Source organism: Nothobranchius furzeri, chromosome 16 (genome assembly GCF_043380555.1).
Source record: "Nothobranchius furzeri strain GRZ-AD chromosome 16, NfurGRZ-RIMD1, whole genome shotgun sequence".
NCBI classification, from domain to species: domain Eukaryota; kingdom Metazoa; phylum Chordata; class Actinopteri; order Cyprinodontiformes; family Nothobranchiidae; genus Nothobranchius; species Nothobranchius furzeri.
In genome coordinates, this window is record NC_091756.1 from 5164477 (window position 1) to 5236565 (window position 72089).

General features: G+C 44.0%; 1 protein-coding gene across 2 annotated transcripts; it reads left to right on the forward strand.

Moving 5' to 3' along the window:
* The first annotated feature begins 12699 nt into the window (after positions 1-12699).
* On the forward strand, positions 12700-58255 carry reep3b (receptor accessory protein 3b). 2 transcript variants are annotated; one of them, XM_054734216.2, is made up of 8 exons: positions 12700-12948; positions 34106-34178; positions 35120-35196; positions 37228-37348; positions 37434-37547; positions 49969-50131; positions 57738-57871; positions 57968-58255. In XM_054734216.2, exons 1-8 carry the CDS (start codon positions 12917-12919, stop codon positions 58037-58039), a joined length of 786 nt encoding a protein of 261 aa, XP_054590191.1. In that variant the 5' UTR covers positions 12700-12916; the 3' UTR covers positions 58040-58255. The 2 variants fall into 2 exon arrangements, with proteins under 2 accessions (XP_054590191.1, XP_054590192.1); XM_054734217.2 differs by lacking the exons at positions 34106-34178; positions 35120-35196.
* Positions 58256-72089: the final 13834 nt, after the last annotated feature.

The window sequence follows — 72089 nt, forward strand, 5'->3', positions numbered from 1 at the left end:
TTTGAGGCCGGGCAAGGAAAATGCAGTAGATGGCATGTTAATTTTTCTTAATTTCAGGTATTTTACAGTTGTGACCGTTCAACTGTCATTAAACGTCCGAATGTTTGCTGGGCAGTGTTTTAAAAAGTGCACATAAGCTAGATCGTTTTAACCATAGAAAATTACATTTTTTGTGATACTGGAAAAATACATACTGAAATAAAACTACTGATTGAAAACTTTATGACTGTGGTTGTACAATATATGACTCACTAATACACTGCAAACTCCCTTAGAGTGGGGCTTCCAGAGAGAGAGAGAGAGAGAGAGAGAGAGAGAGAGAGAGAGAGAAAAGTTCTTGCCTCATTAATGAATTGTTTATTTTTTTCAGTATTTAATTGACAAATTATCCTTTCAAATAATTAATTGATGAGTTACATAATTGTCCATTTAGAATTGTTGAATGGACTGAGTCAAGTTTGGTGCACTTTATATATTTCAAAACATGTTTTTTTTTAATGATGCATATAAATAATTTAAATGTTAATTTAATGAAATATTTCTATTTTTTCATTACCTCACCCTTGTTTTGACAAAAACGGGACCTTGCTGGATAATATCATGGAGAAACTATTTGTTCACAGTACATGGCTCAGTGAGGATCTGTGTACCAAAGGAGGAGATACTCAGAAATCTGTCTGCAGATTGTTACAACCCAGACTGGAAGTGGTGGGCTGTAATAAGAAAGGAGACCAAACAGAGGAGTGGGGGGTTCAATATCGCGTCATACCCGTGTCACAACCCGTGCACGCGCATTGGGTCCACAGCGCGCGTGTGAACGGGACTCGCGCGCGTGTGAACGGGACTCGCGAGCGAAAATATACATGGCGAGAGGTCATTTGTGCACAGAGAGGGAGCAAACTGTGTCTGTGAGCGCACAAGGATGTGCACAAGTGACAAACCTGCGTGCGCGCGTTGTCAACGAGCACACGGCAGAGGAAAACGTGCGCGCGCGGCAGCCTCTGTGCGCGCTCGGCAGCCTCTCTGCGCGCTCGGTTTCTGACTCCTGCTCGCTCGGCTGTAAGGGCTTTTGGCACTCTGGAGGCGTGGCCTGTGGCAGATCTTGTCTGTCCTCTGATTGGTTAGTTCACCCCGCACTTTACCCTCTATCTATATAAAAAAAAGTCTGATGTTCAGTAGTTGCTGGCATAGCTCAGCTGGGAGAGCGGGTGACTCTCGCCCCGGAGGATCCAGGTTCGAGTCTGGGCAAGGAAAATGCAGTAGATGTCATGTTAATTTTTCTTAATTTCAGGTATTTTACAGTTGTGACCGTTCAACTGTCATTAAACGTCCGAATGTTTGCTGGGCAGTGTTTTAAAAAGTGCACATAAGCTAGATGGTTTTAACCATATAAAATTACATTTTTTGTGATACTGGAAAAATACATACTGAAATAAAACTACTGATTGAAAACTTTATGACTGTGGTTGTACAATATATGACTCACTAATACACTGCAAACTCCCTTAGAGTGGGGCTTCCAGAGAGAGAGAGAGAGAGAAAAGTTCTTGCCTCATTAATGAATTGTTTATTTTTTTCAGTATTTAATTGACAAATTATCCTTTCAAATAATTAATTGATGAGTTACATAATTGTCCATTTCATAAAGAAACTGCATATCAAGCTTTCATTCAGATGACCTTCAACAGTGCTGCACCCTGCTGAGGGACATCCGAGTAAAACCTTGAGATGGCCATTTTCTGTTCACTAACTTGCTTTAGTAAATCCTTACTTTTGTTAAATAAATCAGTTGTTGAACCCCCACTCCTCTGTTTGGTCTCCTTTCTTATTACAGCCCACCACTTCCAGTCTGGGTTGTAACAATCTGCAGACAGATTTCTGAGTATCTCCTCCTTTGGTACACAGATCCTCACTGAGCCATGTACTGTGAACAAATAGTTTCTCCATGATATTATCCAGCAAGGTCCCGTTTTTGTCAAAACAAGGGTGAGGTAATGAAAAAATAGAAATATTTCATTAAATTAACATTTAAATTATTTATATGCATCATTAAAATAAAAAAAAACGTGTTTTGAAATATATAAAGTGCACCAAACTTGACTCAGTCCATTCAACAATTCTAATTGGACAATTATGTAACTCATCAATTAATTATTTGAAAGGATAATTTGTCAATTAAATACTGAAAAAAATAAACAATTCATTAATGAGGCAAGAACTTCTCTCTCTCTCTCTCTCTCTCTCTCTCTCTCTCTTTCTCTCTGGAAGCCCCACTCTAAGGGAGTTTGCAGTGTATTAGTGAGTCATATATTGTACAACCACAGTCATAAAGTTTTCAATCAGTAGTTTTATTTCAGTATGTATTTTTCCAGTATCACAAAAAATGTAATTTTATATGGTTAAAACCATCTAGCTTATGTGCACTTTTTAAAACACTGCCCAGCAAACATTCGGACGTTTAATGACAGTTGAATGGTCACAACTGTAAAATACCTGAAATTAAGAAAAATTAACATGACATCTACTGCATTTTCCTTGCCCAGACTCGAACCTGGATCCTCTGGGGCGAGAGTCACCCACTCTCCCAGCTGAGCTATGCCAGCAACTACTGAACATCAGACTTTTTTATATAGATAGAGGGTAAAGTGCGGGGTGAACTAACCAATCAGAGGACAGACAAGATCTGCCACAGGCCACGCCTCCAGAGTGCCAAAAGCCCTTACAGCCGAGCGAGCAGGAGTCAGAAACCGAGCGCGCAGAGGCTGCCGAGCGCGCACAGAGGCTGCCGCGCGCGCACGTTTTCCTCTGCCGTGTGCTCGTTGACAACGCGCGCACGCAGGTTTGTCACTTGTGCACATCCTTGTGCGCTCACAGACACAGTTTGCTCCCTCTCAGTGCACAAATGACCTCTCGCCATGTATATTTTCGCTCACGAGTCCCGTTCACACGCGCGCGAGTCCCGTTCACACGCGCGCTGCCATGTATATTTGCGCTCGCGAGTCCCGTTCACACGCGCGCTGTGGACCCAATGCGCGTGCACGGGTTGTGGCACGCTTTAAACGCCATAGTTCAACAACTGATTTATTTAACAAAAGTAAGGATTTACTAAAGCAAGTTAGTGAACAGAAAATGGCCAGTGAGGACTCTCCACCACACAGGAGAGACCCAGTGAAAGCAGAAAAACAGTAGGCTTTGTAGGCAGCACCACACCCTGAGCCCAGGTGCCTCCAAGGCTGCTTAACCAGCTGCCTACAACAGAAGAAAAACACAATTAAACACAAATGAAAACCCAATGAGACGGTGGGGGCATCACAACACGTTCAGGACTACCCAAACACCAGTAATTCTTGACTGCACTGATCTGAGGTGTCAATGGCCATATTCCCCTCTCTTCCAGAGTCATATATTTTCCTCAAGTTCAACTGCACTCTGAAGAGGCTCATTTGGATTGTGCCACATAGGCCAGTGACCTTTGTCTCAGCACTGTATGCTGGAACTATCAGCGACCAACCTGGGAATCTGGTGTGATGAAAATGCTACAACTAGAGATGGTCATCTTGGTAGACAGGGGTTTCTTCATTGATGACATTGTGCCCTGCAAAGTGTACAGGCCAGCTTTCCTTTCTGGCAAACCTCAAATGTCTGCATGTAAAGTTATAGAAACAGAAGCCATAACATCTCTGAGTGCATGTGGAGCGCTCCATTCATCTGGTCCAAGAACACAAGCATTTTGATTGTTAATCCCCTCCTTGCATTTGTAAACAATCAGCTATATGCTGTGGTTTTTCTCCTTACCAACTTTTAAAATAGCCCACTAGTGAAGGCCTGGGCAAAGAAGCCTGATGTCTGAGAACCTCAACATATGTACGGCAACCACACTGTATATTTACACACTTTCATAAAGAAACTGCATATCAAGCTTTCATTCAGATGACCTTCAACAGTGCTGCACCCTGCTGAGGGACATCCGAGTAAAACCTTGAGATGGCCATTTTCTGTTCACTAACTTGCTTTAGTAAATCCTTACTTTTGTTAAATAAATCAGTTGTTGAACCCCCCACTCCTCTGTTTGGTCTCCTTTCTTATTACAGCCCGCCACTTCCAGTCTGGGTTGTAACAATCTGCAGACAGATTTCTGAGTATCTCCTCCTTTGGTACACAGATCCTTACGGAGCCATGTACTGTGAACAAATAGTTTCTCCATGATATTATCCAGCAAGGTCCCGTTTTTGTCAAAACAAGGGTGAGGTAATGAAAAAATAGAAATATTTCATTAAATTAACATTTAAATTATTTATATGCATCATTAAAATAAAAAAAAACATGTTTTGAAATATATAAAGTGCACCAAACTTGACTCAGTCCATTCAACAATTCTAAATGGACAATTATGTAACTCATCAATTAATTATTTGAAAGGATAATTTGTCAATTAAATACTGAAAAAAATAAACAATTCATTAATGAGGCAAGAACTTTTCTCTCTCTGTCTCTCTCTCTCTCTCTCTCTCTCTCTGGAAGCCCCACTCTAAGGGAGTTTGCAGTGTATTAGTGAGTCATATATTGTACAACCACAGTCATAAAGTTTTCAATCAGTAGTTTTATTTCAGTATGTATTTTTCCAGTATCACAAAAAATGTAATTTTCTATGGTTAAAACCATCTAGCTTATGTGCACTTTTTAAAACACTGCCCAGCAAACATTCGGACGTTTAATGACAGTTGAACGGTCACAACTGTAAAATACCTGAAACTAAGAAAAATTAACATGACATCTACTGCATTTTCCTTGCCCGGCCTCGAACCTGGATCCTCTGGGGCGAGAGTCACCCGCTCTTCCAACTGAGCTATGCCAGCAACTACTTTACCAGCAGACTTTTTTGTATAGATAGGTAGAGGGTAAAGTGCGGGGTACACTAACCAATCAGAGGACAGAGAAGATCTGCCACAGGCCACGCCTCCAGAGTGCCAAAACCCTTACAGCCGAGCGAGCAGGAGTCAGAAACCGAGCGCGCAGAGACGCTGCCGAGCGCGCACAGAGGCTGCCGCGCGCGCACGTTTTCCTCTGCCGTGTTCTCGTTGACAACGCGCGCACGCAGGTTTGTCACTTGTGCACATCCTTGTGCGCTCACAGACACAGTTTGCTCCCTCTCAGTGCACAAATGACCTCTCGCCATGTATATTTCCGCTCGCGAGTCCCGTTCACACGCGCGCTGCCATGTATATTTTCGCTCGCGAGTCCCGTTCACACGCGCGCTGTGGACCCAATGCGCGTGCACGGGTTTTGACACGGGTATGATGCGATACAAAAGAATAAAATAAAATCAAGACAACTTTAATTTCATTTGAAACATGTAGACTGTGGGTGACGATGGCTGAGGATATCACGTTAGAGTTCATACTTGTTCAATTTTTAATTTTAATTCTGGTGCCTGTTAGCAACCAAAACACATCCTCACGTGCTTCTGGATATCATGTATTGTATATGAAGACATGCCTGTAATAATAAGTAAAGATTATCAGCTGTAGGTTCAGTGTGCTCATAGGAAATGTGACAAAAGAACAGAAAAGACATTTCTCTTTATGGCCTATATAGTTGTCATCATCAACGTTACATGACTTACAGAATACATGTGACCAACTAACATTTTGTATTCTACCACCGGATGTTCGGATCAAAATATGAACCAATCAGATCTTAGATCAGGTGAGAACCAGGCGTTTCACGTCATCATCTAGGTTTTGCAGGCGGTGGAGAGCAACTGCAGCTCCTTGCTCCAAACTCTGCAGCCGCCTTGATCTCACGAGGTTATCGTTGCCTACGTATGCATGATGTCAGAGCAAGTCGGCGTCAAGTCGGACACAAATCTAACCAGCATGCACTGCTCGCCGATCACCGGCGATCTAATCCATAGACATTGGCCCAGTCTCAAAACTCACACTTGCGCCCTTCAAATGTGCAATCCCGACCAGGGGTGCAAGTGCGTAGGGTGTCCCAATTCTCAAGTGCAGAAGTTGATCACGCCCCTTTTGCACCCTTATTCTGCACTTCACCCAAGTCTGTAGCAATGCAGTTGCGCAAAATGGCAACTGAGACAGACGCTAGTCCTCGTAGCTAAGCGATGTTTTAAATTGCTATCCCTTAAACCATCTTTTTGACCTTCTTTACAATACTTTACCTACATATTGACTGCTCTGAAACAATTTAAATGTTTTACTAATCTGACTGCTATCCCAATACAATCTTTATTGCTCCTCTCCAAAAGAAGCCTGCACAGCTAGGATGCATTTAGCTACTGGTCAGACCTATTGTTCGCCCTATTCCAGCATGAAGCCAAACGATCAAGGAACTAAACACAAAGAAAGGGGAACCCCTACCTACACAGAAGGTATGGTTTTTGGTCTTCCTCTTGCTGTTGAGCGAAAGCCTTCTGTTTCAGCCATTTTGGCCAGCAGCCCTGCTATAGCACATATTGTGACTATACTGTTTCTGCTGCTGATGCTGATGATCAAGAAGCTGCTCTTATGCTCTTGCCACCATCTGCCCCCGACACACCAGTTAAATCTAAAGAAAGAAAGCAAAAATGCAAAATTTCTTTAACAGAACTGCGGGCTAATATAGTTGCCACAATTAATACGATAGCAGATAACCTGGAGGGTATGACTGCTAATAACACAATGAGCATCGAGGCACTGAAGAAATCTGTTGAATTCGCCTTTGCAGAAGTTGAATCTTTAAAGTCTGACATGAAAAAGATGAGGCCGCTGGAGATAGGAGTTTCAAATTCTTAAAAGCATTTGGAAGCTAACTTGTGAAGGCAAAAGAGCTGAAGAAGAATGCCTGATCTCAGAAATAACTTCTTTTACACTTAAACACCTGAAAGCTTGTCTGTAAATATCACCAACGTTTAATCAATCTGCAGAGCAAAGTAGAGGACATGTATAAACGTAAGGCTGAGGGGGCCTTTGTGATGAGTAGAAAGCGATAGTTGGAGGAAGGGGAACAGAATTCAGCCACATTTTTTGTCTTGAAAAACTGCATGTTAAATATAATACCATATCAAAAATCAAAAATTGATAGAGAAATTACATCTGACTTGGGTAAAATAGCTGATTATTGTTCAGATTTCGATTCCAAAATTACGTCGTCGTCATCTTCCTCCGCTTATCTGGGTCCGGGTCGTGGGGGCAGCATCCCAACTAGGGAGCTCCAGACCGTCCTCTCCCCGACCACCTCCACCAGCTCCTCCGGCAGGACCCCAAGGCGTTCCCGGACCAGATTGGAGATGTAATCTCTCCAACGTGCCCTGGGTTGTCCCGGGGGCCTCCTGCCGGCAGGACATGCCCGAAACACCTCCCCAGGGAGGCGTCCAGGAGGCATCCTGACCAGATGCCCAAACCACCTCAACTGGCTCCTTTCGATCCGGAGGAGCAGCGGTTCTACTCCGAGTCCCTCCCGAATGTCTGAGCTCCTCACCCTATCTCTGAGGCTGAGCCCGGCCACCCTACGGAGGAAACTCATTTCGGCCGCTTGTATCCACGATCTCGTTCTTTCGGTCATTACCCAAAGCTCATGACCATAGGTGAGGATTGGGACGTAGATCGACCGGTAAATCGAGAGCCTGGCTTTCTGGCTCAGCTCCCTCTTCACCACGACAGATCGGCTCAGCGTCCGCATCACTGCAGACGCTGAACCAATCCGCCTGTCGATCTCCCGATACCTCCTACCCTCACTCATGAACAAGACCCCGAGATACTTAAACTCCTCCACTTGAGGTAGGACCTCTCTCCTGACCCGGAGTTGGCAAGCCACCCTTTTCTGGTCGAGAACCATGGTCTCAGATTTGGAGGTGCTGATCCTCATCCCAGCCGCTTCACACTTGGCTGCGAACCTACCCAGCAAGAGCTGAAGGTCAGAGCTGGATGAAGCTAAGAGGACCACATCATCCGCAAAAAGCAGAGACGAGATTCTCCTGCCACCAAACTCGACACACTCCACACCACGGCTGCGCCTAGAAATTCTGTCCATAAAGGTAATGAACAGAACCGGTGACAAAGGGCAGCCCTGGCGGAGTCCAACCCTCACTGGGAACAGGTCCGACTTACTGCCGGCTATGCGGACCAAACTCACGATCCTCTGGTAAAGGGACTGAATGGCCCTTAACAGAAAGCCCGTTGTGTTCGAGAATTCTACACAGATTAGATCACCGGTGATCAGCGCGCAGTGCTTGCTGGATAGATTTGCGTCTGACTTGACGCCGACTTGCTCTGATGTCATGCATACGTAGGCAACGATAACGTAATGAGATCAAGGCAAGCGCAGAATAGAAAGATAATAACATTTGTGAGGATCCTACTCAAATTTCAGAATTCTGTGAAAACTTTTACAAAAATCTTTATAACACAAAAATCTCAGATGACAGAGTGGATCAATTTATGAATTCTCTAAATAATATTAAACAAATAAGTGAAATCCCAAAAAAAAAAGATCACACCCAGATCACTAGCGAAGACATAGAAACTTCCATTAACCAACTAAAACTTAATAAATCTCGGGGTACGGATGGGCTAACTATGGAGTTTTCCAAGAAATATTCCAAGGAATTATCACCATTTTTTTATACAAGGTTTATGTCGAAAGCTTAGAATACGATGAACTTCCTCCAACAATATCCCACAGCCTTATTACCTTACTACCCAAACCAAACAAAGACAAATTACTATTAGATAATTGGCGTCCTATTACCCTACTTCAAAATGATGACAAAATTATTTCAAGTTGCATTGCTAAAAAACTTAAAAGTCATCTTGATGAAATTATTGATGAAACCCAATCAGGCTTTGTTTCAGGAAGACACATAACCAATAACATCAGACTTGTACTAGATATATTAGACCATTCGGACTTAACTGAGGATGATGGATTTATTTTTTTTTTAGATTTCTTCAAAGCTTTCGACACAATAGAACACAATTTTATGTTTAAAGCGCTAGAAAAATTCGGCTTTGGAGAACCATTCATAAAAAATCTTCAGATGCTTTATGTTTATGTTTATTCATTTAGGAGATGCTTTCATCCAAAGCGACTTACAATTTATAACCTATAGGGCATGTTGTGATCTGTGGGGGAAACCGGAGTACCCGGAGGAAACCCACACATGCATGGGGAGAACACGCAACTCCACGCAGAAAGGCCGCAGCCGAGCCGAGTTTCGAACCTGCAACCTTCGTGCTGTGAGGCAACAGTGCTAACCACTGCTTCACCACGCAGTCCACAGATGCTTTATAACAATAGGAACACAACTATAAAACTATCCAATGGCGGCTCAAAAAGATTTTATATCAAAAGAGGCCTTAGACAAGGCTGCTGAGCCTCCATCTAATTATTTAGATTGGCAATGCAAATCTTACTGACTCTCATTAAAAAAAGTGATTTACAAGGTATACGTATGACTAATAGAAATGTTATGATCTCCCAACTCGCTGATGATACAGCCCTTTTCGTAAAAACAAAAATGAAATTAAAAAAGCCCTTAACATTATCAGTACATTCTCCAATGCCTCAGGATTAACGCTAAATATTAGCAAGAGTGAACTGATGCCCCTTAAAACAACTTCTGAAAAAGACATACAGCATGTCAGTAAAAACATTGTTACATACTTAGGAATAACCATACAAAAAATGAAGGTATAGGATCATTAGATCATCTTCTAGCTCTTGGAGGGTGCAGATGCTTTTTTTCTCCTCTCCTCCATATCCTCAAGGCCTTTGTCTGTCTGTGTGTGCTGGGTGCACGGCTGCTTCTGCATTTTTTTCTGGAAACTGAAATTCACTAAAATGGATCTCTTCAAAACAATTTCTAATCGGAATCTGGTGTCCTTGAGTCTGCAAGGCTACAACGAAAACTCCCCCCTCAGAAGATATGTGGAATGTGCCGTCGCTATGGCGACTCAACTCTGTCTCCTATCCCAGCCTGGGTGGGACTGCGGGAAGGCCGCTGAAATGTTCCAGGGTCACTGCAACCCCCCAACCCTCAATGCTCTTTCCCCTATCCACACCGAGGTGACATGCGCTGATTATCGTGGCTGCAGGAACTGAAGTTGGGATAGTCCCAACCCACCACCCCACCTAGTGGACACTTATGTTGTGTTGTCTGAAGTGTGTTGCATATCTGTTTGAGGTGTTTTTTTTTTTGCAGAGCAAAGCTGCCCTCCCGGTGGAGGGTAACTCTGAAGTGCCTATTTTTTCCCTCCACCTGAACCAATCCTCATGTATCTCTATTAAGGTAGCGTGGCTCAGGGTTGCGAATGACCACAGTCACCAATTCTTGTCATGTGTCTTGCCCATGTATGTCTGATCTCTGAATTGTGTGTACTGAAACTCTAATTTCCCTCTGGGATTAATAAAGTATCTTTGATTGATTGATTGATTGATTGATTGATTGATTGATTGATTGATTGAAAACTTTAATCCCTTGATAAAATCTGTAGAGCAAAGATTTAACCATTGGCTCCAGAGGGACCTTTGTCTTGCTGGGAGATCCTTAATAACAGAGGCAGAAGGATTATCTTGGCTAGTTTACACAGCTCTTGCTCTAGAGGTCCCACAAAAATGCAGTGCCAATATTGACAAGTTAATCTTCAACTTCATCTGGAAAAATAAACGCCATCCCATAAAAAAAAAACGTCATGATGAATAAGCCGGACAAAGGCAGAATTGGCACATTAGATTTTTCACCGCTAAACACTACTTTTAAAATTAAATACATCAAAACCTTTTAAAAAAATCCTTATTCTACATGCAACGCAATACCTGTGATATATGGGTGGTTTACCCGTTTTACTAAGATGTAATCACAACAAGCTTAAAATTCTGCCGAAACTATCACTTTATCACAAGCAAATGCTAATATGCTGGTCACTCATGTACAAACACAATTTTTCACCTCACAAATATTACATTTGGAACAATAATGATATAAAATACAAGAATAAAACACTTTTCAATAAAAAGAAGTATGAAAAAGGCATACAGTCAGTTGCTTGATGCAAATGGTAATTTACTGTCATACTCACAATTCATGACTACCATTTCCCTGTGCCATCCAAAGCCAATGCTAATATATTTGATGCAATTCCCAGCGGCATACTTCAACTTCTGTCATCAGCACCAAAAGGAAAAGACTTCATTTCACCTTCATTTGAACCAAATGACATTTTTATTGATTCAGACAACCCTTTTATAAGCAACAAAATGTCCAACAAAGTAATTAGAAACACTGTTATGGGAAATGTATCTTCACCAGCGTGTACTTTTTACTGGTCCAACACCTCTGAAAATATTGACTGGAATTGGACATAGTTGCTACCAAGAAAATATTTACTGTTTAAATGACAAGTTAATCTGTACATCATTTTAGATTATTCCCATATGCTATCCGGTTAAAGCTTTTCTACAAAAAATATATAAATGGGAAATGGATTGCTTGTGTTGTTTCTGTAAAAATGATGATGAATGTCTGCTACACTTGTTGGACTGCACTCACACAAAAATCTTTTGGACTAGTGATGTGTCGGTGGCGAACGAACCGGCTCTAAGAGCCGGCTCTTTGAAGCGAAGGACGGGAGCCGGCTTCATTGCGAGCTGTCCCCTCCCCTCCCCCCTCCCCTCATGCTTTGGTGAAAGCTACAGGCGATATGTCAACATGTGTAACTGTGTGTCCAGACTGTCCAAACACAGAGCAGCAGGGGCGGGGAAGAGGGAGCATCAGACTCAGACACACAGCAGAGCACATGCGGGTGGAGGGAGACGAGAGGGAAAGAGGTGGAGGAGAAAGGCGAGCGAGAGGGAGGGGAGTGTGACGAAGACGGTGAGAAAATGAGCGCCAGCAGTCGGAAAGTGGAGATTTCTTAAAGTGTTCAGTTATTAAATCCATAGAAATTTTAAATATTTGATATATTGCATTTTTTACATTAGTAAATCATTTTACATATAGTTTAGCATTATTTTGGTTATAAATGTACTCTACGCAACACAAAATCTGAGGAGCCACTTGGGAGCCGAAAGAGCCGGCTCTTTTTGGTGAGCTGAGCCAAAAGAAGCGGCTCTCTAAAAAGAGCTGGAATTCCCATCACTATTTTGGACTGACATGATGAATTTTCGAAATAGAAAAACCACAACTTTCTCACAAGAAAAAGGCATGTGTTGTTTGGTAAAACATGATCTTAAAGACTCAGAAAAACTATACATCACTAATTTGCTTGTGATATATGGGAAATATCATATCCACACCTCAAAATTTCAGCGTCATGAACCTAACTTTAAAGCATTCTTAGCTACTTTAGATATTTACATAGACAGCCTTGAATCTAGTTCCAATTCTAAAGCCATTAGAACGATATCTGCCCTTGAAAGGACTACTCACAATCTTCCTGCGTCACATTTATCTGTACTACGCCATTGTTCATTTTTCTGTACTCTTTTGCAATGTATAGCAAATTTTGTAAATGTTCTATATTCAAACAATAAAAATAAAAAAGTCCTGCAACGTTTCGATTTTTTGACCAATCAAAGCTAGAGAGGTGGACTTTCAAATTCTACCGCTCCAATCACATGCTGAAGTCACGTAGCCGACCAATCACAAACATGTTGATCTGACCAATCGTGGACGTGGAAGATGGTGACGTCCGGAGTGTTCTGCTGGTGTCAGAAACAGACGGAAAAAGAAATCTCCAGGAACACAGGAGTTTCCTCGACTGGTTTATCTGAGAATACACAAACCTTGCCTCGCTAGCGGAGCGGCCTCTGACCGACTCCTCCTAGATTAGAAGGTTTTTACCGAGTTTGCTTTCGGCGGACAAACGTTTATTCTCAGTTTCTCATCTGACACCACCTCGACACAACAAAGGCTGAAGACATGGTGTCTTGGATTATTTCCAGGAGCGTAGTGTAAGTATACCGACAGCTGCGGGCGATGTGAAACTACTCACTTTGACACCAATCTGAGAGGAACTCGAGCTCTGCTAGCTCCCAGAGCTAACAAGCGGTTGTGTCTGTCATACTTTTCAGTCCTGTAACTTAACACATAACTAGAGGGGGAGCAAGACACCAGGACACTATTCTGATCAACAACGGAGGTCGTTGTTATTCGCAGGCATCATAAACAAGTTTAATTTAGACGAACGCGACCTTTGCTACTGTGGTTTTCTGCTCAGTGTGCTGTTGATGCTAATGTGGTGTATCATGGTGAGTCGGTCGTTAGAAAACAAAACTTTAGTTGAGCAGGACAAGCCTCTACGTGTTCATGCTGCTCAGGTGTGTGTTCCTGTGTTCTTACATTCTTTAGGGCTGACATGCCCTGAGATCCCTTCAGAAGACTAAAGAGATGTTTATCTGTTGTAACCCCAGGGTGTTTCTCAATGGCCGTGTTCGAGATGAGCCAGTTCTGCGTAAATTAGATCACTGGTGATCGGCGCGCACTACTTGCTGGTTAGATTTGTGTCCAACTCAATAGTATGTCTGCTGCTGACCATCGACATAAATATATGGACAATGGGTTTCCATAGACTCCAATAACACATTTTTGAAGAGAAATGGGAGGTGGCCACCACCGCCATTTTGACCGTGTCACAGGTTCCGTCAAGCCCAGACAATTCCATAAAAGGGAAGAGAGGAGGAGCTGAGGGTGGGGCTGTAAGGCTGGGATCGACTGACGACACCCGGTCGAACTAGCTACAAGCTAACCCAAAGCTAATGCGGAGGTGGGAGCTAAGCTAACGGAGGTAGCAACCTAGGTACAACCGGAGTTAACTGTGCACAACACCAGAGCTTCTGAGTCAGAGACACGCCGGGCTGACCGCTGGGGAGAACCGGGTGGAACACAGAGGTCTCCTGAAAGCTGCTGAAAGTCGGCAGCCCGCGCAGCAGACAGAAGCCGCGATCAGACAGAGATGCGCCGAGCTGTGGGAAGGGGATATGGGTGGAAAACAGAGGTCTCCCGAGAGCTCCACAAGCCGATAGTGGGAACCCAGCTCCACCAACATGTTATATTTCAACCCATTTTCTAAAGTGCAGCTTTATGTTAAATGCACTGGGTTTTACCTTATTACATTTACATTTCATGGTTAAACAGTACATGTTAAAATCTAAGCTCGGCTCGGAAGTGGCCTAAAATACATAAATATAATTTTACTTACCGAAAAAATGTGAAGTGGAAAGTCTTTGGAAGCTCTATTAGTGCAGTTAATGCCACAGCAAGTAATTTTGTCCAACAATTGCAGAAATAATATCCAAAAAAGAATACACAAACACAGAGACTCAAAATCCCGGAGCAGTTTCCAGGCCAGACCGAGGCTCTACTGAGGCCTTTCCACGGAGCTAGCTCTGTGGTCACGTGGGTCTGATGCTCATTAATTATACAGAATTTTAGGCTTTTAATACACTTAAACAGAAGAGTGAGAAAAAAATTCACCCCCCTCAGAGTTGTCATGAGTGTAAACTAGATCATTTAAACCTAAAACATGTTCTGGTACCAGGCTGTAAACATGTTTATTTCTGCTGTGAAATTGGTATTTTTTAACATGGGAGTCAATGAGGATTTGCTCGCTTTCTGACACCAGCCCCTAGTGGATGAGGGTGGAACTGCAATTTTTGGTACTTCCGGGTTGGAGTCAATTTTTGAGCCTCATTGTGGGGGCTTGGGACCAACGTGTAACTAACTGCAGATTCAAGACTAACTGCTGATTCAAGGCCGCAGACTTGGACACCGCAGATTCATGCCTGCTGCAGATTCAAGCTTCTACTGTTTAACAGTTGCATATAGGGCTGCTCAATTAATCGAATTTTAATCATGATTACGATCTGAGTTTTGAACGATTATAAAAAACAAAACAAGCCGATTATTTGCTCCTCCCACTTGCGCTGCCCTGAGTTGCAAATGAAGCGCTCCTCCCAACTTGGCGACTTTGACGCTATTTCTAGCAGCTTCTCAGACCCCCTTCTTGACTTTTTAAATCTTAAAAGTACCTAGCGAACATCTCAGAAACATCTCTGGTAACCCTTAGCTACTTTCTGGATAACTGTCGTTGACATTTCCTGCAGGTTAGCTAAACACTCCGCCCGCGCTCCGGACCGTTCTTCAGGACATTAGGAAAGGGAATGATGCAGTGATGTGTCAGTTGCTAAAGAAACAGTTCTCGGAGCCGGCTCCCTGTTGGATAGGGATGGGTACCGAATTCGGTACTTTTTAAGGTACCGACCGAATTCCACAGTACCGACCGAGCACCGATTCACTTCATTTGAAACTGTGCCTCGTTTCGGTACCCGTCCTTCACAACGAGAACTTGCCTAGACAGCTGCGCATGCGCAAGAGGTTATGTCGTCGGTCGCTGCGAGCTAGTTGTAAACAGAGCAGCATGGTAGAAAGAACGCACGCTAAAGCTTGGGTCCACTTCACTAAATGTGATGGGTAACTGGGTGATGATGAAACCAGCGACAACGATCTAAGTGAGACATCCTCATCTTAATCTGCTCCGGTAGTTAAATAAAATGTTTAAGATAACGTTAGCTTGATTTGTTAGCTTCCGTTTCACTAATGGTGTATTCGCTTTCTCCTCGGAACTTCGAAATTCCGACTAGAAGAACATGAACGCGCTCTAAAGTTTGGCTTCACTTTACTAAATGCGACGGGTGATTGGGTGAAGATGAAACCAGTGACAACGATTTAAGTGTGAGGCATCATCGTTTTAATCTGCTCCAGCAGCTAAATAAACTGTTTAAGATAACGTTAGCTTGATATGTTAGCTTCCTATGCCACCATTGTTATCAGCTAATGGTGCGTTCGCTTTCTCCTCGGAAATTCTAACTCCCCAGTAGGAAAAATCAATTGAAAAAGGACGGTAAAAGGAATGAAGATACACAGTAAATTTAGTTCACAGTTAAGATGTTTGCTTCAGTTTAATTATCAGCTTATAAAACTACAAGGACGATGTTAAAATACAAACAGTTGTATGTTATTTATCGTGATATTTATCAAATATGGTTATATATTAAGAAAAATATATATTTAATTATAAAAGAGAATTAAAATATTAAACACTCAAAAGTATCGAAAATTGGTACCGTTAAGTACCGGTATCGATAAGTAGCTACCGGGAATTAGTACTGGATCAATTCAAATGTCAAAGGTACCCATCCCTACTGTTGGAGTAACCAGAGTGAGTGACACACACCATACTTGCGGACTCCTGAGCCGATAAAAACGGCTAAATGTGCGCGTGCGGCATGTTAAACATACGTGCAGCTTGCCCCGATTGCTGTGAGACCGGGGTGGGGGGTGGGGGCGCAGCTGTGGTTGGGACAATTATTACATTAACTGATGGACCTGTAAATAAATACTTTATAAATAAGGTAGAAATAAGTTCCTCACGCTGATAAATAATAACTAATCTCTCTGAGGACACGGTGCTAGTGCACTCTCCTACAGCACCTTGACACGACTAAATAAATGTTATGCAACATTTTGTGAACATCAATTTATTTGCATTTATTTGCTATAAATGCCACTGTATAATTCTTGCTGTCAGTATTTGCAAGATATTGGTATTTGGGTCTGTACTGGTTAGACTTAAATGAGTTAAACCAAGGTCTATAGCCCTTGGGTCATAGACTGAGCTGTAAGTATATTGGTCTTTTTATACTGGGAATCAGGAGTTCTTTTAGTGATCATCTTGTTTCTTATTTTCTTTTGTCCTGACTTTTATGACAGAATAAAAACAAATAAAATCAACATAAATAGAAAAATCGTCCTAAATAATTGTGATCTCAATTTCAGTCACCATAATCGTGATTATTGTTTTTGCCATAATCGAGCAGCCCTAGTTGCATATAAAAGTATGTAATTGTCGGTGAAGCTTATTAAAAAATTTACTCATTGTTAAAGCTTCAGTGAAGTAGTTCTCAGAATACAAATTTGAAAACTCCTGAGAAATTTTAATAATAAAAGCTTTTATCATATTTATTTAATTGAAGTTGTTTGTAGAAACAAAAAACTTTTTCCAATTTTCCTGGTTCTGGGCACCCCTCCTTTCCACCGGAGCCGTCAACAGCACGTTACTGCAGCAGCACGTCTTGCTCGCGTAAGCTGCTGCTTGGCCCTTCCCACGAGACGCGAAGCAGCAGGGGAGCAGCTGTCACCGACAGAGCACAAAGTCACGCATCATTAGCAAAATCACGCGTGACTTTGTCTGTAAACATAACAACAAGCGGGAGTAATCACTTCAGTAATCAATCTTTCGTCGTCCATTATGGAAAAACAAAGGAGACCGCTTGCTAGGTAATAACTTTCTTTTTTAAAGTAAAGCAACCAGAAGGCAGTACGTTTCTTTATTCTGAAAATCTCGGGAAGCTTCGCTCCGTTTCCGCGTCTGATTTACTGTCTTTCCTTTCCCAAAAATGTCGAATTTGACCCGTTTCAGAGGCGTAGCGATCAACCACCTCGTAACACCTTGGTGGACCAAAACACATATGGCTCCTTACTTCAATGCAGAATGCTGCGGAACGTTGCAACGATGAACTGGATACTTTTTATTAAAGTAAAACTTTGTTTAAAACCCAGCTGCATTATTGTTGGTCCTTTGGATGGTCCATTTTGTTTTGGGTTTTCTTCCTTTTACTAATTAAACAAATACTGTTATCCACGTTCTATACTTACTCTCCGATTGTTCTCCATCTTGGAATGCTAGCAAGCCGTGGCGGCGACGTCTCAAAAACAGTACAAGCCTGAATCTGCAGTTGGCCTGAATCTGCAGTCTCTGGGTCTGCAGCGATACCCTCCTCGTCCAACTTGACGCCGACTTGCTCTGACGTCATGCATACGTAGGCAACAATAACCTTGTGAGATCAAGACAGGCGCAGATTTTTGAGCAAGTCGCTGCAGTTGCTCTCCACCGGCTGCAAAACCTAGGGCTTGACGGGAAACGCCTAGCTCTCACCTGATCTAAGATCTGATTGGTTCACATTTTGTTCCAAACATCTGGTGGTAGAATGAGAAATGTTAGCTGGTCACATGTGTTCTGTAAATTATGTTATGTTGATGACAAGGGTGCCCCCAAGGGGTGGGCCACCCCTAGAAAAGTGCTGACCCCCCAGGAAAAGTCAGTGTTAATAAATCAGATTAATGTTCAGTCAAACCATGTATTGATCTTGTTTATTCAAGACATAATTGTAAAACAAAATAAAAATAACACAATTTATAAGTAAAGAAATGATCAGAATAAAAAAATAAATACATATGTTTCCTCTGCTCACCATTTAAAAAAAGCTTTTATCTCCATAGTATTTTTTTGTGAACACAGCAACAGGTGAATTAACCTAAATTTTTTTTTATTTTAAATGAAATTTGGAATAACATTTCAAATATCTGAAATGTATTTTTCTGAAATGTTTGTGTTTGTAAAATTTAAGTTAAGTGTGTTGGATACGTACTGCTTTTTAGATAAAAATGAATGAAGGAGCAATGCAATACATCGCTACAGGCTAAACTCTCCCAGAGTTACCACAAGGACCAATTTAGTGTGCCACCCCAAAATTAATTTGACCCCATCTTCCACCCCATCAAAATTTTCTGGAGGTGCCCTTGGTTCATGATGACAACTATATAGGCCAAAAAGAGAAGTGTTTTGTGTTATTTTCTCACATTTCCTATAAGCACACTAATACTCTACAGCTGATAACCTTTACTTATTACAGTCATATCTCCATATGCACATGTCTACAATATATGATATCCACAAGCATGTGAGAATGTGTTTCATTTGCCAACAGGCACCTGAATTAAAATAAAAAATTAAACAAGTATGAACTCTAACGCGATAACTTCATCCATCGTCACACGCAAGCTACATTTAATGAAATCTGTCAGACTTAAATGCCGGTTTTCAGCCACTCCTGCTGCGTCCGTCTGCTCTCGTCTCTTTTCCAGGCGAGGTGCTCTAGGGCTGTCACGGTAACCGCAAAAATGAAATATCGCAATATGAAGAAACCCACCGCGCTGCATCATGGGCCACCGCGATTACTGAACTTGGTTCAACTCAATGATGCATGTTGAGAAGGATGGCTGCACTGGTATCAAAACGAAACGTTACTTTGCTCCTTTGGGAGCACTTTGGTTTTCAGTACGTCAGCTGCTGCGCAGCCAGAGTCCTTGGCCGAGACAGAGCTGCCACCAGCGGCAAAAAAATAAATAAATAAACACTCGGAGACCTGCTGAAGTACGGGACAAGCACTGCTTCTGCAACCGTCCCGAAGAGAGTTTGAGCTGAGCTGGAGCTCACTCGCTACCTGCAGGAGGAATGCATCCACCCTAAAGAAACCCCCTGACATGGTGGAGCAACAACCGGGAGAGATTCCCTTTGCTCGCCAGTCGCACGCAAGTACGTGTGCGTTAGTGCAACGAGCGCACCATCCGAGAGGGTTTTCAGTGTTGCTGCAAATGTTGCCACCCCTCTCAGATCCTCTCTCAAACCGTATATGGTTATCATGCTGGTTTTCCTTGTGGGTAATAAGGACGTGACCGAGCTACAGTGGGGCAAAAAAGTATTTAGTCAGCCACCGATTGTGCAAGTTCTCCCACTTAAAATGATGACAGAGGTCAGTAATTTACATCATAGGTACACTTCAACTGTGAGAGACAGAATGTGAAAAAAAAATCCATGAATTCACACGGCAGGATTTTTAAAGAATTTATTTGTAAATCAGGGTGGAAAATAAGTATTTGGTCAATAACAAAAATTCAACTCAGTACTTTGTGCCGACTCCAGCGTGTTAGCCCGGCTGGCTAGTCGGGCTAATGCTCCTGTCGCCAGGGACTTCCGCAATGCTAATTTTGGTCTTCACAACATTCGCTCCCTCTCTGGTAAAGGACATCTCCTCCAAGATACCATCAGTGACCATAAGCTAGACTTTCTTTGTCTGAACGAAACATGGCAACAACCCAGCGATTTCTCACAACTCAATGACTGTACTCCTCCCGGATTTGTTTACCTCTCCAAACCCCGTGGGTCGGGCCGCGGCGGTGGTCTCGCGATACTCTATCGCGAGACTTGGAAGGTCCTTCCCGTAAACCTTCCTCCTCTCACCACTCTGGAATGCCTCGCCTGTCAACTCTCCGGCCCGACCCCCACGATAATTGTCACTGTTTATCGTCCCCCCAAGTTCAGCCCTGAGTTTTTAAATGAACTCTGTGCTCTTTTATCCCATCTGTCCTCCCTTTCCCCAAATGTAATTTTACTTGGTGATTTTAATATTCATATGGACAATATGGCCCTCCCCCTCAGCAAAGACTTCTCCTCATCTTTGGACAGCCTCAGTTTTCATCAATATGCCAATTTTCCCACTCACATTAAAGGTCACACCCTGGATTTAATCTGCTGCTCCGGCCTGACCCCCTCCAACTGTACAGCTGACCCGCTCCCTTTCACGGACCACTTCCTCATCTCCTTTTCTGTTCCCCTCCGTCTCTCCATCATCAAGTCACCACGTATCATTTCTTTTCGTAATATTAAGGACATTGATCTAGCCTCCCTGTCCTCCAGTTTTGCCACCCTGACCCCTAATTTGTCCTCTACTTCCGATGATCTTGTCATTCAGTACAATAACGGTCTGGTTTCTATCCTTAATTCATTTGCTCCCATCAAATCCCGCTCTGTATATTTTACTCGGTCTGCTCCATGGTTCACCCCTGCCCTACGCTCCTTGAAAGCTACCAACCGGAGGCTTGAAAGACTCTACAAGAAAACCGGTCTCACCATCCATAAATACTTATATTCTGCTCAGATTTCTCTCTACAAGGACTCCATCTCCCATGCCAAATCTCAATATTACTCCGGTCTCATCTCGTCCAACTCCAGCAACACTAAGGCATTATTTTCCATCATGAACAGCATTTTTCAGCCTCCCGACTCCTTACCCATCCATCTTTACTCTTCAGAAACCTGTAACTCTCTCCTTCAGTTTTTTAATAAGGTCAATAGAATCCATCTCTCTTTACCTCATTCCTCCCCTCCCTCTCCTGATTTATTTGAACCCACCATTCAGTTCTCCTCCTTTGAACTTCCCCATCCCTCAGAAATATTAGATTACATCACCAAATCCAAACCTTCCACCTGTCAACTGGACCCTATTCCAACAGTTTTAGTTAAATCCTGCCTTTCTTCTCTGCTCCCTTTTATAACGGCCATTATTCATTCCTCACTATCCTCTGGTACGGTCCCATCCCTATTCAAATCCGCTTCAGTCAGCCCTATTCTAAAAAAACCTGGTTTAGATCCCAATGATTTCAATAACCTGCGTCCCATTTCCCATCTTCCCTTCATTTCCAAAGTCCTAGAGAAAACTGTTGCATCTCAGCTCCATTCCCATCTCACCCGCAATAACCTTTATGAACAGTTTCAGTCTGGTTTCCGTCCCCACCACAGCACAGAAACAGCTCTCATCAAGATCACTAACGACCTACTCATTGCTGCTGATTCTGGTTTAATCTCTATTCTTATTCTCCTCGATCTGAGTGCGGCCTTTGACACCATTTCTCATCCCATCCTCCTCAATAGACTCTCTTCCTTAGGCATCACTCACACCCCCCTCAGCTGGTTTCAATCTTACCTTACTGGCCGCTCTCAGTTCATCCAGTTAAAATCCTTTACCTCAGAACCCTGGGGCCCCTCCTCTTCATAGTATATCTCCTCCCTATCGGCAAAATCTTCCGCAAATTCAATATCCAGTTTCACTGCTTTGCGGATGACACCCAGCTCTACATTTCCAGTAAGCCCAACTCAACTCTCCCACCATCCTCCCTTACACTCTGCCTCTCTGAAATCAAATCATGGTTCACCTCTAATTTCCTCAAACTCAACGGCAATAAAACTGAACTTCTTCTAGTTGGCACTAACTCCACCCTCTCAACATCTGACAGCTTTTCTTTAACTATTGACAGCGCCATAGTCTCCCCCTCCCCTCACGTCAAGAGTCTGGGTGTCATTCTTGACAGCTCACTTTCTTTTCAAGCTCACATTAATAACTTAATTCGGTCAGCATACTTCCATCTACGTTCCATTAACCGTCTCCGTCCCTCACTGACCCCTCACACTGCCGCCATTCTCGTCCACAGCCTCGTCACCTCCCGTATCGACTATTGCAATTCACTTCTTTATGGTCTCCCCAACAAACTCCTTCATAAACTGCAAATGGTCCAGAATTCAGCAGCCCGTATTATCACCAGAACCCCTTCCTTTCACCACATCACCCCGGTTCTCCAGCAGCTTCACTGGCTCCCAGTTAAATTCAGGTCCATCTTCAAAATTCTCCTCCATACCTTCAAAGCTATCCACAACCTCTCTCCTCCATATATCTCAGACCTTATAAGTTTTCACACCCCATCCTGTTCACTCAGATCTTCTTCTTCCATCCATCTTGCGGTTCCTTCTGCCCGTCTCGCTACCATGGGGAGCAGAGCTTTCAGCCGCTCTGCTCCCCGTCTCTGGAACTCACTTCCCCCAGACATCAGGAACATCGACAGTTTTACCCTTTTCCAATCAAAACTCAAAACACACATGTTTAAATCTGCTTACAACCTCTGATTTTATTGAACTGTTTCTCTCTTTGTTTTTTTCTTGTTTGGGTTTTATTATTGTTTTATTGTATTTTATTACGTGTTTTCTGTAAAGTGACCTTGGGTGTCCTGAAAGGCGCTTTGAAATAAAATGTATTATTATCCTTGAACCGTCACCTTATCGTGGTGGAGGAGTTTGAGTGCCCTAATGATCCTAGGAGCTATGTTGTCTGGGGCACTTAGTGCCCCTGGTAGGGTCTCCCATGACAAATTGGTCTTAGGTGAAGGGTGAGACAAAGAACGGTTCGAAGGATCTTTCATGGCGGTTAAAACGAAGAGTCGGAGTACCCGGCCCGGAGGGTTACCGGGGTCCCACCCTGGAGCCAGGCCTGGGGTTGGGGCCCGTGAGCGAGTGCCTGGTGGCCGGGCTTTCGCCCATGGGGCCCGGCCGGGCCCAGCCCGAACCGGATACATGGGCTCGTCCAACTGTGGACCCACCACCCGCAGGAGGAACATGAAGGGTCCGGTGCAATGCGAATCGGGTGGCAGACCAAGGCGGGAGCCTTGGCGGTCCAATCCCCGGACAAGAAAACTAGTTTTTGGGACATGGAACGTCACCTCGCTGGCGGGGAAGGAGCCGGAGCTTGTGGCAGAGGTTGAGCGGTACCGGCTAGATATAGTCGGACTCACCTCGACACATTGCATTGGCTCTGGAACCCGAGACCTGGAGAGGGGTTGGACACTCTACTTTGCTGGAGTTGCTCCGGGTGAGAGGCGGAGGGCTGGGGTTGGCTTTTTGTTAGCCCCGAGACTCTCTGCCTGTGTGTTGGGGTTTACCCCGGGGGACAAGAGGGTAGCTTCCTTGCGCCTTCGGGTCGGGGAACGGGTCCTGACTGTTGTTTGTGCTTATGGGCCAAATATCAGTTCAGAGTACCCACCCTTTTTGGAGTCCCTGGGACGAGTGCTAGATAGTGCTCCATCAGGGGACTCCATTGTCCTGCTGGGGGACTTCAATGCTCACGTGGGCAATGACAGCTTGACCTGGAGGGGTGTGATTGGGAGGAACGGCCCACCTAATCTGAACTCGAGCGGTGTTTTGTTATTGGACTTCTGTGCAAGCCGCAGTTTGGCCATAACGAACACCATGTTCGAACATAAGGATGCCCACCGGTACACTTGGTACCAGGGCAGCCTAGGTCACAGGTCGATGATAGATTTTGTAGTCGTATCATCTGACCTGCGGCCGTATGTTTTGGACACCCAAGTGAAGAGAGGGGCGGAGCTGTCAACTGATCACCACCTGGTGGTGAGTTGGATCAGATGGCAAGGGAACGTGCCGCGTAGACCTGGCAGACCCAAACGCATAGTGAGGGTCTGCTGGGAACGCCTGGCAGAAGAACCTGTCAAGACGGTCTTCAACTCCCACCTCCGGCAGAGCTTTGACCACGTCCCGAGAGCAGTGGGGGACATTGAGTCCGAGTGGGCCTTGTTCCACTCTGCGATTGTCGAGGCGGCTGTTGCTAGCTGTGGTCGTAAGGTGGCCGGTGCCAGTCGTGGTGGCAACCCCCGTACCTGCTGGTGGACACCAGAGGTTCGGGGAGCCGTCAGGCTGAAGAAGGAGGCCTACAGGGCGTGGCTGGTCTGTGGGTCTCCGGAGGCAGCAGACAGGTACCGGATAGCCAAGCGGAATGCAGCAGTGGCAGTTGCCGAGGCAAAATCTCGGGCGTGGGAGGAGTTTGGTGAGGCCATGGAGAAAGACTATCGATCGGCTCCAAAGAGGTTCTGGCAAACTGTCCGGCGCCTCAGGAGAGGAAGGCAGCAACTCGCTCACACTGTTTACAGTGGGGATGGGGAGCTGCTGACGTCAACTGAGGCTATAGTCGGACGGTGGAAGGAATACGTTGAGGAGCTCCTCAATCCCACCAATGCGCATTCCGAGGAGGAACCAGAGCTGGGAGGCCTGGGGATGGACTGTCCAATCTCGGGGGCAGAAGTTGCTGAGGTAGTCAAACAACTACACAGCGGTGGAGCCCCGGGGGCGGATGAGGTTCGTCCTGGGTATCTCAAGGCTATGGATGTTGTAGGGCTGTCATGGTTGACACGTCTCTACAACATTGCGTGGTCATCGGGGGCAGTTCCTAGGGAGTGGCAGACCGGGGTGGTGGTCCCCATCTTTAAGAAGGGTGACCTGAGGGTGTGTTCCAACTATAGGGGGATCACACTCCTCAGCCTCCCTGGAAAGGTCTACTCCAAGGTACTGGAGAGGAGGGTCCGATCGATAGTTGAATCTCAGATAGAGGAGGAGCAATGTGGTTTTCGTCCTGGCCGTGGAACTGTGGACCAGCTCTATACCCTTGCAAGGGTGATGGAGGGGGCATGGGAGTTTGCCCAACCAATCCACATGTGCTTTGTGGATTTGGAGAAGGCTTATGACCGTGTCCCCAGGGGCACCCTGTGGGGGACGCTCCAGGAGTATGGGGTGGGTGGCTTTCTGTTAAGGGCCATTCAGTCCCTTTACCAGAGGAGCGTGAGTTTGGTCCGCATAGCCGGTAGTAAGTCAGACCTGTTCCCAGTGAGGGTTGGACTCCGCCAGGGCTGCCCTTTGTCACCGGTTCTGTTCATCACTTTTATGGACAGAGTTCCTAGGCGCAGCCGTGGTGTGGAGTGTGTCGAGTTTGGTGGCAGGAGAATCTCGTCTCTGCTTTTTGCGGATGATGTGGTCCTCCTAGCTTCATCCAGCTCTGACCTTCAGCTCTTGCTGGGTAGGTTCGCGGCCGAATGTGAAGCGGATGGGATGAGGATCAGCACCTCCAAATCTGAGACCATGGTTCTCGACCGGAAAAGGGTGGCTTGCCACCTCCGGGTCGGGGGAGAGGTCCCACCTCAAGTGGAGGAGTTTAAGTATCTCGGGGTCTTGTTCACGAGTGAAGGTAGGAGGGATCGGGAGATCGACAGGCGGATTGGTTCGACGTCTGCAGTGATGCGGACGCTGAGCCGATCTGTCGTGGGGAAGAGGGAGCTGAGCCAGAAAGCCAGGCTCTCGATTTACCGGTCGATCTACGTCCCAATCCTCACCTATGGTCATGAGCTTTGGGTAATGACCGAAAGAACGAGATCGCGGATACAAGCGGCCGAAATGAGTTTCCTCCGTAGGGTGGCCGGGCTCAGCCTTAGAGATAGGGTGAGGAGCTCGGACATTCGGGAGGGACTCGGAGTAGAACCGCTGCTCCTCTGGATCGAAAGGAGCCAGTTGAGGTGGTTTGGGCATCTGGTCAGGATGCCTCCTGGACGCCTCCCCGGGGAGGTGTTTCGGGCATGTCCTGCCGGCAGAAGGCCCCCGGGTCGACCCAGGACACGTTGGAGAGGTTACATCTCCAATCTGGTCCGGGAACGCCTTGGGGTCCTGCCGGAGGAGCTGGTGGACAAGGCCGGGGAGAGGACGGCCTGGAGCTCCCTAGTTGGGATGCTGCCCCCGCGACCCGGACCCGGATAAGCGGAGGAAGACGACGACGATTATTATTATTATTATTATTTGTAACATAACCTTTGTTGGCAATAACAGAGGTCAAACAATTACTATAGGTCTTTACCAGGTTTGCACACACAGTAGCTGGTATTTTGGCCCATTCCTCCATGCAGATCTTCTCGAGAGCAGTGATGTTTTGGGGCTGTCGCCGAGCAACACAGACTTTCAACTCCCTCCACAGATATTCTATGGGGTTGAGGTCTGGAGACTGGCTAGGCCACTCCAGGACTTTCAAATGCTTCTTACGGAGCCACTCCTTTGTTGCCCGGGCGGTGTGTTTGGGATCATTGTCGTGTTGGAAGACCCAGCCACGTTTCATCTTCAAAGCCCTCACTGATGGAAGGAGGTTTAAGCTCAAAATCTCACGATACATGGCCCCATTCATTCTGTCCTTAACACGGATCAGTCGTCCTGTCCCCTTAGCAGAAAAACAGCCCCAAAGCATGATGTTCCCACCCCCATGCTTCACAGTAGGTATGGTGTTCTTGGGACTCCGACTGTCGGAGAAACAAACGTTACTGCGATCTATGTTGTTACTGCCCTTTGATCTGCATTCAGTAAAGTGTTATAAAAGAAGGCACGGCAATTTTTAACCTTTTTTAAATGTGTAAACATTATGTTTAGATAGTACTGCAATAAAAAAAGTGCTGCAATAATATCGCACACCGCAATATTAAGCCACCCTGAATCACCGCAGGGGGAATTCCTCAACCGCTACAGCCCTAGGTGCTGCTCATCTTGGTCAAGGCGCCTGGCCTTGCGAGGCGATGTCTTGCGAGGCCAGGTGCCTTGCTTACGAGGACACTGTCCTTCCTTGGTCAAAGAAAACAGTTAAATGGAACAGACTTGCGTCACGTCACTGCGGCGTCCATGACGGTCACGTTACGTCAAGTGACATGGGAGATAATGTTATATTTTATACATTTATTAGTTTCAGTATAAACATATAACGAGCCTTTTGCTTTTTAAATTGTGTATATGTTTATTAAATTAAATATATGAGTGAGTTACTACCCGCTAGCCACCGAAGCTGCAACTGCTAAGCAACTAACCAACTACAGATAACTTCTTTGGTTCTAAATTTGCCCCGAAGTAGCCGCCAGCTTTTGATCCGCCATCCTTTTGAAAATACTGTGGTGTATTTAGGGCTGCTCAATTAATCGAATTTTAATCACGATTACGATCTGAGTTTTGAACGATTATAAAAAACAAAACAAGCCGATTATTTGCTCCTCCCGCTTGCGCTGCCCTGAGTTGCAAATGAAGCACTCCTCCCACAGTGTTGCCAACATAGTGACTTTCACGCTATTTCTAGCAGCTTTTCAGACCACCTTCTTGACTTTTTAACTTAAAAGTACCTAGCGAACACCTCAGAAACATCTCTGGTAACCCTTAGCTACTTTCTGGATAACTGTCGTCGACGTTTCCTGCAGGTTAGCTAAACACTCCGCCTGTGCTCCGGACCGTTCTTCAGGACATTAGGAAAGGGAATGATGTAGTAATGTGTCAGTCGCTAAAGAAACAGCTCTCAGAGCCGGCTCCCTGTTGGATTAACCAGAGTGAGTGACACACCTTCCACACCTGCGGATTCCTGAGCCGCTAAAAACGGCTAAATGTGCGCGTGCGGCGCGCTAAACACGCGTGCAGCTTGCCCCTGATTGCTGTGAAACCGGTTTTGGGGGGTGGGGGGTGCAGCTGTGGTTGGGACAATTATTACATTAACTGATGGACTTGTGAATAAATAGTTTATAAATAAGGTAGAAATAAGTTCCTCACGCTGATAAATAATAACTAATCTCTCTGAGGACACGGTGCTAGTGCACACTCCTACAGCACCTTGACACGACTTCAATAAATGTTATGCAACATTTTGTGCACATCAATTTATTTGCATTTATTTGTTATAAATGCCACTGTATAATTTTTTTTTTCTGTATTTGCAAGATATTGGTATTTGGGTCTGTACTGGTTAGACTTAAATGAGTTAAACCAAGGTCTATAGCCCTTGGGTCATAAACTATGAGCTATAAGTATATTGGTCTTTTTATACTGGGAATCAGGAGTTATTTTAGTGATCATCTTGTTTCTTATTTAATTTTGTCCTGATTGTGCCCTGAGCAATTTTATGACTGAATAAAAACAATTGAAATCAACATAAATTGAAAAATCGTCCTAAATAATCGTGATCTCAATTTCAGTCACCATAATCGTGATTATTATTTTTGCCATAATCGAGCAGCCCTAGGTGTATTGTGGGTCATTTTTGACCAAGGCTAGGCTACAAGACGCCTCTCGTGTATCCTTGCACAGCTAGCTAAATGCAAAACACACGCCTCTGTAGAACATGAACATTGGAACACGTCTTGGCGGCTCCTGATGACGTATCTCCTAGGCAACCGGGGCGGGGCCAAGACATCAAGGCAAGGTTCCTTGGCATTGAGAGACACCCCCAGTTTCAATATGAGTATAGGGAACCTAAGTCACTTCCGCACCATGGACTGTGCATATGATAACTATCCGAACTGCGTATATAATAACCACATACCCCTTTAGCTGCCTGTAATTGATTGAATGCTCTAAAGCATTCAAACTATAGTGATCTTGTTTCTCTTTATAGTTAGTTAGTTAGTTAGTTAGTTTATTATTCTGCTTCCTTACGTTTTTGGCATTTAAAGGGACTTTACGGAGTTTTGAATTTTTATGCTCGTGATTGCCCCCTCAGGCCAAAAGCGTAACAGCAGCTTCAATAGTAGGCTCGTGCACGAGGCACGCATGCTGTACGTGCACACTCCTTAACGAAAATAACAGCTGAGACAGTCAGCTCCGCATGTGTGTGTGTGGGTGTGTGGGTGTGTGTGTGGCCAGGAGGACAGAGGACAGGAGAAGGCGCAGCTTATTAATTAAATAATTTGGGTCTGTAACTTTATCTTTAGCACAGCCGACAAAGGTTTAAGATGGGCCAGTCCTCCTGCATGCTCTTGAAAAATTGTTCCAAAATGAAAGTTGAACCCACATCTTTTTTTATCTGTGAATTCAATGCCGTTCGGCGAGTCTCAAATAAAAATTTGGGCAGCTTACTGTAAAAAAATATACCATTAATGTAAAAAAGAAACTCTAAATAAATTATGTTCCCATCCAGAATCGAACCCGGGTCTTCTGCACAAAAGTCTGACGTCTTACCAGGCGAGCTACCGCGCCAGTGACGTCACTTGTATCTGTACCAATTAAGAACGGTTTGGAGGGCTATGCCTGAGCGTGAACGCACATGAAGCAGCCTGCTCGACCCGAGCATCTCTCTTTTTCTGTGATTTTACAGAAAAAATGCCAGGGCTCATTCTACAGGACCAGGGCATTGCAGGAGAATGTATGAAGAAGAAATGTATTATTTCTATACATGTTTTGGCTGTCAAACTTCAATAATGCCCATTTACATTATTTAATTTGATTAAAACATAAAAAATAAATCACACTTCTGATTATATATTAGCTCTAAAGCATAAAAATCATAAAAAGCCTCTGCTCCTGCCTACGTGTGTCTTCCTGCTTTATATCATGGGAAATGTATTATTTCTATACATGTTTTGGCTGTCAAACTTCCATAATGCCCCTTTAACTACTTCCACAGTTCTTCAACTATTTACACAATTTTGGTATCAAAATGTTCAGCTCGTTCAGCTTATGCCGGCAATGACTTTTGGTATTAAAATATGTTATACTTTTTGAGATATTCAGCTTTTTTTGCGATTTTTGGCCCCATTGAAATGAATAGGATTGCTCAATTTTCAGCTAAATCCAATCACTAACCCTAACCCTAACCTTTTGAACTCTTACTCTTATAGGTTAACTTTAACCTAGAGACTTCATTCAAGTTTCAACAAACTCACAAGACTTTCAGCTATTACTGGTTAAAAAATCTGTTACAGTTTTTCTAAAATCACAGGTAGAAGTTGAGGTACAGCTTGAGATTTTAAAAAAAAAATCACAAAAATTATAATGGGCAGAGATAGGAGCAATGACCCTCCTTTGCTCCATTTCTAGCATTGTCCTGAGAAAACCGTAAGTCCGATTGAAATGAGCAGCTAACGGATATACCTTTGTTTTGAGCTGTCGTTTTGTTCATTTGTTTGAGAATATTCAAAATAAAAAAAATGTCTCTCACCACTCTAAACTGAAAATTCCACACTAACTTTTGACCTTCACATTTTCTGGAAACAACTCTTTCCAACACCTAGACCGTTTGGAGTACTGAAACAAATTATCTCAAAAAGTAGGAATTTTTGTCAGCTTTTCAGAATGGGTTTAATTTTGTCCTCAAGTGTTACGGTTCTTTCTCTACAAGCCTCAGAAGGAGGAGACACCCTGATTCTCGTCTCTCGTCTCGTCTTCCTCCGCTTATCCGGGTCCGGGTCGCGGGGGCAGCATCCCAACTAGGGAGCTCCAGGCCGTCCTCTCCCCGGCCTTGTCCACCAGCTCCTCCGGCAGGACCCCAAGGCGTTCCCGGACCAGATTGGAGATGTAACCTCTCCAACGTGTCCTGGGTCGACCCGGGGGCCTTCTGCCGGCAGGACATGCCCGAAACACCTTCCCGGGGAGGCGTCCAGGAGGCATCCTGACCAGATGCCCAAACCACCTCAACTGGCTCCTTTCGATCCGGAGGAGCAGCGGTTCTACTCCGAGTCCCTCCCGAATGTCCGAGCTCCTCACCCTATCTCTAAGGCTGAGCCCGGCCACCCTACGGAGGAAACTCATTTCGGCCGCTTGTATCCGCGATCTCGTTCTTTCGGTCATTACCCAAAGCTCATGACCATAGGTGAGGATTGGGACGTAGATCGACCGGTAAATCGAGAGCCTGGCTTTCTGGCTCAGCTCCCTCTTCCCCACGACAGATCGGCTCAGCGTCCGCATCACTGCAGACGCCGAGCCAATCCGCCTGTCGATCTCCCGATCCCTCCTACCCTCACTCGTGAACAAGACCCCGAGATACTTAAACTCCTCCACTTGAGGTAGGACCTCTCCCCCGACCCGGAGGTGGCAAGCCACCCTTTTCCGGTCGAGAACCATGGTCTCAGATTTGGAGGTGCTGATCCTCATCCCAGCCGCTTCACATTCGGCCGCGAACCTACCCAGCAAGAGCTGAAGGTCAGAGCTGGATGAAGCTAGGAGGACCACATCATCCGCAAAAAGCAGAGACGAGATTCTCCTGCCACCAAACTCGACACACTCCACACCACGGCTGCGCCTAGGAACTCTGTCCATAAAAGTGATGAACAGAACCGGTGACAAAGGGCAGCCCTGGCGGAGTCCAACCCTCACTGGGAACAGGTCCGACTTACTACCGGCTATGCGGACCAAACTCACGCTCCTCTGGTAAAGGGACTGAATGGCCCTTAACAGAAAGCCACCCACCCCATACTCCTGGAGCGTCCCCCACAGGGTGCCCCTGGGGACACGGTCATAAGCCTTCTCCAAATCCACAAAGCACATGTGGATTGGTTGGGCAAACTCCCATGCCCCCTCCATCACCCTTGCAAGGGTATAGAGCTGGTCCACAGTTCCACGGCCAGGACGAAAACCACATTGCTCCTCCTCTATCTGAGATTCAACTATCGATCGGACCCACCCTGATTCTGTCTCTTTGAAACCCATGTTAAAGGAACAGAGATTTTCTCCTCAGATCGGCTTCAGACAGCTAAAATGTTCTCGTCTTAGCTTCAAGACAATTCATGGTAGGCACATAAAAATTCACACAGATGACCATCAAAGCCTTCTGCTGCTCACTATTTTTGAATTTTTCCAATAGGTGCAGCAGTTTTTGAATGGCGATAAGACGTGTCAGAGGTCTGAAATGACATCCGAACAGCTGAGCACTGTTAAATGCATGATATATGAAATATTGACACAAATTTCCACTGACCAACATCTTCAGTTTTGTTGTTGGTATTATATTTTGTGGGCTACAAGCCCCAGAAGGAGGACTGTGCCAGCTTTCATCCATTTAAACCCCTTTAAAAAAAGGCACCTGTGGCGGACAGACAGCTGAAATGTTCCCCTCGTATATTCTAGAACATTTGTGGTAGGCACACAAGACTCCACACAAAGCCTTATGCTGCTCACGCTTTTTGAATTTTTCAGTTCGGTGCAGTATTTTTCGAATGGTGATGAGAAGTTTGACAGGTCCAATTTCACTTCTGAAGGACAGATTTAAAGGCTTCTCTCATTACAGCTGCAGGCCTCCAACAGCCGGGGGAAAAGGCGGGAAAACAGTGCTGCTCTCTGATTGGTTGAGTGTTCCATCATTTTCTATACACTTAAAACTAGCAGCATAGCTGACATTTTAACACTAGTCAGAAGGCAGGAACCGCCCCCTCCTCCTTCGCTGCTCTCTCATTGACTGAGAGTTTTCAATTGTCTTCACACAAAAACACACAAAAACAAACTATCAGTGATGAACAAGAATCTGCTTCTAGACCTACGGAAGGAGAAAAAAAAGGGACACAACAACAATACATCAGGAGCAAGCTATCACTGCGTCAACCTGATGAGGAAATATAAAATCAACATTGTTTTACTGAACAATCAAACGATAATAAATCACAGTGCATTTAGTGCCAACACAGCTTTAAGACATGTGTTGAAAATGCCCAAGTCCATACTTATGAGAGCACCATGTGAGCTCCTGTGTGTACACATGCTTGTTTATGTAAGGTTTCTCTATAGGATATTTCTTTCAGCGTACTTTCCATGTAATGCCCTCACAGACCACTAGCGGTACGTGTAGCCCTGGTTGGGAATCACTCTACCACACAACGCAAAACTCACCCCGATCTCAGATTCTCAAAACTGTCAAAAATATGTGTGTGCCTGGCTTTAATCTAACTCCCATACACCCTGCAGGACCCCTCTCCCTTCACACACACACACACACACACACACACACACACACACACACACACACACACACACACACACACACACACACACGCACACGCACACACACACACAAGGATAAAGAGCTGGTCCTGTGTTCCACAGCCTGAACAAAAATCACATTGCTCCTCCTGAATCCGAGGTTTGACAGTCTGACCCACCCTCCTCATGTGTGTGTGTGTGTGTTTGTGCCATGTCTTTGTTAAAATACTGGTGAATAAACCCTGAATTTGTCTTTACAGGTCGTCTGTAGTTACAAGATCCCTCCAGCTCTTCACAAAGCTGTCCTTAACCCTTTGATGCATGAATAATGAAATCTTCAACCACGATTTTTTAAACAATTTTTTTCATTCATATTTAGGTGTGAATGAAACAAATTTCAACAAATATCTTTTGTAAAATTTTGTTAATTTACAAATAGTTTATTACATGTCCAACTCAGGGGACAGTGTGCGTTCTGAACATGAAATGTGTTGGCTTGACTTGCTGAAGCACAAATGGAGGGGCTCACATGCAATAAAGTCTTCAACAGCTGTGCTTAATAGCAAAAATAAATAAATAACAATTTTGAGTACCTGTCCACTGTAGTGACCATTATGCACCAAAGGGTTAAAATAAACTGAACAGAAATCCAGATGCATGAGACCATTCCCTAACTCTTTTGCTCACATTTTCTTAAGGCAGGATGTAGTGTTTCCCATATGGGGCTGAACTAGGTTTTCATCAGCACTGCAGCAGGTCTTGGTAACTGAGCCGGACCAGACGTGGAGGCTCTAGATTCCCTCAAGCCACTGCTGTGCTGAAAAGTAAAGTGGAAACTCTGAGTCAATATGATTCTCTGCTTCTTTTAGGACATAGCTGGACTATTATGGGATGTAAATAATTGCTCCAAACGTTCTGCAGAGCTAGGTGGTTCATCTGAACTAGAACTTGGTGAATGAGGCATCAGAGTTTCAGAATTGCTTGTTTTCATCACACCTGTGTGGATGTTCGTGAATGTGATGCTAACATGATGCTAAATGATGACAACTTGTGTTTTCTCTCACCAGGCTGCTTTTTGGGACTCTCTATCCTGCATATTACTCCTATAAAGCCGTCAAAACCAAAAACGTCAAAGAATATGTAAGTTCACACTCAGGAGTAACAAGCATGTCTGCTATTCTTCCTGGGGACCTTTTTATACAACCCCAAAAACAATGTTTACATCAAATAGATAAAAAGACAAAAATAAATAAATAAAACATAAAAACACTAAAAATACAGAAACAAGTCCACCCCACCAAATGCTTACCATAACAGATATAATTTTACCATCCCAAGGCTTCCATTGTATTATATACTTATAAGACCAATAGACAATCATTCATATTGGGAGGGGGGGTTATAGTCCCAGGCCTATAGCCTTTGTAGTATGGCTCAGCCTGATAGCTGATTGCTCCAGGTGGAGCTGATGTTAAAACCACTGACTGGAGGTAGCTGGGAGTGGCTGCTGGTGACATGACCGACACTTGTATAGCACCTTTCAGAGTCAGAGAACTCCTAAGGCTTTACACTACAGTGTATCATTTATCTATTCACACACTGGTGGCAATGAGCTACAATGTAGCCACAGCTACCCTCTGCCTTCTAGGCTGTGACACTTAACGTGAGACGGAGGCCAAGGCCTTTCCTGGAGCAAGCAGAAGACAAGGCCATTGACGGTTCATCTGCTACTCATCAAAAAAACTGACATGCCCCTATTTATTCATAATTTTGAGTTTTAATTGAATCTAAACGGATCAATTATGAAGCAATTTACCCCTAAAACCCTGTAAACCAAAATGAACTAGGCTGTAAACAAGTTTATTCCTGCTGTTAAGTTATCATTTTTAACATGGGAGTCGATGAGAACTTGCTCTTTTCTGGTACCCGCCTGTAGTGGACTAGGAGGGAACTGCAGTTTTTTTTCAGTCACATGTAAAAATACATTTAAACCTTGTGTGTGTGTGTGTGTGTGTGTGTGTGTGTGTGTGTGTGTGTGTGTGTGTGTGTGTGTGTGTGTGTGTGTGTGTGTGTGTGTGTAGGTGCGGTGGATGATGTACTGGATCGTATTTGCTCTGTACACTGTCGTGGAGACTATCACAGACTTGACAGTGGCATGGTGAGTCACAAGGTACTACTAGAGATTAGCGATGTATCGGCATCAGCCATTGTTAGTCATTTTTTAACATATCAGTTCAATTAGTAAATATCTGTAGTGTGAGTGTGTAATAATACTATTGCGCCACAAGGTGTGCACCAGCACCAAAAGAGCAGACATGAAAAAGATGATGAGTGTTTAGCTACTCTATGGGGGTCCAGGGACATGCTCCGCTGGTAGAAAATTTCAGCCACAGATCTCTCTGAAGAACACAACATTGACGGCTTCAGCAACGCTGTGCCACTCTGTGGATTTTCTCATATTTGTTTTGCAAAAGCACTTCCTTTCATTTCTCCACCTCACCCACAAGTACCTCAATTTCTGCTTCGGTGAAATTGCGCTTCTGTGACTTGCTGTCGCCATTGTTAATGGTGAAATGCTGCAACAAGCCGGCTTATGTATATGCATGAGATCCACAAGGCACTTTGCATTGACTATTTATGGCAGTAAGTGGGCGTGGTGAGGACGGCATGTGACTAAAATGCAGCTGAGAAACATTCTCGTTAGTCTCCAATTTATGAAGCGGAGATTGCGTGCAGCTGTGCGTACTCCATGTTTCCTTGTGCACATGTAGTCATAAGTTCACTTTTTTTTATCTGCTAACGTGTTTACCGCAGATGAGAGACCCTCCATGAAATGCTTTTGCCAGCTCATCCTGCTGAGCTGTATGTTTTTTAGTCTCCCTCTCTGTCAGCTCACGGAAGAACAGCATCATTACCATTCATCTCCCTGGCTCCCTCTCTTACCCGAGCATCTCCTGCACAGTAGCCAGATGTGTGTCACCCTTTTTTCACCTTCCTGGAAAAAAAGAAACATGGAGGGTGGAGATATAATTAACACACAAGTGCCAAATAATACATTATATTCAAATTCTGTGGAATGAGATGTTTGTACCAAGTCTGGGGTGGCAATGGGTGCTGGCTGGTAGTAGTTTGTAGGTGCAGTGTAGATGGTGAAGCTGAAGGAATAAATATTTTACAAATAAACCATTTTAATGACCACAGAGATTGCACATTTGCACATGTAAAAAGACTGTTCTATACCTGGTGTGGGGTGGCAGAGGCTGCCAGCAGCTGGCTGAAAGAAGTTGATGCCTCTGCAGACGCTGGCTCTGGTGAAGCAGCTGGATGGATAAACATTTAAGAGTAAAGTTATAAAAAAAACCTTAACATGGTTTCCGCTGTATGTATTTTGTCGTGGCGCAACATTTAGTCGTCCTGGGACTGGAGGCTAGGAGTGGGAGCTGGCCGTCTGGTAGGGGTTTGGAGTGGTGGGATGCTTGTCGGGGGGCTTAAGATTTTTGGCATTTGTCTGATTGATCCCAGTGGCTGCCTGGTGGGATCTGAGTCCCGGGCTCTGTTGGGTCGCCGGCAAAGCTAGTTGCCCCTGGGTTCCGGGCTCAGCTGGCTTGGGTGGGGGAGGCAGCGGGTGGGCCTGTGGGCTTGCCGCTTTTATCTCCCAGGACATTCCTGGCTGCTGGTTGTGACCCCCCGGGGCAATTCTGTGCGCCTCTTGAGAGGGGGCTGGGGCTTCTCTGTTTTCAGTCTCCCTGGGGTCCCTGTGCTCTGGGGCAGCTCCTGGATCTCTGGGACTTGGAGCTCCCTCCATCTCCTACACATCTTTGGGGGGCAGATCTGTGGCCCCTCACACTCTCTATTGGATGCTCCTATAGAGAAACCTTACACAAACAAGCGCGTGTACGCACACAGGTGCTCACATGGTGCTCCCATAAGTATGGACTTGGGCATTTTCAACACATGTCTTAAGGCTGTGGTTGGCACTAAATGCACTGTGATTTATTATCGTGATTGTTCAGTAAAACAATGTTGATTTTATATTTCCTTTGTTTTTGTCTCTTTGCAGGTCGAACTAGACCCTTATTCATCATTGCTGATCAAATCGTTTATTTTTGCATTTTCCAACACGACAATGATCCAAAACACATCTAAAGCTACTGCTGGTTGTATTACAGAGTGTCTACTGTGTGTGCAGGTTTCCTCTGTACTATGAGCTGAAGATAGCTTTTGTCATCTGGCTGCTGTCCCCCTACACTAGAGGAGCAAGCCTCATCTACAGGAAGTGTCTGCATCCTCTGCTGTCCTCCAGAGAGAGAGTAAGACCCTCCGTCCACCCACAGTACATTTAACCTTTGAATGTCTACATCTAACCCTAAAACGCTCCTGGTTGTCTCCATCAAGGAAATAGATGAATATATAGTCCAGGCCAAAGAGAAGAGCTATGAGACCATGGTGAACTTTGGGAAGCAGGGACTGAGCATTGCAGCAACCGCTGCGGTCAGCGCTGCTGTCAAGGCAAGTGTTGGTGGGACCTCCTCATGGACGTCCTTTTAAGTCTCTACTGATGTTCTATGTCGTGTCTGTCTCCACTGCGTGGACACATTCTTAAGCTTTGCTCTGAAAGTCCAGCAATTAATGTAATTCATCATGAAGTTTCAGCGTATTCATTCAAACAACCCCAGAGCAATTCTACCTTTGTACTAATTATACTTGCATTCAGTGAATGTTGTGCGATTCTCGATACTTCACCCACATGAAACGGCTTTAAAACACAAAACCGGTCCGTATGTCCGGGTTTCTTCTGCTTCTGCTGCTTTCGCCAAGGATGTTCCTCCTGATCTACTATGGTAATCCATTGTGTTATTCCTTCCTTCTATTGCCAGTGGCAAAAAAAAAAAAAGTACCTGCCCCGTAACCGGAGGGTTACAGGTTCAAACCCTGTCTGTTGCAGTCGTTGGGTATTTGGGCAAGACATGTAACCCTCCTTGTCTGCTGGTTGTGGTCAGAGGGACTAGCGGAGCCTGTGCTTGACAGCATCACCACTGTCGGCGTGTCCCAAGACCAGCAGTGTGTGAATGTGTGTTTGTGAATTATTGACTGATTTTGTTGTGGGGTGTTCTAAAAGCTCCCAAGGCGCAATGTCAAATTCAAGCCATTCTTTTTTATTCTTAAGAGTTTATTTCTTATTCCAGATCCCTTTAAAGACACATTTTGCAACTTTTACACCTTAAAATAACGTTTTATGAAAGGTTTTGGCAGCATACTATCGTCAATTATGTTCATTTTCAGAGCTGCGATAGTGCTATGGGGTCCCATACCTGTTAGCCACACAATAAAGTTTGAATGGCTTCGTCTGGGCTGTTACCACATTCAAACAAGAATAACTGTTGGGGGCGCCAGAGCTTCATTTGAGCTTGTCTTATTTTAAAAGGACTTGTTCCGTTAACTGTCTGTTAGGACTTGGCAACTCAATTGTTAAGCAAATTTTTTTGCTAACCAGCCTTAAGTTTAGCGCCACTGTTCAAAGTACAAAATAAGAAAATCAAAGGCAGAAGTGGCCGTATGCAATTTAGAACTTTGTTGGATTATCGTTCGACAAGGAGGGCACCCCGACAAGCATCATAGATAACGTGTACACAGAGATTCTTCAGAACTGAGTTAACTAAATACATCAACCAACTGATGGCCATTAAATTAAATAATTCCTCAAATAAACGCTGTTTTTAAACACCAGCATCTCATGTGGCTTCCTAAATGTACCTAACAACGCTGTTGTGCTTCTCTCAAGTTTCGGCCCCAGCTCTGTTAGCACAGCCCTGATGAAAAGGGACTTGGGAAACCAATCACACTTTTTACTATTCCACAACCCTTTGTATGATTCGTGCATGTGCACAGGCACGCAAACTAGTTGTAGAATAAAATAATACAAGTAATGGCACTACTACTTCATTAGGGTCGGCTTGGTTGTTTTTGCTCTACAAGGTTCTCCGTTGTTCTAACCGTCTTATCCCATTCGTCTCAACTGATCGTGCTCACAAGTGCTTTTCTTTGTTTATTAATGTGTGGCACTCATGTAGAGATTTCATCGTGCTACTTTTGTGGTGGGGTCAAGCTGACTCTAATGCAAAAGTACCATTACAGAATTTCACGTAAAAACAATATGCTGGTTCCATGGTTGATTCGTTTAAATGTTCAGAGTAACACAGAAAAGTGTAAAACAATTGTTTTCATTGTGGCCTTAAAAAATCTCAAAGTTCAGCAGTAGTTGGGGGAAAAAAAGAATCACGCTTACCTTTTAAGTGTTTTTTCAAATTTGATGGCAAATTCTTAAACGCCAGATGCTCATGGTTTTTAGGCTGGCACAAAACACTGCGCATTCGCCATGAATCTTATATAAAGAGTTTACCGTCTAAAGACAGAGGAGGTTCAAGTCCCTTTCAGAGGACACACTGTGCCGTCAAGTCAGTGTAATACCACCGCCACAGTGTGTCTTATGAACGTGCCGTGTCAGCAAGCGTGCTGCCACGCTTTATGCATTGGGGCAACAGAGGAAGGTGTCATAATCACGTGGGGAGTTCCTGCCAAGCTCACAGGCGCCGAGGTGTTTTTTTTTTTTTTCATAAATCTGCCGGGGTAACATTTATTCCTATTCAACAGAAAGTCCTCTTGACTCATAAAAATTAAAGGCTTTCAAATGTCTTGAGGCCTACAATTATTTTGTTTTAAGGAAAGTTGAGCAGATCTCATCTGAAAACAGAAAGCTGTGGTTGCGCTAACAGCACCAGTCAGCTCAGATGAGCAGAGTCACAGCGTTGTTCACATCACCTGTGGGTGTTGGCCAAAGAAAACGGATAAATCCTCACTGCACCTGCAAAGCTGGGGAAGTCTTAATTAATCTGTGTCCTTACTTATTTTATTACCGTAAATCCTCTAATACAGGCCCGGGCCTGTATTTGAATCAAGCCCATAAAGCTCCAGGCCTTTATTGGAAGGAGTGCCAGTATTAGAGGCAGGCCTCTATTTCTAATTGAGCAAAATGAACTAATGGTTCGCTGGAGTTTTTGACAATTAAAATTGCGCCCACATTTTCAAAGTTAAACACATTTCTTTTAACAACGGTAGTTTCTGCTTCAGCCATCTCCCCCCTCCCCCTGCTTCAGCCCTCTCCCCCCTCCCCCTGCGCAGTGGCCGCAAACTCACTGATGCGCCTGCAGCCTCTCGGAGTTCCTGCTGCTCTAAACATTAAAATAATTATTTCATTTTCTGTTCCTCACTTCTGATTACCTTCAATGGTGACTGTTTGTTGCAACCAGCAGGTACAAAAACTAACTTGTTTTTATTTGACTATTTTTCTGTCCTGTCTGTTTATTATCTTCCTGCATCTCCTCTCAATCCTAAAGAAAAACTGCTACCTGGGTTCATATATATTTACCTCATGAGTTACCTTTGAACTGCAGTTCTAAAAGATCTACCGACCGCAAAAACAGCGGAGTGCTCGCTCTTTGGCGGCCGTATCAGTGATCAGTGCGTCGGAGGACAAAGTGATGCGCGCAGCGCCCCGCTCCACAGCATGCAGCGAAACGCATCAGGCGCAAATAAAAGACACAAAACATTAAAGGAAATGAACTGACATGAACGATCGCGTGTTAAATTAGTTTTTGAGGTGGCGACACCTGATTGTTACTGTGGCCGTGCTCAGGAGGCAGATCTACCGACCGCGAAAACAGCGGAGCGCTCCCTGCTTGCCGGCCGCATCAGTGATCTGTGCGTCGGAGGACAAGGTGAAGCGCCCCGCTCCACAGCAGCGAAACACATCAGGCGCAAATAAAAGACAGAAAACATTAAAGGAAATGAACCGACATGAATGATCGCGTGTCAGTACCTACGGTCTGGCACAGCGCGTTGCCCCCCCCCCCCCCCCCCCCCCCCCCCCCCCGAGCGCAGGAGCTTGTCACCTGCTGACAGCAGGCTGCTGTCTTTTCCGAGGGCTGCATCTTGCCGGTCATTATCACGTGACAGCGACTAGTCGACGACAGGCATAAAAAGTCACTATAGTGAAGTTGACTAGTTCATACACCCCCTGCTACTGCTCCCCAGAGTGTTCTGCAGCATAATCAGCACGTTCTCTTTGAACTTGATAGTGTAATGACCTGGCTGGGGTTGTAAGCCAGGTGCATTCTGGGTATTGTGTTATATGTGTTTCCTATCGTTCTGCTAGTTCCAATGTGCTGATTTGCGTGTTGTGTGAGTGTTATGTAAGCCACAGGGAAGGTGATGTGTGTTCTGTGGAGCGGGTTGAATTAGCATGGTTAACTGACACCGTGACTCTGTGTGGTAGGAGCGTGATAGAGGATGTGTCTGTAGCGTTACAAACGTTGAAGAAAAAACCTAATGAAGGTCTGCGTGAACCTCTACTGCCTCCTGCTGGTTGATTTGGGGACTATAACCCTGCCGCTGGGACGCTCATACTTGCCTGTTACCACATTCCACCCGGCCACAATAAGAGACCGGCCATTATTTACCTCCGTTGACTCAGACACCGGCCAAAATTGGAGACCCGGCCTTTAATTGAATACCGGCCTGTATTAGAGGATTTACGGTATTTGTTATTGTAATAATTGCCAGTTGAGACACTAAAATCAGAACAGGAAAGCATGACTATGGATTTAAAATACAGGCAGATGAATGTTTTTAAAAACATCTTCTCTAATTAACAAGTATTGAGTCACAAGGACTTACCATAAACTAAATGAGCCTCACAAAGCAGGGATCCATGCTTTCTTCGGAGAGTCCGGGTCGCTTCCTGTCATCTCTTTTCTATTTCCTGGTAGTTTATGGATGTAATCCCAGTAAAACTTTTTATCAAGCCTCCCAGGGGTTGAATTATCAACCACATTGCTAGAATGGTCCATCTGCGTATCCTCCTCCAAATGTACAAAACAACCGCATTATAGGCAATAAACGTTGTTTGTTGCCACACACTCCTGTGATGCAATGCGAGAAACATAAACATTGACGTCACAAAAGATCCTCCTATTCTTTTTAGTGTACATACTGTGTTTTTGTCCGTAATCCATTTTTTAGTTATTTTGCACAGTTTGGTAAAAATGATTTATTTACCTTACACGTTTAAGCTAGTACCTCTAGCCCTCCCCAGAGATCGCCAGTGATGGTGGCGTCACTTCCTTTTATTTGCGGGCAGCAGAGGACTGTGTCGCCCTCTACGGCCTGCGTTCTCTTTGCTGATGACATCAGATCCCATGCGTGATCCAATGTGCTCCTTTTCTGTGGCCGTCTCCAAATTTAGGTCCTCCACCACCTCCCTTACCCATGGTGTCCCACAAGGTTCTGTGCTGGGGCCTCTGCTCTTCCTCCTCTATCTGCTTCCTCTTCAGCACATCCTGAGCTCCTTCAAAGGAATCTCCCACCATCTTTATGCAGATGACATCCAACTGTACATCTCCTTTAAGCCCCATGAGATGTGTAAGCTGCAGCTGTTACACACCTGCTTAGACTCTTATCAAAACCTGGATGGCTGGGAGCTTTCTTCAGCTGAATGAAGATGAGACTGAGATCCTCATCTGTGCCCCAGACAAGCTGGTTCCCAAAGTCAGAGACTCTCTTGGCCAGCTTGCTTCCCACACCAAACCTTCTGTCAGGAGTCTTGGCGTGACCTTTGACCCAGCTCTTACCCTGGATTCTCATGTCAGTTCTCTTGTTGGCTCTTCCTTCTTCCATCTCAGGAACATTGCTAAGCTGAGTCCCATTCTGTCCCGCTCTGAACTTGAGACAGTTCTCCACTTCATCTCCTCACGCTTAGACTACTGTAACTCTCTTTTCACGTGTCTGAGCAGAACCTCCCTGAACCGTCTACAGGTGGTTCAGAATGCCTGTGCTCGGCTTCTGACCAAGTCCTCCAAACACACCCACATCACCCCGCTTCTCCTCCAGCTTCACTGGCTGCCAGGCAACTTCAGGGTTCATTTCAAGATCCTGGTTCTGGTCTATAGGGCCTTACATGGACAAGCACCATCTGACATTGCTGATCTTCTTAGTCCATACACCCCCAGCAGGTCCCTGAGGTCCAGTGATCAAAGCCTACTGGTTGTGCAGCACCAAGCTAAAGACCAAAGGTGACAGATCATTTGCTGCTGTGGCCCCCAGACTCTGGAACTCTCTCCCCCTGAGCCTGAGATCAGTGGACTCAGTGGTCTCCTTCAAAAAGCAGCTGAAGTCTCACTTGTTCAAGCTGGCTTTTGTATGACCTTCTTCAACAACTCTCTCTTTATTCTGCTCTCCCCACCTATTCCACCTTCCTCAGGATCCACGGATTTCCCTCTTTCCTATTCACTCTCTCTCTTTCTTAACATTTTTCTTTTAAATCCCAATTGCCTATTTTTGCTCATTTTAAATATATTTTTAAACATTTTCAAAATGCTTTTCTATATTTTAACATTTTTTTTGTTTTTGTGAAGCGCCTCGTGATTTTTATCTCGAGAGGCGCTATAGAAATGATCTTTTCTTCTTCTTCTATATTCCATCTTTACTGTTCATGGTCCTTTGCGCACGCCTCTTTATCTCGATTGCTTCTTTGATCCATCTTTTATATTGTTGTTGTTCTGTGTTTATGAACTGTGTACCGTCCCAGTCCATTATGTGGTTTTCCCTGTGCACTGCTCTATTACAGCTGATTTCTGTATTGTACTTTCTGCTTCTTGTTTTGCTGCTCTTGCGTGTCTTCGACTTGTTTCCCTCTTGCACTCCCTTTGATGTTCTGTTTTTTGTGTGTTGAGTTTCCGTCTGGATTCCCTTATGTATGTTTTATTGCAGAGTTTGCATGGGATTTCATATATGACTCCACATTTTTTATCTGTTGTTGATCTTTTTTTGCAGCTGGATGGAACTCAATTTTTTAGAGGAATTTTATTCCTTTTATTAATTGTTGTTTATAGATTTAGAATAATCGGAGTCTACCAAATATAAAATGGACGTTTACCATGAGTCCTCAGACACCACTCCTTCCTCAAACACTATGGAGAAGCTTAAAAGGAACCTTGTGGTTCTTAAATGATAAATATTAGTATCAGTTATATTAAAATGGTGTAAAACCCCTTCTTGATGTCTTCATTTTTATAAAATTAGTAAAAATAGTTTAACTCGTAGGTCGCCATTGTTGTTAGGGTAGTGACGTCATATGGTTGTACCTTGCTTGCACCGGCCGGCTTTGGGACCCTGTAGGGACTGTTCAGCGACATCAAGTAAGTAAGTAAAAGTTTATTTATAAAGCGCCTTTCACAGATATGAATCACAAAGCGCTGTACCACATGAGTACAATCAGGTCAAATACCTCAAACCGATAAAAACAGATCATACAAAATCAGGAGTAAAAACAAAGTCAAGGTATGAACAAAGACAAAGCCATCTGTTCAGCCTTTTCAGTTTGAACCAGAGTGAAACATTAATGAGGACATCACTGACCATGTTTCACAAAACGAGCATCAACATGAAGAGCAAGAAGGGCGGGATGAAGCGAGAGCAGGACAAAACCGGTGGTGCGTGTGCGACAAATGCGTCTCCATGGTAACCGAGAGGGAGTGTTTGTTGCCAAGAGCCTTTTGACAGCAGAAGTTATCCGTAAGCTATCGTGTGATCAAACTTATTCAATTATAAATGATTTTGGAGAATTTTAGCATCCAGAGCTGTCGTGTGCTTTATAGATGATCAGGATATTCAGTGAAACGACTTTAATCATTTCTGCAGATATTATATATGTGGAGAACACTGTGTTGCTACACTTACTGCTTGTTTTACTGATGGGAGAGGTGAACGTTCCGCTTCATCCGTGACGAGTGGCGTGTCCGATGGTTCGCTGAATGTGACAGAAGCGGCAGCTGCAGGAGCGGGTTGTCAGCTCGGGAGAGCGTCCAGCGTCTCTCGTCTCTCCGAGGGCGTTCAGGCTCCTTGTGTGGGAAAATGGTCGCTAAAGCATTTAGTTTCTGCCTTCTCTTGTACCCAGCCGCTCTGGTGAGCTCTTTAAGTCGTTGTGGTCGTCTATAAGCCTCAAACGCATCAGGAGAAAAATGTTGGGAACACAGCCATGGATCTTTGGGAAGTTGTGTCCGTCCACAGGCATCTTCCCACTGCTTTCTCCTCTTGTTGCCAGTGGGAAAGCTGTAAACTCACATCACTCCCCTTGTTGCCCTCTGTCTGGAAATTACATCCAAAAGCAGCACATTGCGGCATTTTACTTAATTATTAATACGGCGAGCACGTAAACAAACAATAGCGTCAATAGCTATTCCTCCAAGTGCAACCAATATATGTCATCACCCCAGAGTGCATTGCTTTTGGAAAACACGGCGTCCAACGAATGTCAAAAAACTTACCAAATATTACAGATTTATAAATAAATGGCTATATTTCGTGTGTTTCTAACAGCATAGTTTGCTACAACAGAAAACTTGTGGCTTATAAGGGCATAAACTTCCTCATAGCCAGAACTCATTAATATCAAAGCTGAATGTTTGTGGAAGTAGTTTTTAGTTTGTTTTTAGTTTTAGCTATTTTAGGGGGATATCTGTGTGTGCAGGTGACTATTACTGTGCATAATTATTAGGCAACTTAACAAAAAACAAATATATTCCCATTTCAATTATTTATTTTTACCAGTGAAACCAATATAACATCTGGCAGGAGATCTTACAGCAGCTTTAGCATTGATGCATAGCTGGCTGAGGGACTCATGCCTCATGTAGAACACCACAAAAACTGTCTGCAAGTATTTCTCAAAATGTCACGTAGACTTGAAGCAATCAAACATATGTCTGGATAGAGTAGAGCTTGGCTATAATCTGGTAGGTTTACATTCATGTTCTCTTTTTTTACATGTATGTTCATTAACATGCAATGTCCTAAATTAATAAATTTAAAAAACTGCAAGCAGCGTTGTTCAGCCCTCGGAGCTCAGCGCTGCTCCCTCCTACCATGGCAGCTCACGGCGCCTGAACCCTGGAAACTGCGAACGGTCACCTCACGTACGGAGATGGTCGGTCTGAGATATGAGACTGTATGTTTTTTGGTGAAAATTCCTGCAGGAGTGTGTAAAACAGCTTGTTTAATTTAAATAAAAAATATATACTTAACTCGAAATAAATTGTAATGCTTGATTCCCACATTGATTGTTGTGGTACATCCATGGGTGGAACTTAGTGATTTCTGTCCATTTTGGGTCCCAGCCAGATTTTGGTTTACTGTTTTTCTCTCACTGCTTCCCTGCTGCTTTCTCTCTCATCATGCTCACAGTATGCATGCTGCTCCTTGCTCTGCCTCTCCACTTGTCTCTCCTTCACTCACATCTTCCACTTCAGCCTGTGTACTTGTCTATTATATTAGCGACATGTTAGATTTGTTTCAGTCACCAAAAGCAACATTAGGAGTATAACACGCATCACGGTACAGATCACTATCACTCAGAACTTGAGGGAACTGCGTCACAATAAAGAAAAATGAGCATCTTCATCTAACGTAACCTCAACATCTTCCTCGGGTTCCTTCCTTTTCATTTCAAAATATTTTAATTTACTCATCTGAAAATGCAACCAGAAATGAGTCTCAATGAGAAAGTTACCTGACGTTAAGCTGTTTGGAACGATCTGGAATTATGCATTAACGACAAACCATACATTTCAAATGTAGCAGCATGCCGTGCATTAACATTAAGCTAATTTTCACAGGTCTGAACTAAAAATGCCTTCTTCCTAAGGTTCCTTTCTTCCACCTTTTCTCTCCCTGTAGTTTTCTTTTACTCGTGAGAGCAACACACAGCACAGAAGCCGGCTTCTTCACAGACGGGCAAAAAACGGCAGCACTGGTTTTGCAAAGTAAAATACATTTATAAGTTTCGTTATATTTAAAATAATTTTAAACTGTGATTATGGTTAGTATACATGTGCAAACATAGACTGTATATATCTCATATTTACATAATTTAATGTATATCCAAAAATTTATTCTGAAGGTATGTTGTTTGAATTTTTATTTTTTCTTATCCTTCTGAAGGTGTGGAGGCTTTTAATTCGCCGTGGCAGTGCACCATGGCAAAATACACATAGCGGAATCCCTGGGTCCTAGGCGTTGCTATTTAAGAAAATAGGCCACGCCCACCAGATTTAGGAGTTTATTTCTTTTGGGGGCTAGATTAGGATCCCTCACCAGAAATTTTGTGACAATATGAGAATTGAGGAAATGAGAGGCAAATGTATTTCTGTGGTGTGACGTCAAATTTTGCAATGCTCCCAAAGCCCCACCCTTTTTCGAAATCTGCCAATACTAGACTAGCCTGGCCTGCCAGACTTGTCCTCTGTTTAATTCTGCACAGAGAAAGAGTCTGGGAACTCACAGGCAGAGAGACGCTTGTGGGGCGGAACTAGGCAGCTCAAAAGTAACCAATCAGAAAAAAGACGAAAATGCCGACTCTACCACGTGACGCTGTAGTAAAAAAAAAATGCGTCTGGTAACGGCGCTAACATCTTAATTATTTTTAGAAGAAATGCTTTTAGCATTTCTACTTGTGTTTTTAAAGACATTTGAGCCATTTAGAACAGAGGAAAGCGCCGCAGCGAACTCCGCTGCTGTTTTCGTTGTTTATGAGAACCTGAGCATCGCTGTGTGTAACGTCTGCGACACTGTAGTTTTTTTTAGCTGTAGTCAAAAATGGATTCTGACGACAGCGCAAACATCTTTTTTAGAATAAAGGCTTTTAGCGCTTCTACTTGTTGTTTTAAAGATATATCCAAGTAATTTAGACCAGAGGAAAAAGCTGCAGTGAACTCCGCATCAGTCGCCATGTTTATGACCAACTTGGCGTTGTGGTGTGTGACATACGCTACTCAGCTCTGATTGGCTCGGTTAGAATTCTCAGGGGGTGGGGTTATTTAAATAGGAGAGTTCCCAGCCCCTTTCTCTGTGCAGAATTAAACAGAGGAGGAGTCTGGCAGGCCAGGCTGGACACTAGGGGTGTAACGGTTCACGGGGGGAGAAGAACCGTTTCGGTTCGGCCTTTTCAGTTCGGTCCACTTGTGTACCATTTTGGTTCATTTTCCATTAAATAAGGAATTTATATTTGCGTGATTTAAGAGCAGCGGATAAAAGTTCCTAGGCGAGTTTCTGCACGGACGCTGTATTGAGTGACGCATGATGGCTGCACGCGCCTGAGGTGAGTTTTTAAGGCTCACTGCAGAAATAAAAACACGGAGCATCAACAGTCAAACACAACACTTGTCTGTATGAGCGTGACACTTTGGGTTGATTCCATGACAAGGGTGGAATTGTGACCTTTCAGAGTAAAGCACAACCTTTACAATAATTATTTGACGTCATCATTTGACCACAATTTTTTTTCGGGGACGGATTAGGAACAACCATAGTGAGTTGGGTACCTCCATGACGTTTGATGATGAAATCATAACCATTAATAATTTTTTGGCGAGTAGATTGAAGTTTGAGGCCTGGCCCCGCCTCCTCAACATATACGAAAGTCAGGGTTTTTTATACCATTTTTGTCGCCTATCCCTCATGAGTCTTCACACAATAATTTCAACTCAATAAGTCAAAAACTGAAGGAGTAGAGCCATGAAATGCGAAACCTACAAACAGCCATTTTGGTGTCAAAATTGTAACTTCAATCCAAAATGGCCGACTTCCTGTTTTATTTTGACCATGGCTGTAAAAGACTTTTCTGTGCATCTAGGGTAGTACTACAAGTGTACCAAATTTCATAATTCTACTATGAAAAAACGTACATTAGGGTGCTGATTTTTTGTAGCTTCCAGGGGGTGCTGTCGAGCCATTTTTTGTGATTTTTGCGGGGCGTTTAAAAAACAAAAAGTTAATTTTAAACAAATAGATTAATTTGGTGTATTTAAGATATCAAATAAAGCATTATTTCCAGAAGAAACAATTGTGGTGATTCCTTCATTAGTGGGAAGCAGTCAAGATATTATTAAAACACTTTAGTTTAAACATTAATTGTTTAATGTTCGTAACCTGTTAAGAAATCATTTCATGAGTCAGAATAATATATTTTATTAAAAGGGAGTTGGATTAAAGTTTTGTCTCCTGTGAGGGGACCTTGGCTTTGAAGACCCGATAAGTCTTGAGATATTTCATTATTACTTCCTCATCGTCATGGGTGTCATGATGGGCACACTGATGAAGCAGGCCTTGTCCACGTTACACATAATTTCTTTCGTTTTTCGGCCTTGGTTTCCTCATTTTTGGCTTTGGCCAAGAATTTTCATTTCGGTGCATCCTTATTATTATTATTATTAGTAGTAGTAGTAGTAGTAGTAGTAGTAGTAGTAATAGTAGTATTTCTACTACTACTACTACTATTTTATCCTGCTGCTGGTTTCCATGGTTTGGTGTCCAGCTCAGCCCAGAGCTGTTTAGGAGAAACCAGGAGTTGCTGGCAGTGTGTCTCCAGTTGCCAGAGCCCAGTGAGTCACTGGTTGTTGTTGAAAGCTGTGTTAGTCACCAGTTGTAGCCTGTAAAGGCTCTGGCTGGATGTATAACCCTCTTTTGGTTTCTGGCTTCACTCTGTAGGGTTTGGGTCTTCAGCAGGCGTCTCTGGGAGGTAAATCATTATGTCACCTACAGCTCCTGCTCCATGCAGCCCCACCCTCCACTCTTCCATCCTCACCCATCTGCTTCTTTAAAAGACCCACCATTATAAGTGTGGAATCACCAGGATTTATTGACAGTCGTTATAATCAGGTTTCACCTCAAACCCTCCTTTCATTTCCTGTCAGAAAGCATTTTTGTCTCCATTAGTCCAGTCTTTTTGAAAGGTGCTTTTATTTTCCACATGTTCCCAGGTGTGCATGCGTGCTTCCACAGGCTTTGTTCTTGTTAGTGATAAGTGTTGTTGGTTCCACAGGGTCAGGGGGCCATCACAGAAAAGCTGCGCAGCCTGAGCATGCATGATCTGTCACAGATTGACCAGCAGGAAGCCACAGGAAACCAGCTGTTCCAGTACAGCTCCCACTCATCCAACCCTGCAGTCAGGAGAACCCAGAGGTCCGACACCGCCGCCAGAGACGGTATGCACGTCAGTTACCACTTCCACAGACTTCAGTGCTAACTGACACCAGAAGAAGATACAGATTATTGTTTATAATGCTATTTGATGGAACATGGCTTTCTTGCTGCTATTTCCTAAGTCCGTGACAGTTCTTACTTTTTTGACATTTTAAGGGGGACTTAGAATGTAAACCAGCATTTTCCTTGTTGATAAAGACAGCTTGGGAGGTAAAAAGTAGCATCAAAGCGTGTGATCTACATTTTATGAAAGGTGAAAAATGCAAGAGAAAAACTCATTTTCTGGGCAAGCCGTCCTAAATATGTCATTGGGGGAGCCTGTCCTCCACAAAACTGCTTGTCTCCACCTTATGCCTGTGGTCTCCACCCACTCCAGCCTCTGCCATATTTAAACAAATCGTATTCGCAGATGGAAAAAAGACTAGCCCTAGCTCCAAGCTAGGCTCAGTGGATCAAGATTCTTTTTATTCAAAAATATACAAAAACTGCAGCAAAAAAAAACCAATATTTAGGTAAATGTCTGTTTCAAACCCGCAGTTGGAAGTCATCAGCCAGCTGGGGGGTCAGCAATGAGCAGAGGGATGTTTTGGTGACTGCGCATGTGAGAAAATAAGCCATTTGACCTTTTGACTTCTCTGCTTCCTAGGTGGAAGAGGCAGAGGCATGAGTTTACATTTATTGCAAGAACACCTGAGGAATGAAAATATAAGCTCACACATTACTGCAGATAAATAATTCCTATTAGTGCTTCTTGTACTCTGCACTGAAGTCCATGTCTCAACCATTTTAGCTGCTGCGACTGTATTACGTCAAAATAAATAAAAACTAAAACTTTGGTGTAAAGAGATGAACTGGACAGGAAGCAGCATTGATATAACGATTAAATTAGGACTGGCTACAGAAAATTGTAATGTTCACAGAGTTATTCTGATGAGTAAACATCAATATTTATTGATGCACTCAATAACAGCAATACTAAAATATGTGTGCAACATGCTGGTAAAATACTGTTTCTATGACAAAAAATTAGTGCTGTGAAAAATAACGCGTTAATTTAGTTAATTAATGTGAAATGTTTAACGCGTAAAAAAAATGTAACGTAATTACCGCAGTTTTTACAATTTTACGTAATCCGACACCTCAAACTCGTGAGCTGCTCTGAAGGAGGGGACAGCATTGCGCTATGCAGGTGTCTGACCTGCTGGAAATGATTAGAAGCAGCAGCATCAGAAAAAGAGGAGAGGAAAAGCTTGCTAGCATGCTATCCTGCTAGCATGGATACACGATCACACGATCGTTCATGTCCGCTCAGTGTTGCCAACTGTTTTTGACTGAAAGTAGCTGAAGTTCCCCCCAAAAGTCACTAGATGTCACCAAATGACGTCACGTGCTAATTTGCATACGACACAATGACGTCATCTGGTTTGCGTGATGACGTCACCACATTTGCGTCATGACGTCACCGGTCTTGTAGAGTAAATCAAATAAAACCCACATGATTTTATTTAAAAAAATTTAATTTCTTTTTTAATATTTTATTAAAATAAAAACCCCATAGAATACAAAACAGCAGCCTTTAAAACATCAAGGAAAGATTGCACAAAAAAATGGAAGGAGTATTTATATTTTGTCGGAAGAGAATGGAACTCTTAAACACAAAAAATATTAAATTGATAGGAATGTATGTATGATTGAATTAAAATGAATTTTCTGTTGTAGTTTTCAAGTGCCTTGAGATGTATTCTTCTGTTGTGATGCAGTGCTATATATTGACCTAAAAGATTATATATATATATATATATATAAAATATATATAGTTTTCATTTGGTTTTGTTGTTTTTAGTACTTTTGTGTAAAAAGAAGCAGGCCGTATTTAGTATTCAGAAACGTAACATGCAAACTGCCAATGACTTACAGTATTATTCTGTTTTTATAAAAGTTTCAGATATATCTCCACTATGCGTTTTTACCTGTATAAAACAATAAGTTACACACATGTAATATTCATACATTTGATACAATTCAGATCACCTTCTAAACCCAGTCACACACCCAGGGCCATTTCAAGACATTCTGGAGGCCAAGGCCAAACAGAACACCCCCCACCCCATAACTGGGCTCCACAGAAGCCTCTGTGTAATCCATACCCTGTCCAGGAGTATTAGTTATACAGTGTTTGTAAAAGCCCCTCAGACATTACTGACATGTTCTAATATTATCAGATGAAGAACTAAATTATCACACATGCTGTATCATCTGCTTCTTTTCTAAACTTGCAAAAAGCAACAAAACCATTTGAAAGCTACTATTTGTGGATTCTCTGAAAGTTTCCATGGAGTGTGTGACAACTCATTTTTTCATTGAGAAAATAAAGTTGGAAAAACGTCTAGAGCAGCCAGGCTAATGATCAGATAAATTGCGATTAATCACAATTAATTACAGAAAATTGTGCCATTAATTAGTTAATTTTTGTAATCGTTTGACAGCCCTATAAAAAATACAAACTTAATGTAACATTTACATGGGTGCATAATGTTGTTAACTAGCACTAATATAGTTGGCTTCTTAACAAAACTTACCACTCTGATAGTCATGTCCAGTCCCTGGCGAGCTGCTGGTTGTTCCTCAACATCTGATCTTTATTTATTTATACAATCTTTATTTTGAGTTATGTTCAAACATATAAGGTTGAAAGCCAGATTAATCCACATCTTTAACAATAGGTTAGGAAGATACTAGCTGCTACCAGCTGCTAATGCTACATGGCTTCTAGCTTCTGGCTGAGTGGAAGGCCCTCTGGGGATCCAACCAATCAGCAAGCAAATCATTATCATATTCATGTCCTGGTCGAGTGGGAGGGGTAAAAAGCTCTTTTTAGAGCTGGGCTGAATTAGTAGGGTTATGCCACTTACACACTAGCATCGGCTCCACTCTGAAGAAGAAGAAGAAAGTATCATTTCTATAGCGCCTCTCAAGATAAAAATCACGAGGCGCTCTGACCACCCCAGCCTGACTACGTACGTTCCACAGTGCCATAGGAATGCGGACATGATTGAGCACATGAGCGGTCTTTGATCTGTGATGTCATGAGAGCATCCCCTAGCATGTAGGTGGGGCAAAAATGTAGAGAAGTCTGCGGTGTCTCCCATTATTTAACAAAAGTGGCCTGAGCAGTCTAAGTTTTGGAGACTGTCTCTGATTTAGCATTTTGCTTTGCTGTGTCTGGCAGTACAGTGTGTGTGTTTGTGTGTGTGTGTGTGCGCGCGTGTGCGTGCGTGCGTGTGCGCGCACACTTCACAGCAGTGAAAGAGAGTAAAACTGCTTCAGTCAGATTATCGTTAACTCCAAAGCATCCAGACAGATGATGAATTGGGCATGTGGGAAGCCCCCGCAGGCTGACAATTTGCCAATTGAAAGCTCCCTCTAAAGCCTAACTTATACTTCTCCATCTGCTCTATTGTAACTCGCGCTCGCGATATCACTGCCCAGGACCGGAAATCACACAAGACCAGCTCTCCGCCTCAGAGAATCAGAGAATCAGAATCAGAGAATCAGAGAAAGCTTTATTACCAGCGCTCCAGCGAACCAGAGCATAGGAACTTGACTTCACAGAACAGCCTGACCAAGGTTACACACACACATGTAGACAGAACAGATACAGGCAGACCACGAGAGCAGCCATAACAGTGCTCATTTCAATTAGATGAAAAGGGGATTACATGAGGAAAGTCGGGGGAGGGAAAAAAAGGCATACCAGAGTTACTCCCGGCAGGGAGTAGCTCTACTATGCAAAAAACGCCTCAAACAAATAAGCACGAACATCACAGTTCACAACATGAGACTCCGATAGGGAGGCGGGCGGGCGGGGGGGTGGGGTGGGGGGGCTGGCTGGGATCCTGTTTCCTCAGCGCTCAGCCAACTGTATCCACAGGTAGGTGGGAGATCTTGGGAGGAGTGCAGAGCACATTGAGTTACTGCAGTTTGATGACCTCGCTAGGCAGAAGTCCACAATCTGAAGGCGTGGGGGGGGGTAGGTCGGGTTTTCACAGCATCTGTCTGCATTCCTTCCATCGTGGGGGTTGTTGTTTGCAGCTCAAGACTGCCTTGGCGTCAGATTTGGATAACAAGACTTTGTTTGGCTCAGGCAGAGATAATTTTCCTCTCTGCCTTGAAGTCTGTATTGATCATTCAAGTCCCCCATTGAAGCCAATTCAGGTTTTAAACATCTCCACACCGTCCAGTGACCCTCTCCGAGATGACGTCCATTTTGGGCACTAATACCGGTAACGCAGCTTGGACATTGTCCAGCTTACGATTCACCTCGAGTAACATCCCAGTCTGCGGTGCTTTCCGTGGGTGCGGGTTGCACTCCAATCGCTCCCGACTTCCCATATTTCCAGAAAACCAGATATCCTCCCACTCCGATCAGAAGAAATCCAGTGATCATCCAGCCAAATATCCACATGTCTTCGACATCCTCAATGGACAGCTGAGAGAGGCATACAATCCTCCAGACCTTCCAGGAATCGAGCGCATATCCCGCTGCGTGTGTCCCTTGAGGGCAAGTGGGAGCCCCCTCCTCCGTTCTCATCGTAGAAAAGATCTTATCAATCGCGTTGAATGACCAATTAATTAAATCCATTTCTAAAAAATAGGGATTTCCAGAAGAAATGCAGAGAAGCGCTCTGTAGGCAGACAGGACAAAGAGCCTTGGGGAAAAAAAGATAAGGGAGCAAAACCAGAAGCGTCTGTACTCTGTGAGTGCCGGAAGAGTACAGACTCCCTCCAAAGCCTAACTCTAAATCCTAACTTATACTTCTCCATCTGCTCTATTGAATCTCGCGCTCGCGATATCACTGCCCAGGACCGGAAATCATACAAGACCAGCTCTCCGCCTCACGGGTCCGGTTCCCTGAAGCCTGCTGAGTATTAACCGGGTCAGGAACTTCAAAGGATTGGTGTAAGCTGATGATGTGGAGATTCGTCTAGACTCTACCCAATTACATCTGAGCGATATACCCTTTTTCATCCACAAATGTCTTCCAGTAGCTGTGAAGGAACTCATACAGACCTTTAACTGTGGATCTCCCCTTTTTGATTCTGGCTCTTGTCACAGGTCTAGGTTAATTTCTTTAACTTGAAAAAACAGCTGCAAAACCAAGCACACCATTGTTTTTCTTGTGAAATTCCCAATACGTTTGATGTGTCACATAACCTTCTTCCTATTAAAAAAACAAAAGTTGGATCCAAGATGGCCGACTTAAAAATGGCCACCATGGTCACCACCCATCTTCAAAAGTTTGCCCCCTCACATATACTAATGTGCCATAAACAGGACGTTATTATCACTAACTATTCCCATTTTATTAAGGTGAATCCATATAAATGGCCCACCCTGTAGTTTGGTAAGTTTATAAAGCACAACTGTTAGCAAGGACAGGCAAAAAGCTCAAACATCACATTTGATTGGTTGATTTCAGATCAAATATCAACAATACTAATAAATCAAAATTAATAGAATTAATTTACTGATGTTGTTCACACTCACATTCATTGCAGGTCTGAAACCGCTAAACTCTTTTTGTAAATAATCTTTAATTCTAAATCAACTCTCAGCTACTTAAATCATTCAACTTGGTTAAAATCACACTTCTGATTGTCTAAAATCATTTTTCCTTTTGATTATTTAAAGGGACTTTACGGAGTTTTGAATTTTTATGCCCCCTCAGGCCAAAAGCGTAACGGCAGCTTCAATAATAGGCTCGTGCACGAGGCGTGCATGCTGTACGTGCACACTCTTTCACAAAAATAACAGCTGAGACAGTCCCTTGTGTGTGTGTGTGTGTGTGTGTGTGTGTGTGTGTGTGTGGGTGGGTGGGTGGGTGGGAGGGTGGTCCAGAGGACAGGAGAAGGTGCAGCTAATGAATCAATTAATTTGGTTCTGTACCTTTCTCTTCAGCACAGCCAACAAAATGAAAGTTGAACCCTGAAAGTTTAACCCTAACCAAAACAAAGCTGAAAAAATGAAATCACTGAGTTTTAGTGTCAGTTCATGACCCAACTCATCTTTCTCAAAGAGGAAGCTTTGTTTTTAAAACCCTCGCTTTGGCGTCAGACTCTGGCTGCAGGTCTCCTTTTCCCGTCTTCCAGCTAACCAACGGAGCTGTCAGCTGGTCATTCATCCTTCTCCTCCATAAGAACCCACTAAACTACAGAGAAGTAACAATCTGGCACAGATCGCTGCAGTATCTAGACTTTAGCCGTGAATTCTGTCTCACTGCTCCGCTTCGTGTGACAGCTCACACCCGCTGTCATGGAGCTTCCTCTGTCCCCCTGCAGTAAAATGCTACTGGACCATCCTTATCAGCTGAATATGTGAAATTTCCACCAACAGCAAAGGGATCTCATGTTTTTGTGTTTTATTTTTTATGTTTGTGTGCTCATCTTCTCACACATACTCACAGATCACAGAATCACGGTTTTTCCACTTAATCTAATGGTCTATAAATGTAGGTTAATTACTTTTAGTATAAGGGTTAGGGTTTAACTTGGGCTATTAACAGAAAAAAAACTGGTTTGTACTTTATAATCTGTATTTTTAACATGAATGCAAACTGAAGCTCAGAGAGGCAGGGTCTTGCTACTGTGGCGTCCCAAAGGTGTGTTTTCATTGGTCAGTTGCAGACAGGAGTTATAGGATTTTTAACCAGTGCTTGAAGACCTTTTGAAGCTGATTTGGTAGTGAGACGGCTCAAAAAGCTGTCGCAGAGCCGGTCACGCTGTCCGTTCACAGCATGGTGCACATATATGCAAGTCATCCTGATGTTGACCGGTTTTTGTCACGATTCTGCTCAGGATGAGGGATTTGGCAGAGACGACCAAAAATCACACAGTGTGATCAAGGCATTAGGATGCCTCCTGGACGCCTCCCCCAGGGAGGTGTCTCAGGCAAGTCCTGCCAGCAGGAGGCCCCCTGGTCGACCCAGGACACGTTGGCTGTCTGGGCGAGCAGCCCTTCCAACACCAAAATAAACTGCATGCAATGCAAAATGTGTGTTTTAGCATGCACATGTGCTACAGTAATTCATAAATGTCTCAGTAAAGAGAAATCGGATCAATTTTAGCGAGCCACAAACAACGAACAGCTACACAGAATGCAACACTGTGCAACACCGTAAGGGACGAGTCAGTCCTACCTGTAATAAATGCCACACAGGAAGTTTTCTTTATAATTAATTTAAAATAATTTAAATTTCATCTAAAGGTTGGCGACATCATGATATTCACAAAATTCCCATGAATCATTTCCTGCCAACAAAAAAAAATCTTATGTTGAGCTGATTTCATGATGTTATTGCATCCGCTACACAGAGGATTATGTGCGTGCACACTCCCATTAGTCATCATCACACATTGGTGAAATGACATCTTCCCATTTGACCAATCACTGAAGATGATGAAACTCATGTTAACAGTTGTTTTGCTGAAAACTTTGTTTTAATCAGCAGAAGATTAGAGATCATTCTGTTTAAATAAAGGTTTTAAACATAATGAATCTGCAAACGTGGTTCCTGATATAGTCGAATGGTTTTTCTGTTTTTCATCCAGAGTACTACTATGACCAGGAGGACCGGACAGATGAAGAGGCAGAGCCAACCTTCTCCGAGGATGAGGCCGTCAGTCAGAAAGGACTGAGGAGATCGCAGAGTGTAAAGATCACCAGATCTAGACTCCGCAAAGATGTAAGTCCTGTTTCAGACAGCCTCCCTAGTAATCCACAACTGCATACAACCGGGGTTTGTGTCTCCACTGAGTGTTCTGGTTGATTTTGTTTCCAGGCTCGGTACGGCTCTCTGAAGATTAAAAACAAGAAGAGACCTGCTCTGAGCTCGCTGAACTCAGGAGTGTGAGCAGACTCCTGCTGGTGTGTGCGGCTAGGTGCTTCTCCTTCACTCTTGGAGCTGAGCTTTCTGGTGACATATTTATTACCTGGACTTCCTTATCCAATTTCTTTGTCTTTTTTTTACACAGTTTAGTAAAAAATGTTTTTTTTACCTGATATGTTTCATCTAGTATCTTTAGCCATCATCAAAGTTCGCCGGTGTCGGTGGCGTCACTTCCTTTTATCTGCGGGCAGCAGAGGACGGTGTCGCCCTCTACTGCCCGCTTCCTCCTTGCTGATGACACTGTCCAATGCGTGATCGAGTGTGAATACGCCATCTACTCGGTTCATGGTTTTGTGCCCATGTCTCTTTATTCCTTTGGCCTTCTTGGTCCATCTTTAGTATTTTTGTTGCTCTGTGTTTATGATCCTTACACCGTCCCAGTCCATTATATGATTTTCTCTTGTGCAGCTGATTTCTGCTTTTTGTCTGGCTGCTCTTGTATGTCCTCGACTTGTTTCCCTCTCGCACGCTCCTTCACGCTTTGATTTTTGTGTGTTGAGTTGGCGTCCGGTTTCTCCTGTGTATGTTTTATTGCAGAGTTTGCGTGGTATTTTGTTTATGACTCCACATCTTGTATTTGCTGATATATTTTCCTTTGGGTGTACTAGTCTTTTTCTGACTATTGTGTTAGGTTGTGTTGGTGTGTTGATATTATGCTTTTTCATTGTTGTGATTATTTTTTCTGTTATGCCTTGGATAAGTGGAAGGGTTATTACTGGTTTTGGTTCTGGTCTTTCTGTGTTCCTGCTTCTTCTTTTTAGTTTGTTTTTCTTTTCTGTTGTTGTTTGTAGTTTTCCTTTTTGTATTGCCCATGTTGGGTATTCACAGGTTTTTTAATGCGCTTTTTATTTATTGGTCCTCTAGTTTGCTATCTTGTTCTTCTGTTAATTTAAAAAAGAAGTGACATCACCATCACCTGCAGTCTCTGATGATGGTTAGAGATACTAGCTGAAACATGTTAGGGGAAAAAAAACAATTTTTTACTAAACAGTGTAAAGAACGAACAAGAAAATGAATATTCATTACCTCTTTCAGACCAAACCAGAACCAGCAGCTGTGACAGACACTGGTCTCAGAGCTTTATGGTGTACGTGGCTTTCTCTGGCTCCCGTTTTTAAATTAGGATTCTTAAAATTGATTTGTCATTTGTACCGCTTTCACACAAAATATGTCAATAGGCCAATAGAGTTGAGCTAATGGCGTTAATGTTACTTAAATGTTTTACTTTTAGAAGCTTTTTTCAATCATTAATAGGAACTAAAATGCAGCAAGTTCTTGAGCTTAAGTATGGACTCAGGTGCGTTCATCATCTGGGTGGATAAGTCATCAGATGGGTTTTAATGTTTCATGTACAGATGTACAAATTGCATCTTATGCTTTTAAAATCTGTTTGCCTAAAATAAAACCTCATGTGCACCTGGAGGTGAACATGTGACAGGAGATCTTCTGTGATGTTCTCCTCATACATTCATTCTGTTAAGACTCCCCTCTTTGGAACAAGGTGCCAGTTCTGCTTTTGCTGCCTTCCACCTAATCCACCTGTCTAACCCCTACTGCACACTGGAAGCAAAAGCGGCGCGGTACGGCACGACAATCACTCCACTCAAGTGTTTATGTTTATGTATTTAGCAGACGCTTTTGTCCAAAGCGACTTACAAGTGATAATCGGCATGTTGCCCTTGAGGCTAACAACAAAAAGAACAACAACTCAATGTCAAGTGCACATTGGCAGTCTCAGCAGCGAAGCGGCTTCTCTGCCGTGCTCCTCGCTTGACTCGTGAGATCACAATATCCCTCGAGGTTTCCCCCAGCCTCCTCACGAGATCACACGATCCCTTGAGACTTCAAAGGTTACGGTTTGAATATGCCATCCGCCATTAAACCAAAAAGAAGGAAATCACATTTCATGTCACTAAAGTTATATGATGATGTTCCTCTCCAGTGCCAGGAATAAACCTGTGAAATACACACCGCTGCACTTCTGGAACGATGCTGTGAGTAAGCTGTGAGGTCACACTTAAGCTTCATATAAATTGAACTGCATCGCTGCAATACTTTTATTTTTAAAATGACCAGGGATTTTACACTGAAACTGTGTGTGATTTCCTGTCTAGCCCAATGTTAACTGCGGAAACTGATGTATCCCAGAAGTGACTCATGGAAAAATAGAACCTGATCCTATCTTTAGCAGTGTGCCACCTCTGGGACAAATTGCCGCGTTGCAGCTGGTTTGTTACACTCCATAATGGATTCTATTTGAAGCAGTGATGTTTCTGTTACAGGCCAATTTACCGGGCTAGCTCCACTCTGCTAGATGTTACTAATATCTCAGGGTTTGACTTGTAATCGATGTAGTGAGCGTGACAATGCCAGCTACCAACAAACACTCTTACTCTGTAGAGTTGATCAGCAATCACCACAAACCCAGAGCTTCTAATTCTGACCAAAACTAGTTCAAGCAGACAAAGAGGAGGTGCAAACACACCTACACACCCTTCCCGTCCATGAAGCTTATGTACACTTCAGGTTAAGAACCTTTCCAGCTGTTCCTTTTATGCTGAGGAGACAACTGACTTTACCTGTAGCCTAGGATGGAGGAAACACTTATATCAATTACACCTTGGGATGGCATTTACAACCAGCATCTCACCTTTGCTCGGTTACCGACAGGAGGAGACCCCACTCGTAAATCCTTTTTTCATTCCACGAATCCGAGGAAATAGGTTTTATTTCACACAGACGAAAAAAGAATAATAATCCAAACGAAACCAGGACAAAGCGTGTAAAAAAGTGAAACAACTCTTTGCCAATAAACCAAGTCATAGCAAAGTTGAGCTGAAAAATGACACTAGGTCAGATTATCACAGACAAAAAGCTCAAAGCAAAAGCTTCCTTCTTTCCATCTCTGTACCTCACAAACTCTTCCTATCAAAAGGCCCTCTCCTCCTAGAAAATCTCAAAAGCCTTTCTCCAAAAAGCTCAGTCCATGACTGACTGACTCTCACTTCATCCCATCAAGCTCAACTCTTGAACAGACCCAATATCTTCCTTTTATGTTCCATGTTCAGCGCCTTGGGCTTCCTGACAGGGTTGCGGAAGGCGCTTTATAAATAAAGCTTTGATTGATTGATTGATTTTATTCACTCTGTCCCCTCCCTCACAGTCATTTCTTTGTTTGCTGCTTCAGACTTCCTGGTCACGTGTTCCTCTTCTTCTTGTTACTTCTCCAACGGCCCCAAAGAGACCGTAATTCTTGGATGTCATGATGTCACCTTTTCTTCTCCCAGTCTTCATCCGTTCACATGTTTCTTCTTCTCAGCACCTCCTGCAGGCTTCCTTTCTTCTCCTTTGGGATTACATCACCTCCTCTCGTAGCCATTGGTCAGTAGAGGGAGACGTGCGGTTACCCCTCCCTTTTCTTCTTCCCAGGATCACATGGTCATCTCCAGCATTAGCTGGACAAGATGTCTTATTTATATGTTTATAGCATCTTGACCAACTCCACAGCGGATAAGATAACATACATGCTTACTCTCAACATCTGTTCAGGTCAAAACAGGTTATATCCACAACATGAATCGTTTGACCATATCAGCAGAGTGAAGGCACATCACTAATTTATGACATCACAGTTCAGGGGGCTAGAAGACTGCCTGGACACACACACACACACACACGATAAGAGAAGGTAACAGGCCTTTAGCTTGGTTTCACACACACACACGAATACACCTTGTAGAGCCTAGAATTGATTTCACATAATGAGAGACATAATCCAGACTTAATTCCATACATTAACAAGTCTGATTATATTCCGTACAACAGTTTTGCTGCCATTCCACTCCGCTTTTGCTTCCAGTGTTCAGTTGGCATCAGTTTTTGGTTGTATCTCACAACACTAAGCAGGATTAGATGTGACCTGTAGGGACTTGGTCCATAAAAGAACTTCTATAGAAGGACGGTGTTTAGGTTCAGCAGGTTTCTGACACTAAACTTCAGCTCTCGTGTACTCACTATTTTCATTCCATGCCTTTCACTTCTGTGTTTTATAAAATGTGTGGTTGTAAATCTCTCGCTGTAATTCGTACTTTTATCTAAGATGCTTTGATGAGGAGTTTTTTGTATTATGACTACCAGATTTGCACATAAACATGGTTCCAAATGTCATCTATCTATGCTGTGGCTCAGCACCTCGGAGGCTCCTTGTGATTTAGCAGAGAAAGTGTTAAATGTCTCATCAGTAGTGTGGTTTTGCAGACCCAATCAGGGTGTTCAGTAGGGTTGGGAATCGTAAACCGGTTCTTGTTGAGAACCGGTTCCCATTTGTTCAATTCCTATGAATCGTTTGCCACTTTTGCAAACCTTATCAATTCCGGCTGGCACGAATGATGTAACCACGCACTTAAAGCTTACGGAAGCAGAAAACATGGCGTCAGCAGCACAGACGCTGGAAAGTTTGGTTATATTTTACAAGAAAGCATGACAACGGGGTAACTTGCAATAATTGCAAAGTAGATATTTCATCAAGGGAGGAAGCACTACGAATATACAGCATTTTGGGCACAAAATACGCTAAAACTTAAAAGTTATTGATGTGTTTTGACCCACTCTGGACTAGTGAATATCAGCGCAGCAGCAGCAGCGGTGACGTTCGCATATGTCCTCTCCTGTTTATACTGCAGGCCTAATGACTAATCAACTAACACTGTTTATCATGTTAGCCTGGTTTACCTCATATACACACCTCCACACTAGCAGACTCCAGCGACAAGGGTCTGACCTGTGGTGAGATTTTTGCCACTCTAAAAGCTACAGCAACACTGCACCGAACAAGAAAATGACTCTGCCTTCACAGGGAGCATAAAGGAGAACATTTGGAAAGATGCTTCCAACTGATACAGTTACAACTGATTATCATAAAAAAACTGACAGTTATATTGCAGGAGACAGTTAGTTTTTTTCCCACCTGTTTAACTGGAATTGATAAGAGAATTGATAGGGAATTTGATCGATAGGCAGAATCGACAATGCCATTGATATTGATAATAACTTATCAATTCCCACCCCTAGTGTTCAGCAGAAAAAAGCTGCATGTCCCGAAATGATGAATGATACCAAAGCTTGAGCCTGTGTGCTAGTGTTTTATTTGTGCTGATAAAATGAGGCATGTGGTTTGCTGAAACTTGTATACAAATAAAGGGTTATGGAAAAACAATGATTTATTGTTCCTGATGTTCATAAACCACGTTGCAGAGGTGCATCAGGCCCAGGTTCTGCTACATCTCTGTGACTGTAAGGTCTGTGTGGCTGGTTGCTTTAACTCGAGGATGTTCTGAACACCAGTCACATTAATTATAATTAATCACAAAGTATCTTTAACATTAAAACAATTTTAATGATAACAAAAACATCAGTTTCTACTGCATTTGTGTAGGCTCGAGGAGGCCCAATAAGCACTGGGACCATCTCAGTCCTGAAGCTGGTCCAGCTGAGTGATCATGGGCATTGTGAGACTAATTTTGTGTGTGTGTGTGTGTGTGTGTGTTGGGGGTGGGGGGGGGTGGGGGGGGGGGTCTAGATAGACTTAGTAAAGTTTTTACTTCTCACATGAGGGATGGAGAGATTCGCTGATCTAAACCGGTGGTTCGTTCATGATGTTAGCAATGCGACTGCACCAGTAGCTTCATTGTGCACTGGTTACAACTGACGGATATATCGCAATATACCAGGGGTGTCAAACTCAAACTCACACGGGGCCGAAATGAAACTCTGGGACGGAGTCAAGGGCCAAACTTAATATTTTTTGAAAAAGTGACGGCAAATTTGCAAATTTTTTTTATCAACATATATGCAATTTTGAATCTTTAAATTTGGAAACAAACATATTTCTGCATTAACACTGAATGTGGAATAACCAAATTACACACGAGCAAGTCAGTTTTAAATAAAAGGCATCAGTGGTATTCATTACTTGTGGTATAATCAGCATTTTAAAAATCTTTTAAATCTTTAAATCTTTTCTCACGGGCCAACAACAAAATAAAAATATCATTTTATCTTAAATGAAAATGCAACATCTCACCTGTTAACTTTCATGTTTTGGAGCAGAAAAAGAGCATAAAACCAACATATTTAAAGCTCAGTTTGCTCCACTGGTTTACTGTGATGCTCACCTGTTCCAGCCAGATACCTGCATCATGGGGTTGATCTGAGCTGAGGAGGAGACTCCTGTTGTTTTGTTCATCTTCATCATAATAATGACAACATTAGATGACAACAGGTGCTCACATAGGTTTGTGCTGCTGAACATGTCTGAGCAGCTTGACCACGTTGTGTGTCGGGGAGGAAACACAACGACAGCAGCCACAGAGCCGTGCTGGTTTGAGCGTGTCGCTGTTCGCTCTGTCTGGACGTTACTTTCTCTTTCAGTCGTGAACACCTTACTGAGCGGCTAGAATCTCCGTTTCTGGGCTTCAATGTCAGAAAATAGCTGAGTGAACTCGGCGCTGAGTGAGAGGAGTGTAGTTTGTCCGAGACAGCGGAGCTGCACACACCGGCAGCAGGCGCTGGAAAAAACACAAAGGAGGGGGCGCGTCGCTCTGCGCTGACGCCGCAAAGCATCATGGGAGTTGAAGTCTTTGCGGTAAAATCGGCCAGCGGGCCAGTTTCAATATATTTTTGATATTTATTTCGCGGGCCACATAGAAATGCTCTGCGGGCCGCATCTGGCCCGCGGACCATGAGTCTGACGTGTGCAATATTCCTTTCCATGCGTGTCTCTCGTCAGTAAAAACCATGGTTACATTCATTACTTCTTAGTTTACCTGCTATGTCTTAGTTTTTTTAGGCACGTTGAATGTGATAGCGAAAGCCAGGTGTGGGAGCGTATTGGGACAAGGTTAACCAACGTACGTGCTTCCTGTACTGGCTAAAATAAAATAAACTTCTCTGTGACAAGGTCTCTGGTTTCTGCTGCAGCATATTTTTAAGAGCATTCTTATTGATCTACACACCTGAAGCTTTGTGTGAGGTCATTTAAGATAATTCCTTATTAATGTAACATTTGTGCAGAACTAAACTCCAGAAGGAACGATAATTTGCTCTTAACAGTGGTTCAGAGAAGTCCAGTAAACAGCCGAGGTAAACAGGAACAGTAAAATTAGGCTACAACAGCAATCACAATAGCCCCTTATGGATTATTACAATATTTTAAAATTATGTGCTTACAGTGTTTCATAATAATTCCTAATAAGATGAAGGCTAATAATTTTCTGATTCTGTAGGTTTATTTTTCTGAGCTGTAATGTTGTGAAAGGCTAACATAAATGATTTGTCCACAGCAATGTTAGAGGTGAAATAGACAGTCGGGCAGTGCTTAATTTGTAAACGAAACAGTCCCAGAAAGCAAATACTGACATCAAACTGAAGTTCACTAAAGGCAAAACAAATGCCGGAGCACGCTTGGTGGGGTGGGGATCGGTTGGTTCGCTGGAGTGTTTGACAATTAAAATTGCTCCCACATTTTCAAAGTTAAACACATTTCTTTTAACAGCGGTAGTTTCTGCTTCTATACTGCTCTGCTTCAGCCACCCCCCACCCTCGCGCAGCTTCCGTAAACTCACTGATGCGCCTGCAGCCTCTCGGAGTTCCTGCTGCTCTAAACATTAAAATAATTATTTCATTTTCTGTTCCTCACTTCTGATTACCTTCAATGGTGTCTGTTTGTTGCAACCAGCAGGTACAAAAACTAACTTGTTTTTATTTGACTTTTTTTTTCTGTCCTGTCTGTTTATTATCTTCCTGCATCTCCTCTCAATCCTATAGAAAAACTGCTACCTGGCTTCACATATATTCACCTCATGAGTTACCTTTGAACTGCAGTTCTAAAAGATCTACCAACAGCAAATATAGTGGAGTGTGTGCCGCGCACCGCCCACACAAGTGCGGTGAAGCCACCGGAGGACAAAACGGGTGATGTGCTCTGCTCCGCAGCAGCAAAACGCATCAGACACAAATAAAAGACAGAAATCATTAAAGGATATGAGCCGACTTAAATGATCATGTGTTAATTTTGTTTTTGAGATGGCAACAACTTTGATAATGTTACTGTGTGACCGTTAACGTTGAGAGCTATGTGCCTCACAGCTCAAAGTAATCCCTGGAGAGTCCACATAGATAATGTAATATAAGTAGAACCAGGATCGCTTCGTGCTCCCCCTGGGTGTGTAAGCCGAGGGCTCGGGGGGGGGGGGGTGTCATCCTTTGGGGTGAGCTGGGCTCCCTTTAGCTCACCCGTAATTCAAACCCTGCATATGGCACAAGTTGATCGAGTGAGTTGCCGGAACGGTCCTTTCAAAATAAGACAGTTCCCGGATCTTGTTCCGGCAAGATCTGGCTCAAATTAAGCCCTGCAGTCGGGTGTCCAGCAGCCTTCCTCTGCTAGTGATGTTTTGTTCTTCCCTCTACCAAAACAATTCCGATTAACCATCCCTAGCGGCACCATCTAGAAAGTAGCCATAATAAATTCCTCCTCCTGACTTTATCTGAGCTGCAACTCCAAGGTCCATGCAGAAGACGTGACTAACTCTTTATAAATTGATTTCTTTAAATTTACAGGTTTACAATCATATTCTGTGTTATCTATAATGAATGTTCTATCTAAAGTGATTTCATAATTATCAGTTGCATTCACACAGACATCAGGATATTAACAAATGAATGATTAACAGACTTACTCCATATTTTAAGTGAAATAAGCATCACTGAAAGGGGAGTCGCTGAGGGTCTTGGTAAACACCTACACAAATTTCTCAGATCTGGTTGGTCAAAGTTTATAAACAACCATTTAAGTGAACTCACCTCCTATTTTAGTCAGTTCTGCCCATAGGCGTCATTTTAACCGGGGACGCCGGGGACATGTCCCCGGCAAAATTTGTGATTGGCAGCTGTGTCCCCCCACTTTCAAAAAAGCCTGCTGATGAGGATTTTTGTTTTACCAGCTCAGATCTTATACCAGGGGTCGGCAACCTGTTCCCATCAAAGAGCCATTATTACCCATTTCCCCACAGTAAAGAAAACACCGCAGGAGCCGCGGCGTTGTGGGCGGGGCCTACCCTCAGACAGCAGAGAGCTGCTCTCAACCAGGTGACAGCAGCAGGTACAGGTCGCTCGCATGGACATCGCACCCGTGGGGGATTCAACACCCACACTTTTCCAGCTGTTTTGCTCACCTCCATACCAGTCTGGTTTCTTTATGTAGCACACTCACTCTGTTTGCCTCATCTCCTTCTTCACCTCCCTCTTCTGACAGCCAGTGTCGGGTTTCCAGGAGAGCAGGAGAGGGAGGGACGGAAGAGCTCGACTGAATTCATAATTTTACATCTTGACATTAGCTGTACAAAGTCTGAGTTTGATAACGTGAAGAACAACAATTTGCAGAGGTTTATAACTGGCGCGGCGCCAGGTTTTCATTTTTGGGTGGGCCATGGTAATTTTGGACGGACCTTAATAAGCAGTGACTTAAGTGAAGCAGGCAGGTCGCGATAGAAAATTTCGTTTAAAAATACGTCATGAATGTATTCCCTCGTCATTTTTATTTATAAAATATGAAGTAAAAACTCCCAGTTTAATTTTCATTCATTTGTCATTAATATGTAGTCTACACCCGTGCGTTAAGTGGACCATCTTCCAGTAAAAGCAAAGCATCCGGCCCACCTCTCCAAATGCGTAAAATGTGCACCACAGCCGTTAGGCGCGCCGCGCGCAACGTCAGCTACATCAGTCCAGACAAGAGCAGAGCAAATAGAATAGAGGATCATTCCGTCTGGATGTGGATGGAGATTACATTTTACAGCAGCCTGATCATCATTTAAATACGTAACCCATCACCTGTCTTCTAGTCCACGCTATCAGCATTATTTTAATTGGTGTGTGTGTGTGTGTGTGTGTGTGTGTGTGTGTGTGTGTGTGTGTGTGTGTGTGTGTGTGTGTGTGTGTGTGTGTGTGTGTGTGTGTGTGTGTGTGTGTGTGTGTGTGTGTGTGTGTGTGTGTGTGTGTGTGTGTGTGTTTTCCACTTCCAACACTGGTCTAACCAACCAGACCAGCGTGTCCAGTAACACATTAATGTTACAATTAAACAGTTTCACTTCATGTAGGCTAGGAACGTTTCACCTGCCGTGGCCCGACCGCTTCTGCTCCACATAAACTTTGTGCGTAATCAAATGTCTCTACAGGTGCTTTCTGAGCTGCTATTCTGCCTCAGACTGGATGCGTCATGCGTCTCCATAGACGGGAAAAAGCGCTGTTCAGCCAAAGTTTCATAATTTCATAAAAAGAACATTTTTCCAAGCTCATCCATGCGCATCAGTGTGCGTCGGGGTAATTCTTTCAAAACAGCCAGCATCCTTGAGTTTATCCATCAAAATACAGTCAAATGGAAATATCTGTAACCTGCCATTTAACTGTTTTGCCTTCTTGTGAAGATTGTTGCAAAGAGAAACAGTTAAACTTGGTTAACCCCAGAGCCATGCGCACTGCGCTGTACTTCTGACTGTAAATGAGGGGAAAACGATTTAATCGGATCCTTTTCTTTTCAACATGGTTTCATGTAAAGTTTCATTCAGTACAAACTTTAGTTACACCAATCTAACGAGACAGAGCCTGGATTTGTATTCTGAACAGTTTGCACATGTTTAAAACAGAGACATGCGTGACGCGTCTAAAATTCGCACCTGCTCCGCTATTATGGAAATTAAACTAACAAGGTGAATAACATCAAATTATTTTAGGCACAGACAACATCCCCCACACTTTTGAAAATCTTGCAACGCGCCTGGTCGCTCTTGTACGTCAAAGTTATCTTTCATAAGAAGATAAAACGATTTATATAAAGATGATCCAGAAGTTGTAGCCCGTCTACAATATTTTGATATTTTTCACCCTGTTGGTGGTTTTACTGAGCAGGTGCCACTTTTGTCATACGTTTCTTTTAAAAACATGTTTAGGCTGTTCAGAATACAAATCCAGGCTCTCAGAACCAGAGCGCATGTGAGAAGGTTCCTCCCACACTGAAGCGAGTGTTTTCCAAACCCTGTCTCTCAGAGAGACTTGTCACTTAGAAAATGTTCCCTGATTATGAAACTTTGGCTGAATAGCGCTTGTTCCTGTCTCCAATGTGGCGACGCGTCCAGGAGCCGTCTGAGGAGAATCCCAGAATCTGACATCCTCCAGCTCAGGAAGCGCATATGATTACGCACAAGCGTGACGCGTCAACCCGGTCTCACAGTAAGACCGGGTCGGAACTGTTCAGGTTTACGCAGATAATCTTTACATTTAGAATTAGCATACAGATGTAAAATTAATGCAGTAAAATATAAAGCATTTTATTTAAATATCAATTCATTATTTTAAGAGCACAGAGAGCCGCATCAGATGGATGGAAGAGCCGCATGCGGCTACAGAGCCGCCGACCCCTGTGCTAGCCTATATTGTCCCCAGCAATTTTTAAACCCCACTCAAGTGTATGGTTAGTGTCCCCAGCAATTCTGAAAACAAACTGACGCCCTTGGTTCTGCCAGAGCTCCGAGTTCATCCAAAGCTCACAGCTCATGCTAAATAACCATCCTCTGGGAAATCAAACCAGATTTTTCAGTGGAATAATTTTGGCGGCATCTGAACCATCCTTTTGAATAAACAATTATTTGCTCAATCCACCACCCACTCATCAGACACGAAACCGTCAGTCAGAAGCCACCTAGAACGTATCTTTTGACCAGTCGTGCGTATGCTGAGGCTGCCTACGACCTTCAGATACATCAGAAGCCCACTCACTCGATCTGAGAGACGGCTTCGCCTGTAGACCGGATCTCTGGGAGCTTCCATGATCCAGAGTGTGTAGACTAAACAATGGCTTCAGATTGGTTGATATAAATTTGAGAACTTGTTAAATTACATCCAACAAACAGCCAAATTTATTTTATAAACCTAGACATCACACCTTTCTGTGTCACTTAGAAAACTCTTAAACATACAAGGTCATGTTTCATTGGAGTTCATGTATTGTCTCTTTTGAAATCACTGTGAATCACCATTCATAATCTGCCTTTCTTTGTCATTAATATAGTAATAAATAGATTTTTATAAATTATATTTTTTGTCTTTGTCAAATTATTGTAAAGTGCTGTTTCATTATGTGGCAAGGTGAAGAAGCGAGCGCCCAGGCAGGATTTGATCCCCAGACTCCCGGGTGAGAGTCACGCGCGCCAACCAGTCAGCCAAAGGGACATCCCACTGGCCAAGTAGCCAGGACACGTGATCAATCGGGATACAGTGACAGGACGCTCACACTGTGGCACCTGGATTAACCAAAGTACAGTGGGGCAAAAAAGTATTTAGTCAGCCACCGATTGTGCAAGTTCTCCCACTTAAAATGATGACAGAGGTCAGTAATTTACATCATAGGTACACTTCAACTGTGAGAGACAGAATGTGAAAAAAAATCCATGAATTCACATGGCATCCACGACCCAATGCGACAGCCTCTGCTTCGAAAGGGCCCGACCCCTGTTCACTCCTCCGTGACAGACAAACAGCTGGTTCGACTGCCGGACAGTGTTTGTGGCCACAATATAGAGCTGCAGTGCCCGGACCAGGCACAACAAATTCGCCCGCCGTTGTTCCTCCGAATGAAATGGGGGAGGGAAATACGCCCCCAGCTCGATTGTGGCATTCACGTAGCCAGAGGGCAGAACCTTGGGAAGAAAGGCAACGTTGGGCCACAGCGTCACCCCCGACCCATCTACCTTCCACCGCAGGCAGGCGGGGCTGATGCCCAGTGCGTGCAGCTCACTGACCCGTTTAGCCGACGTCACTGCCAAGAGAAAGGCGGTTTTCACAGACACCACTGCCAACGGGGCGGTAGTCATCGGCTCAAAGGGTGGCCCACACAGGGCCTGCAGGACCAGGGGAAGGTCCCAAGCAGGTGCCGGCCTGCACAAGGCAGGATGCAACCTTCTCACGCCCCGCAGAAACTGAGTCACCAAACAGTCGGCCCCAATGCTCCTGCCATCCACCAAGAGGTGGTTGGCCGAAATAGCCGCCAGGTGTACCTTAAGGGTCAAGGCGGCCCGGCCCTTGTCAAACAGGTGCCGGAGGTACCGGAGAACCTCATGCAGGGAACAAGAACCAGGGTCCACGTCCCTGCCGGAACACCAGGTAGAGAACCGCTGCCAACAGCGAGCGTACGTGGCCCTTGTAGACGGAGCCCTGGCACTATCCAGCACCTGCTGGATGGAGGGCTCTAAGCCGACTGGGGGCTGCCTGCCCCCTTCAATGGCCACACTGTGAGCCGAAGATGATCTGGGGATGGATGCCAAATCCTCCCCTCCATCTGAGACAGGAGGTCCCGTCTCGCCGGCAACCGCCACGGCTCTCCGTTCAGCAGACTGAGAAGCAATGGAAACCAGACCCTCATGGGTCAGTCTGGCGCCACCAGAAGGACCTCGTGTGACGAGTCCCTCACCCGATGGAGGTTTGGTAAGATCAACGGAGAAGGTGGGAAAGCGTACAGCCGAACCAACGGCCAGGCATTGGCGAGGGCGTCCATCCCCAGAGGGGCGTCGGCCTCTGCCAGGGAGAACCACAAGGGGCAATGCGTGCTGCTCCTTGAGGCGAACAGATCCACCTGGGCCTCTCCGAACTGACGCCACACCCTCTGCACCACCTGAGGGTGCAACCTCCATTCCCCCGGGGGAAGACCCCGCCGGGACAGGCAATCCGCCACCGAGTTCCTCCACCCCGGAAGGTGCAGCGCCCTGACGGAGGCCAAGCGAGGGTAAGCCCAGGTCAGCAGCGTCTGAGCCTCCCTCAACGATCGCAATGACCTGGTGCCCCCCTGATGGTTTATGTGGAACACCGCTGAGGTGCTGTCCATTCGGACGAGCACGTGCTTGCCCCGCAGAAAGGGCAAGAAGCTCCTGAGCGCCAAGTAGACGGTCTTCAATTCCAGGACATTGAT

Coding starts and splice junctions, on each gene's coding strand:
- reep3b (XM_054734216.2), top strand. CDS start 12,917: ATGGTGTCTTGGATTATTTCCAGGAGCGTAGT. Junction 34,179..35,119: donor CCAAAAACGTCAAAGAATAT/GTAAGTTCACAC, acceptor GTGTGTGTGTAG/GTGCGGTGGATGATGTACTG. Junction 57,872..57,967: donor GATCTAGACTCCGCAAAGAT/GTAAGTCCTGTT, acceptor TTTTGTTTCCAG/GCTCGGTACGGCTCTCTGAA.